This window comes from Lontra canadensis, unplaced genomic scaffold (assembly GCF_010015895.1).
Source record: "Lontra canadensis isolate GAN:19392208 unplaced genomic scaffold, GSC_riverotter_1.0 scaffold2, whole genome shotgun sequence".
Classification (NCBI taxonomy): Eukaryota; Metazoa; Chordata; class Mammalia; order Carnivora; family Mustelidae; genus Lontra; species Lontra canadensis.
Window position 1 is genome coordinate 44,222,374 of NW_022630996.1, and position 70,883 is coordinate 44,293,256.

General features: G+C 38.8%; 1 protein-coding gene across 5 annotated transcripts; it reads right to left on the reverse strand.

Moving 5' to 3' along the window:
- Window positions 1-1,848: 1,848 nt before the first annotated feature.
- CCDC126 (coiled-coil domain containing 126) lies at window positions 1,849-50,263 on the reverse strand. Of its 5 annotated transcripts, none has more exons than XM_032873220.1 (4): window positions 50,043-50,263; window positions 39,326-39,400; window positions 32,000-32,390; window positions 1,849-3,647 (listed from the first exon to the last, which is right to left on the reverse strand). In XM_032873220.1, the coding sequence occupies exons 3-4, from the start codon at window positions 32,232-32,234 to the stop codon at window positions 3,463-3,465; spliced, it is 420 nt and encodes a 139-aa protein (XP_032729111.1). In that variant the 5' UTR covers window positions 32,235-32,390; window positions 39,326-39,400; window positions 50,043-50,263; the 3' UTR covers window positions 1,849-3,462. The 5 variants fall into 5 exon arrangements, with proteins under 5 accessions (XP_032729111.1, XP_032729112.1, XP_032729095.1 ...); XM_032873221.1 differs by lacking the exon at window positions 39,326-39,400 and adding an exon at window positions 49,556-49,635; XM_032873204.1 differs by lacking the exon at window positions 39,326-39,400.
- Between the last annotated feature and the right edge of the window lie 20,620 nt (window positions 50,264-70,883).

Below are 70,883 nucleotides of genomic sequence, written 5' to 3' on the forward strand. Positions count from 1 at the left end.
TCACACTTATATATACTAAAGTGTCAACAGCAGTTATCTATAGGCAGAAAAATTTCAGATTTGTCCATTTGGTTTTCTGTATTTATTCTCATTTTCATATTCATTTCTTTACTCTCTAGTTCTTTAGCTCTCTCAAAAGATAAACTCTACCATTTCCCCCAACCAAAAGTTAAGAATCATTCAGGGTTTTCAATTATTTAAAAAATGGTTTCAATTAATTAATTCATTCATTTATTCATGTCTCTTTCATTACATCATGTCCCCTTTTCTTTTTTTTTTTTTTAAGATTTTATTTATTTGACAGAGAGAGATCACAAGTAGGCAGAGAGACAAGCAGAGAGAGAGAGAGAGAGAGAGGGAGGAGGAAGCAGGCTCCCCACCTAGCAGAGAGCCCAATGTGGGACTCGATCCCAGCACCCTGAGATCATGACCTAAGCTGAAGGCAGAGGCTTAACCCACTGAGCCACCCAGGAAGCCCCACATCATGACCCCTTTTCAAGGAAACACTTCTCTTAAAAAAAAAAAAAAAAGGAAAAGGAAACCATTATAACTACATCGATAGCTATTCAGGTTAAAGTGTTTGGTTAAAAATGGAACACTGTTTGCAATTAAACCAAACATACAAGTCAGTTTCCTATGTAAGCTATTAACATTGTTAGCCTTCTGAGACAGAAATAAGATGAGGCATATTCTATAAATTCAAAAGAAGGAAGAACATGGTGTCACTTGGAAGGCAGACCTGAGGGGCACCTAGGTGGCACAGTCCATTGGTTTAGGCTCAGATCATTATCTCAGGGTGGTGAGATTGATACCCACATGGGGCTTGTACTCAGGGTGGAGCCTGCTTGGGACGCTCTCTCCCTCTGTCAGCCCCTCATCCTCCCCACATGCACAAGCGCGCAAGTGCACACTCTCTCTAAAATAAATAAATCTTAAAAAAAAAAAAAAAGTTAGACCTGAGCCTCTATAGTCTACTTAACTCCACAGTCAAGGTCGTAAGTATTTCTTGAAGACAAATGAGACCCAAGTTATCATTAACTATGTGAAATAATGTTAAAATGACTTTTTTTTTTTTTTTGCCAGTATACTCCTTAAAGATATTCTGAAATAAGCCAAAGGAACTCTGAAATAAATCTGAAAGTTTTTAGTATGTTTAGTGATGGCCTATCTATGCTGATGTTCTGATTAATTAAGATTAATTGAAAATATAAATACTATGGTATGACTTTTAAAAACTCAACAGTAGGGGCACCTGGTGGCTCAGTAGGTTAAGTGTCCGACTATTGTCCTGAGATCAAGCCCCAGGCAGCCTCCATGCTCAGTGGGGAGTCTGCTTGAGGGTTCGCTCTCTCCCTCTCCCTCCTCAAATAAATAAATAAATCTTTTTAAAAAATGGAAAATTGCCTTGTTCATGATAGGAGAGTCTGAGCTCAGGAACTGATGGAACCAAGTCTGGGGATTATGATCAGAGGTGGTTCCTAGATTTGTACCCTCAAGTTGAAGTTTACTGTTGAGTTTTTACTTTTTACAGATTTATTTTAGAGAGAAAGAGAGCACGAGTGGGCAGGAAAGAGAATCTCAAGCAGACTCCACACTGAGTGTGGAACCAGATGTAGGGCCCAATCTCACCATCCTGAGGATCCCAGGACCCTGAGATCATGACCCAAGCCAAGACCAAGAATCGGCCACCTAACCGACTGAGCCACCAGGGATCCCTTCATTGTGTTCTTTCAAAAAAGGTATCTGCAGTTGATAGAAAACCCCCAGTTTATCTAAGATTCCTTTCAATCATTTACCACATATTAAATCTACAACCACCATTAAAGAAAAAAATCTTATAACACTTTGTTAAGTACAAATAATATATTTTATTTCATCCCTGAAAACAAAAACAAAAAACAAAAATGTCCACATCTGGTAAGACTGAACAATTACTCCAAACTTCACCCAGCAATGGTATGGAATTAATTTCTTCACATAGAGTATACAGAAAAGAATTTAGAAAGCTACCTTTCATGAAACAATATTTTCTCATACTTATTTTAATAAAGCATTATAATTATTGCTACTATGTGTGGTAGCATATTATAACGAACAATACAATATCCAAAACTAAATTCAATATAGCCTAAATCTAGAAGCTAGCTGCACTTAAGCAGTTATTATAGAGAATAAATACTATGAAATATAGGGCACCATAGGCAATTAAATTTGCTACAAAGGAAATTTAAATAAAGGTATACTTTGCTCTATCCTAGAATTACCCAAGATTGGGATCTCTTGTGCTATATACAATAGCTGTTTTCCTGAAAAGTCAATCTTCATAACTTAAATTATATTTTAAATGCTCTTAACTGTTTTTAAGTGGTCATTATATAAAATGAATACCTAATGTATCTGTTACACAATCCACGATTTCATAAAGCCAGATACTCTTATATAATGTCAACATTTTCCAAGCAATTTAATGCAGTACAAATACCTTTATTATATACACCCAGCTAAAGACCTTAAGCATCCCAGTCTCACAAATATCCCAGTCTCCCCTTCCACTGCCAACATAACAAAAGCAAAATTTACCCAAACGAGGAAATAATGTACTTTCCACATAACACAGACACTCAAAGGATTAAACTTTTTAATTAATATTCATGTATGTGAAAGATCATGAATACTTTACTTATTTTTAATCTCATCATAAAAATATCTTCTATTTTTCAGGATATATGTAAGAAAATGTAATGTATGAGATTAGAGATTAGTATTTTTTTGTTATTTAATTATCTCAATGTTTAGACAAGGTTACAGATAGTGGCTATTAACCACTTCAAGATTATACCCTCACAAATGTAATTTTTCAAAATATACAATAATTAACCTCCAGTTATTCTGAAGGATAGTGCAAATGAAGACATTCTTCGGGTCATAACTTCAAAACCTTATTTTCAACATTATACTTCCTTTCTCTGCTCATAATCTGAGTAACAAAATATAGTACTGAAGTAAGCACATTTTCTAATAGTATTAGCCTAACAGTTAAACCTACTGAGAACAAATGACAAAATGATTCAATAACAACATTCTCCACTTGCCTAAAAAACATGTGATATATTTAAATAAATATTTTTTAGAAATGAACCCATGCCTTTCAGTGTTTTTGGTTCCCCTTGATCTCAAACACAAAAGATTTATACAAAGATCACCTACCTGCTTACTACATCAACCATGTTACCAAATTCCCTTTACGGATATAGTACAGCATCGAGGAAACTTGCCTGAAAGCAAACTAATAACTTTTAAAATTTATGTACAGAATTAGAGTTCTGTGGATCCAGCACATTCCTCAGAAACGCGTGGGGCTTTTATTGTACAGTATTATTCTATCCTAGCCAGCAACTGAAAAGCTTTCTGCCATAGGATTTACTCCATGGTGAATGTAGCAGCGCACGTGACCTTCGACTGCTATCTAATGCTGCCAGACGCGTTTATCCTTTTATTTGTGGTGACTGGCACCAGGTTTCCACTAGTGCCATTGGTAGTGTTGGTTGCCGAGCCGTTCACAACTATATAGTCAACCTTGTTCTCCAGCTTTCCCAAGCGTTGTAAAATGTCATCTAAAAGGACAGCGATTGTTCTTTTCAGATCCGCTAGGGGAAGAAATCAGAATAAACTATTTAAACACTGATAGAGCACTTCATATTTGTATTTTTCTAGTCCAAACAGGGGACGGAAAGTGAAATATTACTGAGTCATCAGACAGAAAATATACTAGAGACAAAGCACTCATACTACACATAGGAAAAACCTAACTTTTTTTTTAATTAAAGATTTTATTTATTTATCTGACAGAGATCACAAGTAGGCAGAGAGGCAGATAGAGAGAGAGGAGGAAGCAGGCCCCCCACCGAGCAGGGAGCCCAATGTGGGGCTTGATCACAGGACCCTGGGATCATGACCTGAGCCAAAGGCAGAGGCTTTAACCCACTGAGCCACCCAGGCGCCCCAATTTTAATCAATGGCATCACATAACAGAGCTTCCTAAAAGAGGAGTTATAAAGAATTATTAAGGTGAAACTCACTTTTCTTTTTTTTTTTTTTTAAAGATTTTATTTATTTATTTGTCAGAGACAGAGGGAGAGTGAGCGAGCGAGCACAGGCAGATAGAGAGACAGGCAGAGGCAGAGGGAGAAGCAGGCTCCCTGCCGAGCAAGGAGCCAGATGTGGGACTCGATCCCAGGACACTGGGATCATGACCTGAGCCAAAGGCAGCCGCTCAACCAACTGAGCCACCCAGGCGTCCCGAAACTCACTTTTCTAATGCAATCAAATGCATTTAAAGTCTGATTCAAAACTGTATTCCCTCTGGAAGCAACCCCATGTACTGTGAGTTTCTTAAGCAGTTTGTAAAGATGACTGTAGACCAGACAGGGAAGGTAAAAACCAGATGAGCTCAGCAAGAGATTCAGTGAAATGCAGAAACAAGAAACCTGGATCCTCCAGAAGCTGAAGTGGGTGTATGAGTGGGGGAGCCCAGGATTCAGGGCAGATGCCACAGTTACTAGCAGTGGTACTGACGTAAATTTCTTCCAGGATGACAGCGAAGTTTGTATCTCCTTGAGAGGTTAAGGAGTTTTGATAGGATTTACCTGGAAAGAATGAAATTATGACTCTTCTTTAGAATTATTTTTTCAAGCTTCCCAAAGGCACCTAGTACATATGAGGTACTCAGTAAGTGGCAACTAATACTGTTATTTTTTGCTGATCCTCAACCATAAAAGCAAGTCAAGCCCTAACAAACATCTAACAACAATTGATAAGTTTGCTGATAGTTCTATTACAGAGCAATCAGAAAAAGCACAAGCAAAATAAAAAAAAACAAACTGGACTTCATCAAAATTTAAAACTTTTGGGCATCAAAGAACATTAACCAGACAGTGAAAATAACAAGCAAAATGGAAGACATTTTTGCAGTATTTGCATATTTGCAAATCGTGTATCTGATAAGGGCTTAATCTCAAAAATATCTAACGAACCCTTAAACAACAAAAGGATGAACAACCAAATTTTTTAAATGAGCAAAGGACTTGAATAGACATTTCCTCAAATAAGATATGCAAATGGATAATAAGCACAAGAAAGGATGCCCAATATCACAATGAGATACCACTTCAACCTACTAGGATGGCTATAATCAAAGAAAGGGAAAAACAGCACGGTACTGGAGCAAAAATAGAAACACAGCTCAATGGAACAGAGAGAGACTCCAAAAATAAATCCGTGCTTATATGATCAATTAATCCATGACAAAGGAGACAAGAACACACAATAGGAAAAAGTCAGTGTCTTCAACAAATGGTGCTGGGAAAACTGGACAGCTTCATGCACAAGAATGAAATTGGACCATTTCTAACATCATACATAAAAATAAACTCAACATGGATTAAAAACCTAAATGTGAGACCTAAATTCTTACAAGAAAACAAACAGTACTTTCTTGGCATTGGCCATAGAAACATTTTTCTAGATAGGTCTTCTCTAGCAAGGGAAACAAAAGCAAAATTAACGTATTGGGACTACACCAAAATAAAAAGCTTTTGCACAGGGAAGGAATTCATCAACAAAACAAAAAAGGCAACCTACTGAATGGGAGAAGATATGTGCAAATTATATATCCAATAAGGGGTGAATATCCAAAATATATAAAGAATTTATACAACTTAACACCAAAAAAAACAAAATGATTAAAATGGGCAGAGGACCATTATAGACATTTTTCCAAAGAAGACATACAGATAGCCAACAGATACATGAAAAAATGCTCAACATCACTTATCATCAGGGAAACGAATGTAAATCAAAACCACAATGAGAGGGGTGGCTCAGTCAGTTAAACATCTGCCTTCAGCTCAGGTCATGATCCTGGGGTCCTGGAAAGGAGTCCTGCATCAGGATCCCCACTCAGCAGGGAGCCTGCTTCTCCCTCTCCCCACCGCTCATGCTCCCTCTTTCCCTCAAATAAATAAAATCTTTAAAAAATTAAAATTTAAATTAAAAAAAAACCCACAATGAGATATTGGGTGCCTGGGTGGCTCAGTTGGTTAAGTAACTGCTTTTGGCTCAGGTCATGATCCCAGAGTCCTGGAATCAGGTCCCATGTCGGGTTCCCTGCTCAGCAGGGAGTCTGCTTCTCCCCCGATCTTCCCCCATGCTTTTTCTTGCTCATTCTCTCTCAAATAACTAAAATCCTTAAAAAAAAAAAAAAAAAAAGTAGAGGAGAAGGGAGTTAAGGGAAATTGGAAGGGGAGGTGAACCATGAGAAACTATGGACTCTGAAAAACAATCTGAGGGTTTTGAAGGGGCAGAGGGTGGGAGGTTGGGGGATCCAGGTGGTGGGTATTGTAGAGGGCACGGACTGCATGGAGCACTGGGTGTGGTGCAAAAAATAATGAATACTGTTACGCTGAAAAAATAAAAAATTCTTTAAAAAAGTGTTAGCAAGGATGTGGAGAAAAAGAAACCTTCATACACTATTAGTGGAAATGCAAATTGGTGCAGCCACTGTGGAAAATAGCATGGAGTTTCTTCAAAACATTGAAAATAGAATTACCATATCATTCAGTAATTCTACTACTGGGTATGTATCAAAGAGAAAAAAACATTACTTTGAAAAGATATAAGCACCCTTATGTTTACTGCAGCATTATTTACAATAGCCCAGATATGGAAGCAACCTAAATGTCCATCCATAGATGAATGGATAAGGAAAATGTATTATATATACAATGGAATATTACTCAGCCATAAGAAGAATAAAATCTCATGATCTGCAATAACATGGATGGAGATACAGAATATAATGCTAAGTGAAGTAAGTCAGACAGAAAAAGACAAATACCAGAAAAATATTGTACGATTTCATTCACATGTGGAATTTAAGAGACAAAACAAATGAACAAAGAAAAAGAGACAGACAAAAAAATAGATTGCAAATATGGAGCACTGGTGGTTGCCAGAGGGGTGGTGTGTAGGGGAGATGGGTAAAATAGATAAAAGAGAATTAAGAGTACACTTATCTTGATGAGCACTAAGTAACATACAGAATTGTTGAATCATTATATTGTACACCTGGAAACTAATAAAATAATGCTGTATGTTAATTATACTTCAACAAAAAAAATTTTTAGAAGAACATAAGCACTGGTAAGATATGGAGAAACTGGAACTCTCATACCCTGCTGATGTGAATATACAATGGTACAGCCACCGCAGAGAACAGTTTGGCAGTTCCTCAAAAAGCTAAACATAAAATTACCACATGACCCTGGAATTGTACTCCTAGGTTTGTATACCTTCCCCCAAATTGAAAAGAGACTCAGAGATACTTGTACATCAATATTCACAATAGCCCAAAGGTGGAAACAACCCAAGTGTTCACCAATAGATGAAGAGATTGACAAAATGTGGTATATACATGTAATGGAATATTATTTAGCCATAAAAAGGGAAGATGTTCTTTCTTTTTAGATGGGAGAGGGGCAGAGGAAGAGGGAGAGAATCTTAAGTAGGTTCCGTGCCCAGCTTAGAGCCCCATGCAGGGCTCCATTTCACAACCCTAAGATCATGACCTAAGCTAGAATGGAGTCAGACACTTAACTGACTGAGCCACCCAGGTGCTCCAAAAGGGATGGTGTTCTGAGACATGCTACAACATGGATGGATTTAAAGACATTATACAAAGTGAAATAAGCCAGATGAAAAAGGGATAAATATATGGTTCCACTTATGTGAACTATCTAGAATAGACAAATTCATAAAGACAGAAAGTAGATTACAGGTTACCAAAGGCCAGGGAAATGGGGAAACGGCAAATTCTTGCTTAATGGTTAGTTTCTTGTTTAGAGTGATGCAAGTTTTAGAAAGTTATTTGTAATGGTTGTACAACACTAGGACTATAATTTACGCCACTGAACTATATACTTTAAAAATGGTTAAAATGGCAAATTTTGTGTTATATATATATATATCACAATGTTTAAAAAAGTGAAAAAATATCAGGAGTAGTGAGTGTAGTAGTGGTGGGTGGTGGTAGAGGGTATTAGAAAATGCTTATTAAAAAAATTAGAAAATACTTATGAGAAATAAAACAAAAAAATCAATGCAAGGTAAAGTGAGGGGAAAACTTTATTTGGAGGAAGTCTAGGCATGAAAGAATGAGACTTTCCAAGAAGTATGTATGCCAGAAGCATCTTCTGGCATCATTCATCAAAAGAACTTACATATTCTAATTTGGTGGAAATGGGTAAGAAAAAAAAAAAAGTATAAGAAAAATCCTGTGACAAGAAGTACTTAGGGATGAAATGTCAAACTCTACCCCAAAGAGCATATACATTTGTAGAGAGGAGGAAAGATAAAAACAAATGCAGATTAGTTTTTAGCAAATGGTGTGTACAGATGAAAGATATAGGATGTTTATTATACAATTTGCCCTAATTTTCTGTAGATTGAAAATTTTCAAAATAAAAGACCGGGAAAAGGAGACATTTCTTTTTTAAGACCTTCCAATCAAGAGCTACAATAGTATTAGGTAAATAGGAAAGAATTAAATATTTTTTAAAAATCCTTCAGCAACAATACTAAAGGATCTGTTTTCCCTGCAAGTTACTTCCTGTATATTTGAAGAGGTAGCAACATAAGCCAGAAAGGTCTAGGTAGAACAGACTGGTGTGGGGGTGGGAGTTGTCTAACAGCATGTTAATATGAAATGAAGCTAAAGCCCTAGGATGTTTGACACCAAGCTGAGGTATGATCTGAATTACAAAGGTACAGCCTAATCATTGATTAGAATTACAGTTTAATAAAAATTAAAGGAAAAGGCAGAACTAATGTGAAACATCTATATGGTAATTTTACTTTAAAAATGTCCTAAATTGTTAAATATACCCTTCCAGATACTCTAAAATCAACTGCGGTTGGGTTTTTGGTTTGGTTTTTGTTTTTTGTTTTGGTTTGGTTTGGTTTGGTTTTTTGAGAAGAACACAGGCACACATGCATGAGAGGGAAGGTCAAAGGGAAAGGGAGACTCCCAAGCAGCCTCCATGCCCAGCTCAGAGCCCTATCCAGGGCTCAATCTCATAACCCTGAGATCATAACCTCAGCTGAAATCAAGAGTTAGAGGCTTAACCAGCTGAGCCAGGCATCCCTAAAATCAACTGTTTTAATAAAACATTACAAAAAGCTCAGATTTTAACCATTTTGCTCCATGATATAAAATCAGTTGACAAACAAAAATAAAACTACTGTTTCCTGAACTTGCAATTATTTTAATGTACCAAAATTCCCTTTCTCTAAATTCACAATATAATTTTATGTTGCCATCTGATGGGATTACATATTTATGGGAATTACATGTTTATATTATATGGGAGTCCACAGTACTTTTCCATAAAGCCCTATCATTGAAGGTGTTGGCAATTCTAACTCCTTTCCTGCCCCTTTTGAGAACCCCTAAAAGCTACCTGAAAGAGGTATCACATCCATCCTTTTACTCTCAGCTCACCATTTTGATACATATCACCCAGTGGACACTCAACAAATGCTTGAAATAAACATTTCCTGAATGTCTGATTCATGTGTTTGTTAGGTGATATCACTGTTGAAATTGATGTAAAGGATCAGATTTAGGAAATAAAGCCCTTAAAAAAAAAGTATTTATTTATTTATTAGACAGAGCACAGGCAGGGAGGGGCACAGGGCAATGGAGATGCAGACTCCCCATTGAGCATGGACCACCCCCAATATGGGACTCGATCCCAGGACCCCAAGATAATGACCTGGAAGTCAGATGCTTAACCAACTGAGCCACCCAGATGCCCTGGAAAAAAAAAAAAGCCCTTTAAGGTTCTACTTCTGCTTTAAGCTTCCCTATTCTGGAAGAAGAAATCAAATAGATTAAGGGGGGAGAAAAAGGAAAGATAGAAAAAATAAGCTATGACAAAGACAGAGATACCATCAAAATTTATACCTAGCCCAATTATGTCACTGTACACAAAAACCAAAAGGAGGATATAATGCTATTAAATATACTAAAAATATTGCATATAAAAAGATTTTAACCACACTAAACATAATCAGGGACTGTGAGGCACAGCAGGAAGCCACTATCATGCCAAGGCCTAGGGAACATAGGGAGAAACCAGAGCCCAAGTCCAAGGCCACCCAGTGGAAAATAAAGCCAAGGCAGGCAGTCTAGGAGAAGCAGAGCTACGAAAGAGAGGGAGGCAGAAAGGGAAGCAGAGACAGAGGGAGAAAAATACCCGAAGCCTTTCCCTTCCTCCTGCTTTCCAAACTCCTGCCAATGCCCCCCACTGGCCAAACCCAGACAGAAGCTCACTTGGGAACTTGGGAAACACTACCTTCTCAAATCAATCTTCCTTGAGATACAAAACAGAAGAGAAAGGGTAAGTAACAAATCTGAAGGAAATCAGGCACTAGACCAGCAGCACACAAACTGCAAATATACGTGCCTTCACAAACCCCATACTTAGGTATCTCTGCTTTATCTCTTACTTGTATCTCAATAGGTTTTACTGTTAGTATGCTTATGAGCTGCCTCAAATCTGTTATATAGAAGAGAGGCAGATATAAAATAACCAACTGTGTACACAAAAAAAGGAACAAAATGTAGTAAAATGCAAAATGACTAATGAAAATGAAAGTATTTAATATATAAAGCAAGAACTTTGCCTTATTAATATTTTTCAAATTTAAACTGATCTTTTACCATTGACAACATCAGCTTTATGGTACAAGGAAGAAAGCTTAGAAGTCCCTTCTGAATTATCAAAGTGAATTACTTTGATGAAGCTACTAACAATAAGAAAAAGAATACTTTCTAAGAAATATGAACTAATTTAAATTGAACAAAGACAGCACTGTTAAGTAAAAGTGGTTTCAAAAACTTCATAAACTCTATAATTAAATGTAAATTAATTGTTTAATCTTTTACATTTCTAATACAGCCACCTTCTTCCACTGAGTACTGAATAAATCGTGTCATTCAATGAAAATTTTATTACTTATTTACTTCAAAATGCAAGACACACTGTTTAGACCTCATGAATAGATTCAGCTATGTTCCTGTCAAATCCTAAATAAAAATTAAATGCCTAGAGACATAAAATAAGCCTAATTTTTCTTAAATGAGAAAAGAAAAGCTGAAAAATGAACTTAATTAAATGATATATACCATAAATAAGCTACATTTTAGGATGCCTAGGTGGCTCAGTTGGTTAAGTGACTGCCTTCAGCTCAGGTCATGATCCCGGGGGAACCTGGGATTGAGTCCTCCAACGTGCTCCCTGCTCAGTGGGGAGTCCGTTTCTCCCTCTGACCCTAGCCCCCTCTCATGCTCGCTCTCACTTTCTCTCGCTCTCAAATAAATAAAATCTTCAAAAAAAATTAATAAGCTACATTTTAAACAGCCACATCAAAATCACTTCTAACAGGTATTCTGAAATTAACTTTGCTTTAACATATTTAGAATATAAAAACTACTCATTTCATAGGTTTGGCTTGCCTTTTAATGGTAAATAACTCTTTTACTTTGAGATAATTATACATTTACATATAGTTGTAGGAACTAATAAATACAGAAATTCCTGTACCTTTACCAAGTTTCCCCTAAAAGTAACATCTTATAAAACTATATACAACATTACAACCAGAATACTGACACAAAAACCAAAATGGTCAAAATGCAGAATATTTCCATCCCACAAAAATCCCTATTACCCTTTCATAGTAATACCTACTTCTTTCTCATTAGCTTATTAATATGATAAACTACATTGATTGATTTTAAAAACTGAACCAGCCTTGCATCCCTGGAATATAAACCACTTAGTCTTGATGTTAACTTCTGGGTCCCTGGGTGGCTTAGTTAACCAACCGACTCTTAATTTCAGCTCAGTTCATGATCTCAGGGTCCTGCGATCAAGCCCTGCATACGGGTCTGTGCTCTACACAGAGTCTGCTTGTCCCTCTCCCTGTCTCGAATAAATAAATAAAATCTTAAAAAATTCCTCTTATATGTGGCAGAGTTCTGTTTGCTAATATTTTCTTAAGAACTTTCATATCTTTATTCTTGAGAGATATTGGTCTATAGTTTTCATTTCCTTTTTTTTTTTTTTAAGATTTTATTTATTTATTTGACAGAGAGAGAGAGAGATCGCAAGTAGGCAGAGAAGCAGGCAGAGAGAGAGGGGGAAGCAGGCTTCCTGCTGAGCAGAGAGCCCGATTCGGGGCTCAATCCCAGGACCCTGGGATCATGACCTGAGCGAAAGCAGAGGCTTTAACCCACTGAACCACCCAAGTGCCCCGCTCCCATAATTTTTATATTGTATTTTAAATTTCCCTTCAGATTTCTTCTTTGATCCGTAGATTATTTAGAAATGTATTGTTTCATTTCCAACTAAACATTTTCCATTATTGATTTCTAGTCTGAGCTTATTGTGGTCAGAGAACACACTCTGTATGATTTTAATTACCTTAAATGGATTGAGGTTTGTTTCATGGCCCAAATGATCTATTTTGGTAACTATTTGAAGGATTCCAAAAAAGGGTATATTGTGCTGCTGTTGATGGAGCGTCTACATGCATAAATAAGATTCCATTGGTTAGATCATATTCTTTAGATCTTCTATATCTTTGCAGATTTTCTAAGTAGTTCTATCAGTTCCCGATAGGGGCATGTTTAAGGTCTCAATTATAATTATGGATTTACCTATTTCTCCTTTTAATTCTACCATCTTGTAGACACAAATTTAGAATTATTTCTTCTGGGTGGTTTGACCCTTTTATGATTATACAAAGTCCTTCTCTGACTTTGCTAGCTTTCTTTGCTCTGAAGTCTGCTATATCTGATATTAATGGAACCCCTCCTGCTTTCCTTTGATTAATGTTTGTGTGATATATCTTTTTTCATCCTCTTACTTTCAGTCAGCCGATATTAATAAATTTGAAATGAGTTTCTTGCAGAGAGCACATACTTGGGTCACACTTCCTAATCCAGTCTGCCAATGTCTTTTAGCTGGTATATTTAGAACATTTATATTTAGGGGCACCGAGGTGGCTCAGGTGACCTTCAGCTCAGGTCCTGGGATCTAGCCCCACATTGGGCTCCCTGCTCAGTGGAGAGTCTACTTTTCCCTCTCCCTCTATGATCTCTCTTGGTCTCACTCACTCTCAAATAAATAAATTAAAATCTTTAAAAAAAAAAAAAAAAAGGAACATTTATATTTAATGTAATTGTTACATATTAGGACTTAAGTCTGACATTTAATTTTGGGTGGGCTTTTTTTCTGTTTTTAACATCCCTATTTTCTTTTTCCTGTTTTCTTGTAGGTTATTTAGAATATTTTTTTAGAATTCTTTTTTTAGTTTATCAGTAGTGTTTCTGAATATATCTTTTTGTAAAGTTTTAGTGGTTGCTCTAGATATTACATCATATACCTAATTTATCACAGTCATTTTACTTGAGTGAAATAAATAAATTTCACCTCTCTTTACTGTTGATGGTTCATTTTATGTCAACTTGGCTAGGCTACAGTGCCTAGAAAATACACCAATCTACATGTTGTTGTGAGGCATTTTAACATGTGAATAGCATTTAAACCAGTAGATGTCAAGTAAAGCAGATTACTCAATATAAGGTGAGTGGACCTCAATTAATCAGCTGACGACCTAAAGAAAAAAAGACTGAGGTTCCTGGAATAGAAGGAATTTTACTTCAAGACTGACTGCCTTCAAACTCAGGACTGTAACATCAACTCTTGCCACAATTTTCAGTCTATCAGCCTATCGTGCAGATTTTTACTTGCTGGCCCTCACAACTGTATAAGCCAATTTCTTAAAGTCTATCAATCTCTCTCTGCTCTAGAAAATCCTAATATATCATCCTTTTACCCTACTCCATTTATAATGCCTTAAATATTTCCTTCATATACATTTAGAATCTCCATGTTATAATTTTTTGCTTAAACCATCATAGTTTAGAAAACTCAAGAAGAAGAAACCTTTTGAATTACCCTTATTTTTATTTGCTGGGTTCTGTCTTCCTTCCTGATAGTTCCAAGGTTCCACCTTTTATTTTTTTCTGTTTATAGTACTTACTTTTGCTATCTCTTAGAGTAGGGCTGCTACTTTTTTCCTTCATCTGAGAAGGTCCTTGGTATCCCCTTCATTCCTGATAGATATTTTCACTGGCTACTGAAATCTGTATTTTAAAAAAATATTTATTTAAGTAATCTCTACACCCAACACCAACATGAGTTTGGGCTCAAACTCAACACCACAAGATCAAGAGTCACATGCTCTTCTGACTGAGCCAACCAGGTGCCCCTAGAATTCTGTACTGATAGGTCTTTCCTTTCAGCACCTGAAGAATATTTTGTCACTTCCTTCAGGCCTCAGTGGTTTCTGATGAGAAATGCACTGTTATTTGAATTATTTTTCCACTATAAATAAGGTGTTATTTTTTTTTCCTCTAGTTGCATTTAAGACTTTTTTTCTAGTTGCTCTTTAAGTTTTCAGAAGTTTAATTATGATATATCTTGACATAGATTATAGGGGGCTTACCCTACTTAGGGTTCAATCACCTATGTCTCACCAAATTTAGGAAGCTTGCAACCATTATTTTTTTAGTACTTTTCCAGCTCTGCCCTTATTCTCCACTGCTTCCAAAACTCAATGACACAAATGTTACATCTTTTGTTATAGTCCCACGGGTTTCTAAATCTCTGGGGGTTTTTTTCCAAGTCTATTTTTTCTCTTGTTCAGATTGGGTAATTATATTGTTCTATATTCCAGTTCACTGATTCTTTCATTTCCATTCTGTTAAGTCAATCTGCTGGGCTTTTTATTTCAATTACTGTACTTTTCAATTCAAAAACTTCCATTTAGTTTTTCTTTATATGTTCTATTTATCAGCTGAGACTTTCTATTCCATTGTTGAGGCTATCTTTTCATTTGTTCTGTGTTCATTAATTTCTCACTGAAGCATTTTTTTCTTAAGATTTATTAGAGGGAGAGGGAGAATGAGAGAGCACAAAAGGGGAGAGGTCAGAGGGAGAAGCAGAATCCCCACTGAGCAGGAAGCCCAATGTGGGACTCGATCCTGGGACACCAGGATCATGACCTGAGCTGAAGGCAGCTGCTTAACCAAATGAGCCACCCAGATGCCCTCACTGAAGCATTTTTAATGACTGCTTTTTCAGTATCTTTTTCAGATAATTCTAACACCTGCCAATGATTATCTTCTCTCATTTAAAGATTTTCCCAATTCTTTTTTTTTTAATTTTTTAATTTTAGATTTTCCCAATTCTTGGTATGACAAGTGATTTATATTTGAAAACTAGACACTTACATATTAGTGTACGAGATCCTCTATCTTATTTAAACCTCCTGTGTTACATGGTTTTCTCTGATATCACTGTGGAAGGGCAGAGAGGTGCTCCCTTACTATTGCCAAGTGGAAGGAGAAGTCTAAGTTCCCCATTTAGCCTCCACTGTCACCTGAGAGTGGTGAGCTCCTTCTCACTGCTGAATGAAAGTAGGAGTTCCAGGTCCCCAAGAACTCTTCACCGATACTATGGTGGGGATGGCCTCCAGACTCCTGGGCAATAGTGAAAGTCCTGACTCTCCATTAAGACTCTCTGACATCACCCCAGAGGGTGTGGGATGGGGACCTCATTACTGCCAGGTGAGCATGGAAGTCATGGCTCCCCACGTGGTCTCCACTGGTACCATGAGGGAGGGGATGTTGGATTCCTCATTATAGCATCACCAGGGTGGAAACATAGGCTCCCCATCTGGCCTTTGCTCATGCAGGTGGTGGTACAGACACAGTATTTTTCTGTGATGTCTGGCTGGAGAATTGTTATTGTCTAAAAGTCTTCTGTCTTGCCAGGTTGTCCCTTTCTTAGCTACAAGAACAGGTTTCTGTTGGGGAGGTTACTGGCTTTTTCAGCTCTAAGTCTGGAATACATGAGGTTAAAACAAAACAAAATGGGGGTGCCTCAGTGGCCCAGTTGGTTAAGCATCTGCCTTTGGCTCAGGTCATAATCCTGGCATCCTGGGATCAAGCGCCAATTGGGCTCTCTGCTCATGGCGGGAGCCTGCTTCCCTCCACCCTCACTCTTGTGATCTCTCTTGCTCTGTCTCTCTAATAAAAAAGTAAAATCTTAAAAAAAAAAAAAAAAAACCCAGAAACAAAAACACTGGGATCAAACTACTGTGTCCTGAGGTCCCTAGCCACTCTGACTTTTTCTCTTCTAGATCCCTGTTTGTTTTATATAAAATATCCAGAGTTTTTAGTTGTACTTAAATGGGTATAAGGAAAATGGATAGCACAAGAATAGGGAAAGGAGGGATCCCCATCTTCCCAAAGTCCCCAGTTTAGGGAAAATTTTTAAATTGATTTTCTTCAACCTTAAAAGATATTCTCTAGGGGCACCTAGGTGGCTCAGTCGTTTAAGCATTTATCTTCAGCTCAGGTCATGATCTCTGGGTCCTGCGATCCAGCCCCGCATCAGGCTCCACACTCAGCAGAGAGTCTGTTTCTGCCCCTCCCTCTACCCCTTCCCCCATTTGTATGCTTTCTCTCTCTCTCTCTCAAAAATAAAATCTTTAAAAAAAGATTCTGTAGCAGCTTGTTTTCTGAAAATGTTTATAGCACTGTTACCATTCATTACTTACATAATAACTTACATATTTGAAAAATTAATTAATTTTAACCTCCATTTCTAAAGGGAATTTTTTATAGACTCATATAGAAGAACAACTATTTGTTAACTTATTTGCAGAAAAGCATTTAAATATCACATTAAATTGTTCTCTAATTCTCCCAAAATATTTTTCAAGTCCTTTTTTTTTAAATGTTTAGCTACACTGGTAGACAATAAAACTAAAACTCTTAAAACAAAGCAGGGTCATTCTTTAGAGGGAGAAATCCTGTACTGATAAAACACTAGTATTGGTACAGATTCAGGAACAGCATAGGAAACCACGCATCAACTGCAAAGTGTCCTATTAACAGTCACTGTAAAGCTCAGAGCAAGGATCCCCAGTTCACTATTCAAGACAAAACCCAGAATCCAAGAGATGTTATATGGGAAAAAACAAAATGACATCAGAGAAGACTAAAAATATTGAGAAAAAGACACAAAGCAGTTAGAAATGAGTTTATGTTACAGAGAAAGCACAGTTACTGCTCAAAATTTACAGTGATCTATAAAGCTGAATTGATCTGCCTATGACCTTTGCAATAGTAACAATCCATTGTAGGCTAGCACTTAAATAAAAATTTGTTTGGGGCGCATGAGTGGCTCAGTCGGTTAAGCATCTGCCTTCAGCTCAGGTCATGATCCTGGGATCCTGGGATCAGGCCCCAAGTCAGACTCCCTGCTAGGTGGGGAGTCTGCATCTCCTATCCTTCTCCCTCTGTCCCTCCCCCAACTCATGCTCATCACACACTCTCTCTCAAATAAATAAAATCTTTTAAAAAATTAGCTTAAGCTTATTTTCCCAACTAGGAAAATAAGACCTTTCAATAAACATTTCTGACTGACTAGCTTTTTTTTATATAGCAATGAGAAGCAAGATGGCTAAAAGTTCAAGTACTCCAGAACTTGTAAAATTCCCATTTTACTGTAACTTACATTGCCATGTCAAATTAATGGAACAAAAGACCAGAATTCAAATAATCAATCTAGACTAACCAGCTGCCTAATTTGGAAAAAAAGAACCTGCATCTCTTACTGCTTGCACCAGATATCTCAACTACATTACAGACATAAATGTAAGAACAAAAACAAAAATTCCCAACCATATTAGAGTGTAAGCTTTGGAGGAAAAATTTTAAGCATAAAACTAAACCATAAAAATGATAGACAAATTCTATGTGAATTTTTAAAACAATATACCAAGTTATTAATGCAACTAAAACAATATACCAAGTTATTAATGCAACTAAAACTAAAAGGAAAAACTTTGCAACACATAATAACAGCATTAATGTCTTTATAAAGAATCAGTCAATTGAGAAATTTCCCAGCAGAAAAACTGGCAAAGGATATAAACAATTCATTCACACAAACAAAAAAACACAAATAGCCAACAAACAAAATCTTTTAACCTCTCCTATATAGAAATGCAAAAGCCAACAATTAGAGGTCATTTAAGAATTAAATAAAATTGGTATAATGTGGAGAAACTGGCACTTTCACACTGGTGGGAGAGTGGTAGTAGAAATGCATACTGGTGGGGCCATTCTGAAGGACAATCTCACAAATGTCTATTAAATTTAATATGCATATCCTTGACCAAAAAATTCCACTTCTAGGAAATCTATTCTCCGGAAACATTCACACAAACATGAAATAATCACACATATGTTTCAGACCATACAAACATACATACAACTGCAGCACTGAATCAAGCACAAAAATAGTTAGCAACAAATTATCCATCATTACAAAATAAGTGGGCAGCAGCCAGAGGACAGTTTAAGGAATATTTATAAAACGAAACAATATTAAGTCATTATAAAGGATAATAGACCTATATGTAATAACATGGAAAGATATTCACAGTAATTAAGTGAAAACAGATAAGCTGCAAACTAGTGTCCACAGTACACTGCATTTTTGTTGAAAATCAAACAATGTGCTAGATCAAGTATAGGCAAACTATAGCTGGCTGGCTGACTATCTTGGTAAATAAAAGTTGTGCTGGAACACAGTCATGCTCATGTATTGCAATGGAAGCCATATGACCCACAAATCTTAAAATATTTACTATTTAGCCCTTAAAGGAAACGCACAGCTACCTCAATATGGGCCAAATTAACTGACATTCTCTCTGCCCTACTTTTGCTTATCTATGTTGTATATTTCTGCAATATTAGAATGTTTATAATAAACATATATTTATAATCAGAAATATGTAAAGCAATATTTCAGGGAATTGGTTAAATACCATGTGGCCATTAAATGATGTAGGTATATATTCACTGACACAGAAATATTTCCACCATATATTAAATTTTAAAACACAGTTTATCAAATACCATATGTAAATACCTCTGATGGTTGCTTTCAAAACCAAGTTGTTATGCACAGCTGGGTAGCACAGGACAGATGGCTGCTAACCTTTAAAATATCACAGTTATTTTGCTCAAGTAGAAAGAATTTATTTTCAAGTATTTCTCTTGTTCTAAAAGATTTGCTTCTTCATTGTTTCTATTGGTGTCCTCAGACAAAGCAGAATGCAAAACAATGTAATTTCTGCATTTCTATCTGCCACAAGTACCTCCATCTCAGTGTATACCAGCTCCTTCATCTCTAAGTCATCTAAATTTGATCCTCAAGAGCAAACGCAGGCTAACCCCCATCAATTCATAAGAACTGTCATAAAGGGGAGGAGAAAAATAGAAAGTGTCCAGGACACTCCCAGATAAAGATGGTAAGCTGGAAAAAGACATTTAACCTGTGCTGACTCTGGATGAAAGAGGACTTCAACCATCTCCATTTTGACCTCAGTCTGTACTTTCTAATTGATTAAGTTCTTTCCAGCTTATCTCTTAACTCAGGCAAAAGATCTTGTGTACAAGCATCCCATGATGGGAACCCAAACTACCCCCTCAAGTATAAGGATTGCCCTGAGCCAGCAAGACCCTGCATGACTGACCCCAAGACCATGACCAACAGAACCTTCACTGGCTACCTGCACGTTCCCACCAAACTTTGTCCCACATTTTCTTTTTATAAACCTTGAAGCATTTTCGGTACGTTGGAGACAGCCTTAGGGACACTACTCCACTGTCTCCCAGTGGTGGCCTCACTGAAATAAATTCCCTTCTTTTTTCACCACCGCTCATGTCTCTGCCTCTGTATTTTGTCAGGGTGAGTAGCAGAGCCTGGTCTGTTTCAGCCCCCCAGAGCCAGATCCTCTCACCCTCCTGCTTGGCTACATGGATACTCTACAGAACAGTAAGGGTGCTTTTTGCTCTCTTTTTCTTTCTTTCTTATTTTTAAGCATAATACCCCGAGGCCAAAGATAACAGATTAGACAATAGCAACACAACTCCATAAGCTGGAAAGCAGAGGGATGAGTGTTAGCTGACTTACCAGAACTGAAAATGTTAGATCTTAAAAGAGAAGAAAAACCAAGAAGCAATTTGATTATCTCCACAAAACTGTGGGGTTCTTAAAAGGCCCGGGGATTATTACACTGGGTACCAATGAAAATAGGGGTTAGAGCACCTGGGTGGCACAGTTGGTTAAGCAACGGACTCTTGATCTCACCTCAGGTCTCAATCTCAGGGTCATGAGTTCAAGCCGCTCATTGGGCTCCACACTGCCCAAGGAGCCTACTTTAAAAAAGAAAAGAAAGGGGCGCCTGGGTGGCTCAGTGGGTTAAAGCCTCTGCCTTCAGCTTAGGTCATAATCCCAGGGTCCTGGGATCAAGCCCCACTTCGGGCTCTCTGCTCAGTGGGGAGCCTGCTTCCTCCTCGCTCTCTCTGCCTGCTGGTCTGCCTACTTGTGATCTCTATCAAATAAATAAAATCTTAAAAAAAAAAAGAAAAGAAAAGAAAATGGGGGTAAAGGAAGGAATAAAATGGAAGAATTGGGTAAAAATTTATGTATAATGACTTTTGATTCCTAAATTATCTAAAACACTCCCACACTGGGCAATAGCCCCTCATCAACTGCAGAAAAGATGAGATGCATTTTCTGAAGCCAGTAAAGCAGTTGAAGGCTTGGGTATCACACTGAAAAATCAGGGAGTAAATGAAAATTTACATTTACATTTCACTCACTCAGTGAGGCTGAAACTACCCCTCCTCCCCCAGCCTTTTCCTTGCATTCAGATCTTAGAACACTTGGAGGTTTATACTCTCCAACAAGAGACTAGAAGTCCTTCTTTAGGGAATCTGACCAGCTCAAAAGGAAAGGCCTAACTAAATACACTGATATTTGTGATACCACAAAGAAACAGACACTGATATTTTATACAAGAGAGGTTGGCAGGACTTTGTCCCCACTTCCTGAAAGGTGGCCTCTAAATGTTTAGAATTTCCTAGTAAGAGTATCTTGTTCATGGTGGGCCCCTGGGGTCCCACCTAATAGTTTATATTAACAAGGTGACTGAGACTGGGCCTTTAGATAGTTTGTGCTAATGAGATGACTCAGAATCGGGGCTGGGCATGCCAGAAAGACCAAACTATGCGACTAGAGGGTCAGAACTTTTCAGTAATGTCAGATGAGACAGAAGGGCTGGAAATCGAATTCAACCATGTGGCCAATAATCTAATCAATCACACCTACACGGGGGTACCTGGGTGGCTCAGTAGGTTAAGCATCTTCCTTTGGCTCAGATCATGATCCTGGCATCCTGGGCTCCCTGCTCAACAGGGAGACTTCTTCTCCCTCTGCCCCTCCCCCTGCTCATGCTCTCTCCCTCATTCTGCATGCTCTTTCTCTCTCAAATAAATAAAATCTTTATTTTTAAAAATTTATTTGAAAGAGAGAGACAGAGCATGAGTGAGGGGAAGGGGCAGAGGGAGAAGGAGAAGCAGACTCCTGGCTGAGCAGGAAGCCCGATGTGGGACTCAATCCCAGGATCCTGGTTGGGACCATGACCTGAGCTGAAGGCAGACGCTTAGCCAACTGAGTCATTCAGGTGCCCCTAAATGAAATCCTTAAAAAAAAACAAAACCTCACACAATAAAACCCCAATAAAATTTCTGAATACAAAGTCCAGGTGAGCTTCCCTAGTTAAGAATACTCTTAATATGGTCATACATTGAATTAATGCAAACTGATTCCATGGGAGAAAACAACAGAAACTCTGCATTTGGAACGCTCTCAGAACTTGCCCTATGTGTCTCCCTTTGGCTGGTTCTGGTTTTCTTTGTGCTATAATAAAACTATAATAGTAAGTATAGTGCTTTCTGGGAGTTCTCTGAAGTAATCCAACTCATTATCTAACCTAAGGGGGTAGGGTGAACACCCAAATTTGTAGTCAACTGGTCAGATCTGAGAGTCGTCTTGGGACACCCAAATTTGTGGCTAATGTGTAAAGTGAGGGCAGTATTGTGAAGGATTATACCCTTACCCTGGAAATCTGGCCTAACTCCATGCAGTCGGTGTCAGAAGTCATTACAAATATTAAGGATACTATCAAGGAAATGTCCCAGCCAGATCATATACAGTGAAAACCACCCAACAACTCAACACTTCCTATCAAACTTTTAGTGTCTCAGTCTTTAAAGAAGTCTCGAGGCACCTGGTTGGCTCAGTTGGTAGAGTATGGGACTCTTTTTTTTTTTTAAGATTTTATTTATTTGAGACAGAGAGAAAGAGAAAGAGAGAACACAAAGAGGGAGAGGGGGTAGAGGGAGAAGAAGAGCAAAAAGCAGTGAGCAGGGACGGATGGAGGGACCATGATGCAGGGCTCTATCCCAGGAACCTGAATGTGGGACTCTTGATCTCAGGATTGTGAGTTCGAACCCTGAGTTAGGTGTAGCGATCTTAAAAAGCACAAAATCTTGGGGCACCTGGATGGCTCAGTTAAGCATCCAACTCTTAATTTCGGCTCACATCATAATCTCAGGGTTGTGGGATTGAGCCCCATGAAGAGCTCTGTGCTCAGCAGAGTCTGCTTGTCCCGCTCCCACCCCCTTTCCCCTTCTCTCCCACTCTCTGCAAGGACGTGTGCCCACGCTCACTTGCACTCTGTAAAATAAATAAATAAATTTTTTAAAAGAAATAAATACAAATAAAAAGTTTCAAAAGGCTGAGAATCACCAGATATATCTGGATGAAACACAGAAACACTTCAGAAAACCTATCACTGATAACCTTTGAGAAATAAAGAAAACTCTTAGAAATTAAACATATTAGAGAAAATTACAAACTCCATAAGTTGAGAATAAGTTGAGTAAATACCTCAAAAAACAAGGCAAAAAGACAGAGATGAAAACCAGGAGAGTCAATAAAGGGAAACTTGAGGACCAGTTCAGAGGGCCCAAATGCTGAAAAACAGAATTTCAAAAAGAAAGGATGAAAACAATGGTGAGGAAAAAATTAATTAATTTTGGATAAATGTCCCCAAATCAAAGCGCATAAGTTTTAGGATTTAAAGTGCCCACGGAAGCTAGCCTCTCCCCATCTCCAAAATCATGGCAGGCTGAACCGGGGACGTTCCAAAGATTTTCATCTTCACTACTACCCAGAATACCTGGGGACTGGTGTCTGAACCCTGATATAGAGCTCTACTAAAATCAACAAATTTTTGGATGACAGGAATCAATAATGCTCCCTAGGGTGAGCAATACAACATTGGAATCTCCTTTTCCAGCGGGACTGATTTTGCTGACACAAAAGATAAAGTGCTGCTGTTTTTCAAGCTGCAACCCAAAATAATTACCAAACAGGATCTACATAACAACATTCTTATTTTATCTATGTTAGAATCATCTATAAATTCCCTTTACCAAGGAGGCAGTAAGGCAAGTATTTGCACCAACCTTGTTAAAGGATCAGGAATGGAGAAAAAATTTTGATGCCAAACTTCAGAATCTTTTGAGTGATCTAGAAAGCTGGGTTGGGTATAGTTCTATGAAAATCAGACACTAAATTACCAAAATTGAAACTTAAGAAGATAACATATTAGGAGTGCCCAGGTGGCTCAGTCAGTTAAACGTCTGCCTTCAGCTCAGGTCATAATCCTGACCTGAGTGGGATAGAGCCTCACATCCAGCTCCCTGCTCAGTGAGGATACTGCTTCTCCCTGTCCCTCTGCCTGCCCTGCTCCCCCTGCTTATGCTCTCTCTCTGTCAAATAAATAAAATCTTCAAAAAAAAAAAAAAAAAAAAGAAGAAGAAGAAGATACGACAATGACAACACATTAATTATTCTTACACGAACTAATGAGTTCCAGTTTTGGAAAGAATAAGCACATCATGGAAATAAACAGATTAGTGAAGAAAGAACCAGTTATTTTAAAGAATTATTTGAAACAAGTGCAAGAGTTGTGATTCTTAAGTAGCCATGTATCAGGCTTTTGATAAAAGTACTTTAGGATTCAATTTTCACTAGATTTAGCTTTTGATAAAAGTACTTTAGGATTCAATTTTCACTAGATTTTAAAATCATGACTTGACGAGGAGAGCCAAAGATGGTGGAGGAGTAAGAGACCTTACTTTTGTCTGGTCTTAAGACATCAGCTAGAGGGGCATCTGGGTGGCTCAATGGGTTAAACCCTCTGCTTCAGCAAGGAGCCTGCTTCCCCCCACCCGCCTCTCTGCTTACTTGTGCTCTCTGTCTGTCAAATAAATAAATAAAATCTAAAAAAACAAAAAACAAAAAAAAGACCTCAGCTAGATAGCTATCAAATAATTCTAAACACCTGTGAATTCAACTGGAGATCTAAGAATAGAATTGTTGCAGTTCTGCAAACAGAAAAGTGACCACTTTCTGCAAGGTCTCTACTGATTCGTTTAGTGTCTATTTCCCTGGGGTCATTGTTGCCCTTTTAGTATTTTATTCTCTCATTCATCTATTCTTCTCTGGGAAGAATGACAAGATGGAAAAACTCACCTCAAAAAAAGAGAACAAGAGGCAGTACTGATTGCCAGGGACTTAATCAGTATGGATATAAGTAAGATGTCAGAACTAGAGTTCAGAAGAATGATTATAAAGATACTAGCTGGGCTTTAAAAAAAAAAGCATAGATGACACTAGAAAGTCCCCTTCTGGAGAAATAAAATCCAATCAAGTTGAAATCAAAAAGCTTATTAATGAGATGCAATCAAAAACAGAGGTTCTAACTGCTAAAATAAATGAGACAAAAGAGAATTAGTAATATAGAAGACAAAATAATGGAGAATAAAGACACTGAGAAAAAGAGAGATGAACAACTACTGGATCACGAGGGGAGAATTCGAGAGCTAAGCGATATCATAAAGCAAAACAGTATTAGAATAATTGGGATCCCAGAAGAAGAGGAAGGGGCAGAAGGTATAGTAGAGCAAATTATAGCGGAGAACTTCCCTCATCTGGGGAATGAATCAGGTATTCAAGTCCAGAAGGCACAGAGAACCTCCCCTCAAAATCAATAAAAATAGGTCAACACCTCAACATATAATAGTGAAGCTTGCAAATCTCAGAGACAAAAACAAAATCCTAAAAGCATTGTGGGACAAGAGGTCCATAACCTATAAGGCCAGAAACACTGCACTGGCATCAGACCTATCCACAGAGACCTGGCAGGCCAGAAAGGACTGGCATAGTATATTCAAGGTACTAAATGAGAAAAATATGCAGCCAAAAATACTTTATCCAGCAAGGTTGTCATTCAAAATAGAAGGAGACATAAAAAACTTCCAAGACAAACCGACACTAAAAGAATTTTGTGATTACTAAACCAGCCATGCAAGAAATATTAAAGGGGATCCTTTAAGCAAAGAGAGTGCCCAAAAATAACATAAACTGGGAAGAACAGAGGCAATATAAAGTAACAATCACTTTACAGGTAATGCAATGGCACTAAATTCATATCTTTCAATAGTTACTCTGACTATAAATGGGTTAAATACCCCAATCAAAAGACACGGGGTATCAGATTGGACAAAAAAGCAAGACTCATCAATATGCTCTCTGCAAGAGACTCATTTTAGACCTAAAGACACCTCCAGATTGAAAGTGAGCAGGTGGAAAACCATTTATCATGTTAATGGACATCAAAAGAAAGTTCAGGTGGCAAAACTTACAGACAAATTAGACTGTAAACCAAAGACTGTAATAAAAGATGAGGAAGAATACTACAGCATAATTAAAGGGTCTACCCAACAAGAAGTTTTAACAATTGTAATATTTTATGCCGCTAACATGGGAGAAGCCAATTATATAAACTAATTACTAAAATTAAATTTAAAAAACACATTGATAATAATACAATAATAGTAGGGGACTTTAACACCCCACTCACTACAATGGATAGATTATCTATAGAAGATCAACAAGAAAAAAAGGGCTTTGAATGACACACTGGGCCAGATGGACTTCACAGATATATACAAAGCATTCCATCCTAAAGCATCAGAATACACATTCTTCTCAAGTGCATATGGAACAGTCTCCAGAAAAGATCACATCCTGGGTCACATATCAGGTCTGAACTGATACCAAAAGATTTGGATCTTTCCCTGCATATTTTCATACCACAATGCTTTGAAACTCGAACTCAATTACAAGAAGAAATTTGGAAAGAACTCAAATACATGGAGGTTAAAGAGCATCCTACTAAAGAATAAATGTGTTAGCCAGGAAATTAAGGAAGAATTCTAAAAATCCATGGAAACAAATGCAAATGAAAACACAACTGTTCAAAACCTTTAGGATATAGCAAAGGCAGTCCTAAGAGGGAAGTATATAGCAATACAAGCTTTTCTCAAGAAACAAGAAAAACAACCTAACCTTACACCTAAAGGAGCTGTTGAAAGAACAGCAAATAAAGCCCAAACCCAGCAGGAGAAGAGAATTCATAAAGATTAGAGCAGAAATCAATGAAGCAGAAACCAAAAGAACAGTAGAACAGATCAATAAAACTATGAGCTAGTTTTTTGAAAGAATTAATAAGATCGATAAAGAGAAAGGACCCAAATAAATAAAATCATGAATAAAAAAGGAGAGATCACAACCAACACCAAAGAAATACAAATAATTATAAGAACATATTATGAGCAACTATATGACAACAAATTAGGCAATATGGAAGAAATGGATGCATTCCTAGAGACACATAAACTACCAAAACTGAAACAGGAAGAAAGAGAAGATCTAAACAGACCCATAAACAGCAAGGAAATTGAAGCAGTAGTCAAAAATATTTGACAAACAAGAGTCCAGGGCCGGATGGCTTCCCAGGGGAAGTCTACCAAACATTTAAAGAACGAATACCTATTCTTCTGAAGCTGTTTCAAAAAACAGAAATGGAAAGAAGACTTCCAAACTCTTTCTATGAGGCCAGCATTATCTTGATCCTAAAACCAGACCAAGACCCCACCCAGAAGAAGAATTACAGACCAATATCCCTGATGAACATGGATACAAAAATTCTCACCAAGATACTAGCCAATAGGATCCAACAGTACATTAAAAGGATTATTCACCATGAGTGAGTGGGATTTATTCCTAGGCTGCCAGGGTAGTTCAATATCCACAAATGAATCAATGTGATACAATATATTAATAAAAGAAAGGACAAGAACCACATGATCCTTTAAATAAATCCAAAAAGTATCTGACAAAGTACAGCATCCTTTCTTGATTAAAATTCTTCACAGTGTAGGGATAGAGAGAATATACCTCAATATCATAAGAACCATATACGAAAAGTCCACAGCAAATATCATTTTCAGTGGGGAAAACTCAAGGCTTTTCCCCTAAGGTCAGGAACACGGCAGGGCTGTCCACTATCACCACTGCTATTCAACATAAAACTAAAAGTCCTAGCCCCAGCAATCAGACAACAAAAAGAAATAAAAGGCATTTGAATCAGCACCAAAGAAGTCAAATTCTCACTCTTCGCAGATGACATGATACTTTATGTGGAAAACCCAAAAGACTCCATCCTAAAATTGCTAAAACTCAGACAGAAATTAAGTAAAGTGGCAGGATATAAAATCAATGCACAGGGGCGCCTGGGTGGCTCAGTGGGTTAAAGCCTCTGCCTTCGGCTCAGGTCATGATCTCAGGGTCCTGGGATCGAGCCCCACATCGGGCTCTCTGCTCAGCAGGGAGCCTGCTTCCCCCTCTCTCTGACTAATTGTGATCTCTGTCTGTCAAATAAAGAAGTAAAATCTTTTTAAAAAATAAATAAATAAAATCAATGCACAGAAATCAGTTGTATTTCTACACACTAACAATGACACACAAGAAAGAGAAATTAAGGAGTCGATCCCATTTACAATTGCCCCCCAAACTCTAAGATACCTAGGAATAGGAGGCAAAGGATCTGTACTCAGAAAACTATAGAACACTCGAGAAACTGAGGAAGACACAAAGAAACGGGAAAACATTCCATCCTAATAGACTGAAAGAACAAATATTGTTAAAATGTCTACGCTACCTAGAACAATTTATACATTCAATGCAATCCCTATCAAAATACCATCAACTTTTTTCACAGAGCTGGAACAAATAATCCTAAAATTATGGAACCAGAAAAGACCCTGAATAGCCAAAGGAATGTTGAAAAAGAAAACCAAAGCTGGTTCACAAACCTGGACTTCAAGCTATATTACAGAGCTATAATCGGGGGTGCCTGTGTGGCTCAGTCAGTTAAGCATCTGCCTTTGGCTCAGGTCATGATCCCAGAGTCCTGGAATTGAATCCTGCATGGGGCTCCCAGGTCAGCAGGGAGTCTGCTTCTCCCTCTCCCTCTCCCTCTGCTCCTCCCCAAAATTTGTGCACTCTCTCTCTCTCCCCCTCCCTCCCTCAATAAAATAAAATCTTAAAAAAAAAAAAAAAAAAGCTTTAATCATCAAGACGGTATGGCACTGGCACAAAAACAGACACATAGACCAAGGGAACAGAACAGAGAACCCCGAAATGGACTCTCAACTCTACAGTCAACTAACATTTGACAACGCAGGAAAGAATATCCAATGGAAAAAAGTCTCTTCAACAAATGGTGCTGGAAAATTGGACAGCCACATGCAGAAGAATGCAACTGGACCATTTCCTTACACCACACACAAATAAAGACTCAAAATGGATGAAAGACCTAAATGTGACACAGGAATCCATCAAAATCCTAGAGGAGAACACAGCCAGCAACCTCTACGACCTCAGCTGCAAAAACTTCTTACTAGACACGGGTTCAAAGGCAAGGGAAACAAAGGCAAAAATGAACTATTAGGGTTCATTATCAAGATAAAAATTATTATCAAGATAAAAAGCTTTTTCAGAGCAAAGGAAAGAGTTGATAAAACCAACAACTGACAGAATGAGAGAAGATATTTGCAAATATCCTATCAGAAAAAGACTAGTAGCCAAAAATCTACAAAGAACTTACCAACTCAATACCCAAAGAACAAACCAATCAAGAAATGGGCTGAAGACATGAACAGACATTTCTCCAAAGACATACACATGGCCAACAGACAGATGAGAAAATGCTCAACATTACTCAGCATCAGGGAAATACAAATCAAAACTGCAAGGAGATACCACCTCACACCAGTCAGAATGGGTAAAATTAACAAATCAGGACATGACAGATGTTGGCGAGGATGCAGAAAGGGGAATCCTCCTACACTGTTAGTGGGAATGCAAGCTGGTGCAGCCACTTTGGAAAACAGTATGGAGGTTCCTCAAAAAGCTGAAAATAGAGCCAACCTATAATCCAGCAATTACACTACTAGGGATTTAGCCCAAAGATACAAATGTAGTGATCTGAAGGGGCAGGTGCACCCCAAAGTTTATAGCAGCAATGTCCACAATAGCCAAACTATGGAAAGAGCCCAGTTGTCCATTGACAGATGAATGGATAAAGAAGATCAATCACACACACATTGGAATATTAGTCAGCCATCAAAAAATGAAATCTTGCCATTTGCAAAACATGGGTGGAACTAGAGGGTATTGTGCTAAGTGACATAAGTCAGAGAAAGATAATTCTCATATGATCTCACTCATATGTGAAATTGAAGAAACAAAACAAAGGATCATAGGGGAAGGGAGGGAAAAATAAAATGAGACAAAAATCAGAGAGGGAAACAAACCATAAGAGAATCTTAATCAAAGGAAACAAACTGAGGGTTGCTGTGGCGGAGACAGGTGGGGGGATGGGGTAACCAGGTGATGGGCATTAAGGAAGGCACATCAGAGCATGATCATTATCTTGAGTCATGAATGTTACATCTCTTAGATATCACAGGTACTAGTAAAGAAATACACTTTTTAAAATTGGGGGGGAAATAAAGAAAATGCCCACTGAGGTCCTAGCACATATATGAAAGAAATCCATACCCAGGGACATCATTTTGAAAAACTTCAGAACAGTACTCCGGGACAAAGGTCTCACAAACTTCCAAAAAGTACATCACATAAAAAGAATGAAGAATCAGAACAGCATTAGATTCTCAAAAAGAACAATGGAAGCCAAGAAGGGGAAAAAAAGAAAAAAGCCTTTAAAAATCCAAGGGAAAAAACAATTTCCAAACTAGGATTCTATACTCAAATTTTCCATTAAGCATGTGGGTAGGGATAAAAAGATTTTTCCAGATATGCAAGGAATCAATATTTTGACCTCCCTTATACTTTTCTGAGGAAACTACAAGGATCTGTTCCCCTAAAATGCGGGAGTCACCAATAAAGAGGAAGCCACAGGATTCTGAGGAATAGGAGATCCATAACGAGAGAGAGGTAAAGGGAGTTCCAGGATGATTGTGGAGTAAGATCCCAAATAATTCATCACCACAAGCCTAGAGAAGAAATAGTCCAAATCCAGAGCAGATCAGAAGGCTCTAGGAAAGATTTCAAGATAAAGAACATGATAAAATAGCTAATGTGTCTGAATATACTGGGAGGAGACTTAAACAACTGTGGGGAGTTAGGGTAGAAAACTAGGCAGAGAAACAAAAATCAGTACTTACTAATTCTAGAGGGGAAAATAAAGTTGTACATGAAAAGGAAAAGTAATAATGACTAAAAGTCTCTGTAATGAATACCACTGACACAGTCCTAACAATGCAAACACTGAATATTGTCCTAACAAAATTATATCAGGAAAATGGCAGGACTAGAAGGACATGTGTGTGTGAAAGCAGTCTGGGGTGGGTGGGATGCAATTTTGGGTAAAAAAGAAAGCTGAACCCTCACTCTGCACAGTGGGAGGTAACAGATAACTCTTATAATTGAAAAATCAAGAAGAAACCCACAGAGCATGTTATTTAAAGACATGGAGGTAATCACCAAGGAAATCAGATTAAATAATTTTCTATGGCTGGCTCTAAGAAAGGGGAAATTTAAGGACTGTTGGGCCTGGGAAGAACTGCCCTTTTTTATTACCAGGCTCATAACACATTTTGATTCTTTAAATACATACATGTATAACTAAAAAAAAAAAAAAAATCTAAAATAGAGAAAATGCCCACACACTCATATACAAAGTGTTCTATCTCTCCTTTCTCTTTTTTTTTTTTTTTAAATCCTGAAGACAAGAGAGAACATGGCATGCATATAGAACTTAAAACACAGCAGGAAGGGTTGGTTAAGCAAGCATCTGCCATCGGCTCCGGTCCAGGCTGGGATCAAGCCCGGTGTCAGGGTCCCTGCTCAGTGGGGAGTCTGCTTCTCCCTCTCCCTCTACCGCTCCCCTGCTCATGCACTCGCTCTCTCTCAAATAAATAAAATCTAAAAAACAAAACAAAACAAAAACCCACAGCAGGAACCCATGATGTGAAAGGGAGAATGGCAATAAATAAACAATATTGGAGATACAGGCAAATGTTGCTTCTTAGGAATTGACAGATGTTATATAATTGAGTGTATATTGGCACAATCAGATAAATGTAAATATTATAATGCTCCTATAATTGTGTATAAAAAGGTCATTTGTTTAGATACACATATGGAAGTATCTAGCAGTGAAATGTCAAAATTTCTACAATTTAACTGGTCTTCAAAAATTAGACAAAACAAAATTTTTAACATGTTAATAACTGTTAAATCTAGTCAACAGATATATAGGTATTTATCATATTGTTTCTATTTTTCAGTACATTTAAAATTTTTCATAATAAAAAGTCAAGAAAAATTTGCTTTGGAAAGACCTATACATGAAGTAGTGACTTGTATTTCCTTCCATAACTACGTTGAAATGGGGATAGGTTGAAGGGGAGAAAACCAGGAAGAATCTACGGTTATCTTACCATATCCTGCCATAGAAGCGCCATTCTCAACATCCGAGTTCTTATTTTCCTCTGCTAGAGCTTTAACATATCTTTTGCTTAAGTCTAGTATTTGTTCACGTAACTTGACACTGCTTTGATGTCTTGGTTGTTGAAAAGTATAGTGCAGTAACATCAATCCCCAAATGAGTCCAAATACAAGCAACAGTAAACTCAATTTCTGGGACATGGTTTTCCTTGAGATTGTAAAAACCATTTCTGATAAAAGCAAACACACTCAACTGAAGAGTGGTGATCAGCTGTAAGCCGCCAAACAACCAAGACTTCTGAAAGAAAAAAGAAAAAAAATCTCCTCCTCTAATATTGTATATTCTTCATCTTCAGCAAGGTTGCCTCCAACTCTCAATTAATTCTGTAAAATTGAGAAGAGAAAAGGGGATTAGTCTTAGCCTATACCAGTAACAGACTAGATAATGACAAACTTAAGAAGAGATTCTATAAATCCTTGTGATTTGAAACTGTATCTTCTTTGACAACTTTCAGTTTCATTTATATTGCTCTTCAAAATTTTAAACCAGACATAAATGTGAATAAACTGAAATGCCACCATGGTCACAAAATTCTTTGAAGACTTCTTGTCATTCCAACTCTTACAGACATTAGCGTTCTGTTAAATAAACTAAAACTATGGACATATAATGAGATTCATAGGAGACTATTCAAATATAGGTTTCCAAACTAAATGTCTAAAACCTATTCCTCCTCCTCTTCCTTTAAAAAAAAATTTTTTTAAAGGCAGATGCCAAAGTGAAAGTGAGAAATTGAGGAAAGGTGGGATGCCTGGGTGGCTCAGTCAGTGAAGCATCTTCCTATGGCTCATTTCATGATCCTGGGGTCCTGGGATGGAGTCCCACATTGGCTCCCTTTTCCCTAGGGAGTGTGTTTCTCCCTCTCCCTCTACTGCTCCCCCAGCTTGTGTTCTCTCACTCTCTCTCAATCAAATAAAAAATTAAAAAAATAGATCTTGGAGGAAAATGAGGAAAGGTGAAACAGACTGGAAAACAAAAAATGCCTAAGGAAAAAAAAAAATCCCACAATTCAATAGGTGTGACAATATTTGAAAATGTCACTAGAAAATATGCTAATGGCAACAAGATCATCTTAAGCATCCAACCTAAGATGAAAAATAAGTTACAATCTCTTAAGCTTATACTTCTAAATTTATGCCAGGCATAATGAGAAGTGCTAAAAGAGTTTAGGAAATTTTCTTGTATTTCCAAATCTGCAATTCTAAATTTTAAATGGTACAGGAATGTACTTTTATAATTTAAGGGAAAATTGTGTAAGGAAAAAAAGGTTATACCTCAATTTAAAAAAAAAAAAAAAAAGATAAAGGTGATGAAAATCATGGAATCTAGAAAGACCTAGAGAGCAATAATGTATATGAATCACCAAAGTGTCCAGCAAAGAAAACTTCATTTATGGTGGAATAAAATTCTTCACATGGAAATATATCTAGAGTCAAAAAGTGTATTTCACAGCCTAATGAAAATAATCCTTAAGAACTTTTTAACTTCCAGCAGTATGGGCAAATAAAACATACTGATTTTAATCTGCTTAATAGAGTATAATCACATAGCCGAATAAAATCAAGTTTGAGGATAAGACTAGAAATGAATACAGTAAAGGTTAAGTCTGAAGAGCATTTAAACACTTTCAACAGATGTTTACTGAGCCAGCATATATGCTAGGCAGTATGGGAACTATGGTTGTGCCCTAAAAGTTTGCTTTCTAGCACACTCTTTTTTTAAATAATAAAAATAAAGAGTATCTTTATTTAAAATAAAGATATTTAAGATAAAGGTATCTTTATTTAATAAAAAAATAAAGAGTATCTTTTATTATCCTACATAAAAAATCAAAATACAAAATTTTGTACTCAAAACTCCTCTAGATGTGTGTGTGTTGAGATATGTGTAAGCAGGGGATCTTCTACTCTGGCAATGCACCTGTCCAGTTCAGAGAACTCCCACTCTTTCATCCTCCTACCCGGCCCCCCCAGTCCCTGATACGCCGCTAATAAATTCTGGGCTTCCAAGGTTTAAAGAACACCCACCTACTCTAGTTGCAATGTACCCATGATGCCAAACCTCACTACAAGCATGATTACCCCACTAACTGGCCATTTTAATTACTACAGCAAAGTAATAACTGCATTAAAAATTAAGAATTAACTCCTTTTCAAGTTTTCTTCTACTTCTGCTTATTTAGTTACCATACAAAGAATAAATAGCTTCAGATATTATGAAAACTCTACTATTAAAATCAATACGGGATTACTAAACTTTACTTAACAAAGTCAAGTAAATGTAACCTAATATTTTTTCTATAGATCTTACATTTGAGTTCAGAAAGTGGAAGTTCTGATGCCCAAGAAAATTTTAAAAGAATTTCTTTACACACATATGTTAAACATACTCTTTCTTTAGTGATCTTTCTTCACTGGCTTCTGTGTCTTTTCAAGTCTGACCAGTGTGCTCCATGACCTGACCCAGCACCCAGTATAAGGACCGATCGTGTATCTGTCCTGAAGCAGTCACAACAGGCTTCTAAAGTGGGCATGACAACAAAACCAGAAAAGTGACATCACTGGAGAATTAAGAACACAGACTTCCTAGGTGTTTTGGCAAACAAAGTTTAAAATGATGGCCCGGAAGGTTTTAGATCACTATACATATCCAAAGCCAAAACCAGAGGCAAAGACAGCACTTTCATGAAATAACAGCCTTATGACAATCACTTCGTACCAGATTGTGCTGTAAACTCCTTACATGAATTAATTCACTACATCTTCACAACTCCCACATTAATAATGTTCTCACTTCACAGGTGGAAAAAACTGAGGCAGAGAGAAGTTAAATAATTTGTCCAAGGCTATACAAATGGATAGCAGTAAAGAAAGGAGTCAAAACTCAGGCTCTGAACCCACGCCCCTCTTCTGCAGCAATGGCAGTAAAATAGTTAACAGCAGAAACTGCAGCCATGAACAACTACTGAGTTCTTATGGTATGAAGAAAACACTTCACAATGGCTATTTCATTCATTTTATGCAGTAACCTCAAAAGAAAGATGTTGTTGTTATTCTCACGTTAAAATGATAATATTAAAGCTTAGAGAGGTGGTTAACTTCTCTAAGATTTTTTCACCTAGGCCACAGACCTCTCTTGCCTGAACTTCGGCAAGAACTACAAGCCTGCAAGTTCAGAATCTGTATCTCCATTCAGGGTCTGTCCTTTCATTTAAAAAAAAGGTTCTTAAACCCAGTCCTACTAGAACTCATAGATTTTACAGAACTCCACCAAAGTGACAAATCCCAAGACTGTCATGGCATTAGACAGAGAACAGGAGACCCAGGGAGGGAGGTAGGGTTGAGAGTCAAACACAGGAGTCTAATCTCTAACAGGTAAAGTCCCTCCAACTAGATACAAGCTTAACCATGAACTTTGCTTAAAGAGTGAGTAGCAGTACCAACACTAGACACTGAGAGAAAACACACCGATAGTAGACAGGGCAGAAACTTAGCTAAGGAGGATATGCCCCCAAAGTAATAAATCCCAAGAAACAAGAAAGCCTACTTTAAACCTAGTGTTTCTCCGTGTGGGGGGCCCAAAGATAAATTAAGAGCCCCTTATTGCTCTATACTAACTGTATACTAGTTGACTATTAAATTCAGAAAACAGGCCTACAGGAAAGAAAGGTCTTCAGAGGCGTGCCTGGGTGGCTTAGTCGGTTAAGTGTCTGCCTTCCACTCAGGTCATGATCCCAGGGTCCTGGGATCAAGCCCACCCTGGGCTCCCTGATCAGCTTTGAGCCTTTTTCTCCCTCTTCCTCTGCCACTCCCCCTGTTTATGTGCTCTCATGCTCGCTCACGTGCGCTCTCTCTCTCTCAAATAAAATCTAAAAAAACAAAAAAAGCGGGGGGTGCCTGGGTGGCTCAGTCAGTTAAGCATCTGCCTTCAGCTCAGTTCATGACCCCAGGGTCCTGGGATTGAGCCCCGCATCAGGCTCCCTGCTCAGCAAGACCCTTCTCCCTCTCCCTCTGACTGCTGCTCAGCCTACTTGTGCGCTCCCTCTCTCTCTCTCTCTCTCTCTCTGTTAAATAAATAAATAAAATCTTTAAAAAAAGAAAACTCTTTGTAGCCTTGACTCTTCATGGAATGTGTCTGGCTCACTACTGCCCTCAACTAAATTAAAGCACCCCACCTCAGAGAGAAGTCAGGAAGCTTTATAGTGACTACTATAATAAAACACTCATGTTTTAGAACTTGCTTGTGTTTGTTACACATTTTTCTATAGTGATAAGAAGTTAAAAAAAATTTTAAGATTTATTTATGTTTTCAAAGATTTATTATTTACGTTTTTTAAGATTCATTTATTTATGTACACACACACACACACACACACACACACACACACACAGCGATGGGGGAGGGGCAGAGGAAAAGAATCCTCAAGCAGTCTCCCCACTGAACATGGAGCTTGACCTGGGGTTGATCTCAAGACCCTAAGATTGTGACCAGAGCTGAAATCAAGAGTCCAACAGTTTAACCAAGTGAACCTCCCAGGAACCCAAAGAAGTTAAACATTTAACATGAAAAGGGTGTCTTTGAGGGGCACCTGGGTGGCTTAGTGGGTTAAAGCCTCTGCCTTCAGCTCAGATCGTGATCCCAGGGTCCTGGAATTGAGCCCAGGGTCTCTGTTCAGCGGGGAGCCTGCTTCCTCCTCTCTCTCTCTGCCTGCCTCTCTGCCTACTTGTGATCTCTGTCAAATAAATAAATAAAATCTTAAAAAAAGAAAAGAAAAGGGTGTCTTTGAGAATAGCAAAGAAGTGAGAAGCTGGGAGCCATTATTCCACTCTTCACTAGGGAACTACAAAAGGACACCAAGAAATAAAGTGAGTGTAAGAGCTACTAAAGAGAAAAGACACCCTGGAGCCTTCTTCAAGTTAAAAAGATGGCCTAGAGCCAGCTAATATCTGACACAGGGCTGAACAGTTCAAAGGCCCATGAGGGATCTCTGATGCAACCCAAGAAGGCCTGAAAACTATTCTACAGGGTTCATTTCCACATGTAATTCCAAGCAAGCCCAGTAGAGGTGACTAAGATTCCCAAAAGGATACAACTATGCCTTTGTTCTCTTCTCAGAATGCTTCACATTAAAATTACCTCGAGAGTTTTCTAAATATCCCCATGCCAGGTCATACCCCAAACCAATTAAATCAGAATGTCAAGGGGGAAGGAGCCAGGCATCCGTTTTGGTTTGGTTGGGCTGGGTATGGTTTGTTTGGTCTTTAAGAGTCCTAGGTTAGGGGCACCTGGGTGGCTCTGTCAGTTAAGCGTCTGCCTTCAGCTCAGGTCATAATCTCTGTGTCTTGGGATCACCCTGTGTTGGGCTCTCTGCTCAGCGGGAAGCTTGCTTCTCCCTCTCCCCCAGCAGCTCTCTTATGCTCTCTCATGCTCTCTTTCTCTTTCTCGAGTAAATAAGTATCTTAAAAAAAAAAGAAGAAGAAGAAGAAGAACCCTAGGTTATTTCAATGTGCAGCAAAGAATGGGAACCACTCTCCAAATCTCAAATCTCTTCATAAAGCAGCAATGGGGAGGAAAAAACAGGTATCTTTGCTGTAATCTAAGTCACTCCTGCCAAGGTAAACTAAGCCCTATATTTACAAGTCAGAGGGGGAGGCAGAATGAAGAGAAAACAATTTCTACCAGTACCACTTTAGTCCCTGTGATCAATATGAATATACTGTTCCGTTCCCTGAAAGATTTTTTTGTGATGCCATATAGAAAGAAAAAAGCAGACAAGAAGATTTTAATTATTTAGCAACTAAAGGCAATTTATTTTAGTACTTCTTTTTTTTTTTTAAGATTTTATTTATTTATTTGACAGAGAGAGATCACAAGTAGGCGGGGGGGGAGGGGGGGGGCAGGTTCCCCGCTGAGCAGAGAGCCTGATGCAGGGCTCTATCCCAGGACCCTGAAATCATGAACTGAGCCGAAGGCAGAGGCTCAACCCACTGAGCCACCCAGGTGCCCCTATTTTAGTAATTCTAAGGAGTAATTATTCTTGGACTCAATCTTTAGGAAAGAAAAAGAAAAAAAGGGAGGGTTTAATAATGTCTCCTTTCTGTGTAATGTTCAAAGCTGCAAGTGACATAGAACTTGCACTCTGAACCTCCCCATTTTTTTTTTCTTTAGTTTTCAAGTACTGGTCCATCTCCTGGAAGGCCACCTAGGTCATGAGGGAAATAACAATTACACCTAAAAGGCCTACATTGTCACTAAGGGTTTATGGCTACAATCGAGCACAATATTTATTAGAGTCCTTTATTGACCAAAATAGTGTACAATCTGAACACTTTTTCATCCCAACTTCTAGGCCACCATATCAATTGTCTTGTTGGGTCCCCCAAAATTGGGTAACCCAATTATGGGTCCATGATTAAAGGAGTGAGATTGATACAAAGAGAAGGTCAAGCAAAGCTTTATTTCGTGCCAAGCATCAGGAATCATACCGACCGTCAAACAGATGGGTCGGGGCTGCCCCTCCAGAGAGGACGACCCCTCCCTGCTTTCCAGACTAATTTTATAGAGCAAAGGCCATGTGGTTGGGCCTCGCTACACACAGGTGGGCAACGAGATTGTAACACACACAGGAAATTCCACAGTGATGGACCAATTGAATTACAATTTACCCTAGTAGACATTCGATTTAGCCTATCACACCTTGGTTAGGATTGGCGCCAAAAGGCCCCAAAGGGCGGGGGCCCATACTCCTTGGTAGCTAGGAGACAGTATGCGCCCCCACGGATTGAATACCTCCACCTGGCCTGCCCCACCCTTGTATTTGGACTTTGTTACCTGGGACTGGTTTCCTGGACTTGCTTTTAGGTAAGTTCCCCTGGTGGGTGGGGGGGGGGGGGGCAAGGTCAATTTAAGCTTTACAGCAAAATGGCAGTTCAACCCGGGTGGGGGCTGCTCTGGCTGAATAGGCCCTTACATGTCTACTAATGACTAAAAAGTCAAACTTCATATTTGACCCAAGTAGTTTTTAAAAAGCAAAAACAAGGGGTGCCTGGGTGGCTCAGTCAGTTAAGTGCCTGCCTTCCGCTCAGGTCATGATCCCAGGGCCCTGGGATTGAACCCAACATCAGGCCCCCTGCTCAGCAGGGTGTCTGCTTCTCCCTTCCCCAATACCCTCTCACCCAGCTCATGCTTCCTCTCTCACTTGCTCTCTAATAAATAAAAGCTCTTAAAAATAAAGAGACAAAAACAAAATCATCATCACCTTCACCATCATTATTTTGACCTAAGATAGACTTATAAATATCTTTGGGATTCCCAGGGGAAAGTTCTTGGGTACCTGCAGAGAATGCAAAAGGAATTAGAGTGTATATGCTCAAAAGCAGAAGTGAAGGAGAGGAGGCACATTTAAAACGAAGTTGTCACAAATTATCTAAATAAATAAATAAATAATAAAATAAAATGAAGTTGTCTGTAGAGCACTAGATCTGAAAAGGCAAAGGAGTGTGGTCCAAGTATCATCATCTCCAACTGAACTCCTGCAGCTGTTTCTCAAGTAGTTTCCCAGATTCCTCTCCAACCCCACTTCAAGCCACTGTCCTCAAAGCAGCCAAAATGTTCTTCTAAAAACAAGTCACAATTTGAATAGTAAAAATTCCAGTGGTTCTCAAAGGAGATATGTAAATGAACAATACACACATGAAAAGACACTCAAATCACTAATCATTAGGGACATGCAAATTAAACCACAATGAGATACCACTTCATACCCATTATTAGCATGATAGGAAGGGCATCAGAGTATACCACCCCAAAGTACAAGCATGCCACTGCTGTATAAGGATTAGTTGGAACTGAAGATGACTAAGAAATAGCAGATGCAGGAAGTGTTTCCTGCGTTGCTCTCCCCCTTTCTACCTAAAAGGCAGACAAGAATTTCCCATCAGAAAGGCGACAACATTCTCATCATGGAAGACAGGGAGTTGATGTTGAGACAAATCTGTACAAATACATCTTCAACAACCCTTATTTTCCATTAGTTTCTCCCATATATTACATTCTCACAACCAACTGCCTCTAGAAACTAAAACTCCTTTTCCTTTGTCTTGTCAGATCTTCACAATTTATAGCTCTGTGTCTAAATGATATACAAGCTCTCAGGCCTACTTGCTTCTTTGGTTTTCATCTCACTTCTGTAAAGCCCCTCATTTGCATATGAAATAACCCTTTTTCTCCTGTTAATCTGGCTTTTGTCAATTTAATTTGCAGAGCCCCAGGTACTGAACCTAAGAAGATAGGAAAAAAAAAAAAAAAGATGTTTCTTACCCTGTAACATTTATCAAAAAAAACAAAACTAAACAAAAAAACAAGTGTTGGTAGATGTGGAGGCATTGAAACTCTTGTGTACTGCTGATAGGAATGAAAAATGGTGCAACCACTGTGGAAACCAACAGTACATCAGTTCTTCAAAAAATTAAACACGTAATTACCATATGATCCAGTAATTCCACTTCTGGGTATAATCACTAAAGAACTGAAAGCAGGGACTCCGAGAACTTGTGCACCTATGTTCATTGGAGCATAATTCAACAATAGACAAAAGGTAGAAATAACCCATGTCCAAAAAAATGAACAGATAAACAAAATGTAGTATATACATACCATGGAGTATTACTCAGGTTTAAATGGGAATAAAATTCTGATAGAAGCTACAACACAGATGAACCTTAAAGATATCATACTAAGAGGCGCCTGGCTGGCTCAGTCATTGGAGCATGACCCTTAATCTCAGGGTCATGTGTTCAAGAACTACGTTGGGTATGGAGCCTACTTTAAAAAGGTACATATATCATACTAAGTTAATAAACCAGGGGACGCCTGGGTGGCTCGGTTGGACGACTGCCTTCGGCTCAGGTCATGATCCCGGAGTCCCGGGATCGAGTCCCACATCGGGCTCCTGGCTCCGTGGGGAGTCTGCTTCTCCCTCTGACCTTCTCCTCGCTCATGCTCTCTCTCACTGTCTCTCTCTCAAATAAATAAATAAAAATCTTTTAAAAAATAAAAAATAAACCAGACACAAAAAGACAAATATTGTAGGATTCCACTAAATATAGGTACTTAGACCAGTCAGATACATTGAGACAGAAAGTAGAATGGTAGTTACCAGGGGCTGGGGCTGGGGCAGAGGAGAGAAGAATGGAGAGTTATGGTTTAAAGTTTAGGGTACAGAGTTTTACTCTGGGACGATGAAAAAGTTCTGAAGATGTATAATGGTAATGGCTGCACAACAATGTGAACATTCTTTTTTTTTTTTTTTTAAGATTTTACTTATTTATTTGACAGACAGAGATCACAAGTAGGCAGAGAGGCAGGCAGAGAGAGAGAGAGGCGGAAGCAGGCTCCCCGCCGAGCAGAGAGCCCGATGCGGGGCTCGATCCCAGGACCCTGGGATCATGACCTGAGCCGAAGGCAGAGGCTTCAACCCACTGAGCCACCCAGGCGCCCCCAATGTGAACATTCTTAATGTCACTGAAATGTACGTTTAAATATCGTTCAAATGGTACATTTTATGTATTTTTTAACCACACACAAAGTTGTAGTACATCACTCCCCTGCTTAAAAACCCTTCAACAGTTTCCCACTGTACTTAAAATAAAATTAAAACTCTTTACCTCAAGCCACAAGGCCCTACAAAATCTGACTTCTCCCCTTCTCTCTCTTGTCCTAATCTCACACCACTTCTATTTACTCACTGTGCTACAGTCCCTCCAGGCAAGACCAACCAAATGCTTTCTGACCTCAGGCTCTATATACAACTGCTATTCACCTCCCTGCAATGTTCTCCCTGCTGCTTGCTCCTTTTCATTTTTTAGTATTATTTATCTCAAATGTTGCCTCTTCAAAAAGTAGCACTCCCACTCCTGCCCCATCTCCGGCCCCACATATTCCATATGAAATTACATATTCTATCTTTAAAACCTTGAGCAAGTTACTTTAACTCCTCCCTAGACTCTGATGTCCTCATTTATACTGGTAAAGATAAATGACACCTCATACTACTCAATATACACTAACTTTTATTATTAGTGTCAGGCACTAATGCAGTAATGCCAGTAATTCTTGATAATATGAGTAATCTGAGTTAATACAGGAGTTTTTGTTTTACTAGACCCAAATAAAACTCCTCTGATTAGCTCTCATGGTCCTCCATAATCCAGTCCCCAAAGGCAAATCTATTTCCCATTAGTCACAAAAATATCTCCCCCAATCAAGCCAGTCTTCTCACTGTCTCATACAATAATAATAATAGCACCTTACATTTACATCCATTTTTATTTATGAAGCATGTTTCCTTACATCCTCTCATTCATTTAGTTAACAGCTACCGGAGAGGCCACAGGCTTGAACAAATTTCTACTCAGAATTTGTGGATAGCATGAAATACTTCATTGGTACTAGTTACTGATTACTAATTACTGAAGAATTACCCAGTCCTAAAAGATGATACAATGGCACTGTTGATGAGAAAACTTCATCTTCCAAATAGCCTACAATGAGACTAGAGTATCTGTTTAAACACTACCTTAGCCAGAAGGATTTCAAAACCTCATCACCTTACCCCAGTCCATTCTGATCTTCTCTCACAACACATTACTTTATATCAGCTTTATATCACACATGACATCTTCTTATCTAGTCATGAACCTTGTCCCCACAATCCCATGTGCCTAAGAGCAAGAGTAACTGACTCTACACCGCTGCCACAACTCCCATAAACCCCATTGACAATCAGTAGAGATACCTACGGTTTACTTTAAGCACATCCCTGAGTCTAACCCCACCTTCTCCCAAGCAGCAATGACTTCCCTACAGTGTTGGCGGGGTAGGGGAGCAAAAGGGCAGAGGAGATGGAAGTTTCAAGATAAAATTAAAGTATCTTCAATTATCCATTTTGTGGCTAGATGAATCTGAGAAGAAATCTAATACAATCCCCTGACATTTCATATGAAATAAAATCCAGGGTTATCTTGCCTAAAATGAGACAGTTAATGGCAAAAACTATATTGATCTAGAAGACAGGTCCTGACTCACTATTTAGGTTTTTCTCTATACCATACTACTTTCTTTACCTCCACTAGAAAGGCTAAGTTTGTAAAATACTAAATGAACAGTAACATTAAATGAAGCTTATTCTCTTTTGCTTTAAAAGAACATAACCTGAGGGTACCTGGGTAGTTCAGTCAATTATGTGTCTGCCTGCAGCTCAGGTCATGATCTTGGGGTCCTGGGATCTAACCATCCCACCCCCACCTCCCCCACCCCGTTCAGCAGGGAGTCCGCTTCCCCCTCTCTCTCCCTCTGCCCCTCCCCCCAGTCTGTGCGCTCAAGCTCTCTCAAGCGCACGCTCTCTCTCTCTCTCAAATAAATAAATAAAATCTTAAAACAACAACAACAAGGGGACCCTGGGTGGCTCAGTGGTTTAAGACCTCTGCCTTCAGCTCAGGTCATGATCCCAGGACCCTGGGATCGAGCCCCACATCAGGCTCTCTGCTCAGGGGGGAGCCTGCTTCCTCCTCTCTCTCTGCCGGCCTCTCTGCCTACTTGTGATCTCTGTCTGTCCAATAAATAAATAAAATCTTTAAAAAAACAAAAAACAAAAAAGAACATAGCCAGAGAACAGTAATGGCAGTTTAGAGCAATGATCCTAAAATTCCAAAAATATATGCTTAGACTCTTCATTAAATTATCAAGTAGGCACATTAAAATTTCAATATACTTTATTCCCATAAATCAACCTATTACAAAGTTACTACAAGAAGGATTTAAGAAATCTTAGAGCTTAGCTTTTTTTTACATAAGCAAAAAACAAGAGAAATAAATATGAAGTAAAGCACAGATAAATACAAGATCTTCTGGATGGAGACACCTTCACAATGTCCAGCAGACACTGATAAGAAAACGTATTTCTAGAAAAAAGAATTTGGGGGTTGGGGAGGACTACATAAAGACCTAGGCTCAACAATCTATTATACGAAGTTTCATTTAAAGCATGAAAGAACTTGGTTTATTCATTCATTTGCTCACTTACTCATTCACAATATTTACTGCAGTACCTACTGTGAGCCAGAGCTGCAGATGTAAAAGGTGAAACAAGACAGGATTCTTCTTGTGGAGATTACGTCTTAGTTGGAGACAATAAACAAGCAAGCGCAGAAACAAGTTAATATCAGCTTGTCATAAACGACTATGGAGAAAATAAACAAACAGGGTGACGTGAAGATATCTGAGGAGTCTACGTAAAGTATCAGGTCAAGAAAGGCCCTCTAGGGAGGTCTGATCTGAAAAACAAGAGGAAGTAAAGTCTGGTTCCAATTTCCTTCCAACCAAAACCTTTAGAATTCTTTTCTGACCAGAATCTTGGGAGCAGGCAGTAAATTCCTTATTCCTAGTGTCCTCAGTACAAACAAATGAGAATGGGAGGAATCCCAATCCCCAACATGGAATGGCCTGGTTTGGAGAAATCATTCAAAGTAAACAGAAGGAAACCCACAAGCATAGAAAGTTTTGTTTTCCCTTTTCTTAGAAGAATGGTAGTTCTAATGTTCAGTAACATACGGGAAGAGTAATAATCTCGTATAGTGACTTTGCACAGAAAAATAAGTAAATACATTCCTATTAGCATTTTCTAACATGGGTGGGCAGTGTAGTTAAAATGGGGTATGGAATAAAATCTAGGTAACAATTTGCCAACATGCTAACTTAAAATTGCTATAAAGCAATTTTTTTTTTTAAAGTAGGTTCCACAGTGAAGCTCAAAGCTGGACTTGAACGCATGACCCTGGGATCAAGACCTGAGCTGATATCCTACAATCCAGCAATTGCACTACTGGGTATTTACCCCAAAGATACAAATATAGTGATCCAAAGGGGCAAGTGCACCCCAATGTTTATAGCAGCAATGTCCCCAATAGACAAACTGTGGAGAGAGCCTTGATGTCCGTGGACAGGTGAATGGATAAAGACAATGTGTATAGGGTGCCTGGGTGGCTCAGTCATTAAGCGTCTACCTTGGGCTCAGTTCATGATCCCAGGTCCTAGGGTTAAGCCCCGCATTGGGCTCTCTGCTCAACAGGAGGCCTGCTTCTCCCTCTCCCATTCCCCCTGCTTGTGTTCCTTCTCTCGCTATATGACTCCCTGTCAAATAAATAAATAAAATCTTAAAAAAAAAAAAAGATGTGGCATATAAATACAATGGAATATTATACAGCCATCAAAATGAAATCTTGCCAACTGCAATAATATGGATGGAACTAGAGGGTATTATGCTATGCGAAATAAGTCAGAGAAAGATAATTATCATATGATCACACTGATATAAGGAATCTGAGAAACAAGGCAGAGGATCAGAGGGGAAGAAAGGAAGAAATGAAACAAGACGAAATCAGAGAGGGAGAAAAACCATAATAACTTCTTAATTTCGGGAAACAGAGGGCTGCTGGAGTGGAAGGGGGTGGGAAGATGGGGTGACTAGGTGATGGACACTGGGGAGGGTATGTGTTGTGGTGAGGGCTGTGTATTATGTAAGACTGATGAATCACAGACCCATACCCCTGAAACAAATACATTATACGTTAATTTAAAAAAAAAAAATACCTGAGCTGATATCAAGAGGCAAATGCTTAATGGACTGAGCCACCCAGATGTTGGTTACTAAGCATTTTAAATAGAAATTTTCAAACTCTAAAAGATTCCTTGTTAAAGGACAAAATGGTAGAAACAGAAAAATGAGGGGAAACTTTTTTCTTAGTTTTTACATTTATTAAAGGCCTTAAAGTCTCCATTCCAAAAACCTCCAAAGATCTGTTTAAAGTTTTTTTATGCCTCTTCCCAAATACCAAACATGCAAACAACTAGATATTTAAGCAATTTTTCAGTGGTTTCTCCCTAGCCAGGGACCTAAAGACAAATATATTAGTTAACATTATTATTACAGTCAAGACAGAGGATCACCCTCATTTTTTTTCTTTTTTAAGATCTTTATTTATTTATTTGACTAAGAGAGAGTGAGCACAACCAGGGGGAACAGCAGGCAGAGGGAGAAGGAGAAGCAGGCTCCTCGCTTGGCGGGGAGCTTGATGTGGGGCTCAAACCCAGGACCCTGCGATCGTGACCCAAGCTGAAGGCAGACATTTAACAACTGAGCCACCCAGACACCCCATCACCCTCATTTTAAAGAAAAGGAAAATGAAGCACAAAGAGGATTAATGACTATCTAGCAAACAAATGGGGGGAAAGCAGGCATCCAAATTCTCAGCACAGGACTCTCCTGTTTTTCAAAAGCGGGTAACAAAAATCAACTTAACAGTTTGCAAATGGCACTTTTTAAAAATACAAGATAAAATAGAAACTATCAAAGTAGACGGCACCACTACAGATCTTGCTTTATGTCAGTTTTCTTTCAGTTAGATACCTATATTTTTTTCTTACACAGACACACACATGCACACACATATTTGTGTATCTATGAAGTCTTGACATAAAAAGATCTCTTACTATGGGTTGCAGTCAAAATTTTAAAAACACTATTTCACACTGCCTGTCTTGAAATACTTGCTTATATTGTTTATGGAAACACTGCAATAACAACATTAAAAACATTAATAGATGGTAATCCTGCCTAAAAAAAAAAAATCCCCTCTTCAAATCCCATTTTTGCATTTATTCAGTGCTCTGCGTTTTGTGCTTTAGAACTATAGTTAAATTAACTATAACAACAACAGCAGCAACTAGCAAGGAGAGAAGCCATTGCTAAGCCAAAGGTGCTACAAGAATCAGTGCCTATTAGTCTCCCAAGGAATTTACAATTAGAAAAGCAGAAATACTTCACAAAAAGACACAGTATGTTCACCAGAGCACAGAGGTTCAGACAGTTCTCTTCAAAAAAGGCTCAGAAATAAGTCCTCCACAGACTTGACCTCGGAATGTAATTTCAGGGGGAAAGGCCCATTCTTAGAATACTTCTTCTACACAATACTGCCCAAGGCTAATATGTAGGGAAAAAATTAACAGAAAACACAGCTTTCCACTCCTAATTAGGTCTAAAATTTTAAATGCGAACTGCTTTGAGAGAAGCTACACTAAAATTCCAGCTAAGATACAGACACATGTCTCAAGATATCGGATCATTTTTAGATGGCATATTTGGGAGAAAAGAGAGAAGATAATAGCTCTGAAGAGTACAAAGATTAAAAAAAAATGGGTAAAGTAATTCAAGGTTAAGAATAGAAATGTTAGGACAAAGGGAAACTACTCAATCATTATGCCACAGTAACAATTTAATCTAAAATATATTAGGCTGGGGCACCTGGGTGGCTCAGTCAGTTAAGTGTCTGCCTTGACTCAGATCATGATCCTAGGGTCCTGGGATCGAGCCCATTGTTGGGCTGTCTGTTAAGCAGGGAACCCACTTCTCCCTCTCCCCCACTCATGTTCATTCATGCATGTGCGCTCTGTCAAATAAATAAATAAATATTTTTAAAAATAAACAAAATAAAATAAAGTAGGTTGTACCACATATTTTAGTCACCTGCCCAAAGCCTCAGCCAATCATGTTTTGTGACACATGAGCCCACATCCCCCTTCATAGCTAACTAGATTAGCACTGGGCACCTTTGCCTCAGGCCGTGGGGAAAAAAGGGACCAAAGAACACCAGGTTGTTGGGAATAGGAGCAAAAAGGAATGAAGTTTGGATTAGGGGATTGACAAAGTAGATTTACAAAGAAATAGGCGCAACAGGTAAAGAGAGACTATAAGTAAAATAAAAGAGATCCGCAGTAGAGAAAAAGAGAAATAAGCATGTCAAAAATGTAGAAAAAAACACGTGCAGTTCATGAAAGAGGAATGCTTGTTTGTGGCAGCTTTCTAGTTCCTACATGTACATCCCCTTCCTCGAGATGGGGAATAAAAAAAAAAAAAAAAACCCCTAAGACACAAATAAATGACTAAAAGGGCTTATATCAATTTGTTACATGTTTTAAAAAGGACATCTAAAACCCTTTATCATTGAAAATCTGAACTAGAAGAGTCCTTGGAATCAGACCAATTCACTATGTTAGGCAAGAGGAAAACGAGGACCACAAAGGAACATAAGGTTATATAGATAGTGACAGAGCTAGGACAAAAACCAAGGTCTTCTATTTCCATAGTCCATTACTCTCCGTCTGTACTGCACGAACACCAATACAGAAACTTTTTATTTTTCAAAATGAGTATTTTTGTCACATATTTTTATGAGAATCATATTTCAAAAATTCTTTATATGCATCGGTCATCTCCCACAGTTTAAATAAGTTTTCCCCTTATTTACTTCCTTGCTAGTATCCTTATGAAATACATTCACCAGATTTTCTCCCTTTCTTCCTAAATTTTTTTTAATGCATCAGTCACTGAAGACATAACATAGAAAATTCATCAGGCCCTACTGGTTTTTCTCCCACTGTAACTGTACATTCAAAAACAGCGTTAGAACGTATTACTTCACATATTACACAACAGTGTTTGAACCCAAAGTAGTAAAGAACAGACATTTTCAATGAAAAAAAATCAACAAAGGACCATAAGGATTTCCTTAAAGAAAAACTCATCACCATTGTCAGTAAATATCAGGAGAGAACAGTGCAAGAACCAAAACTACAGAGGAACTAATGTGAAATGTTTCAAATCACTCCTTATAAATTGTATCGCATTCATTCAACTTGTTCTGGATCAAAACTACCACTTGGCAAACAGAAATCCCAAATGAGTAAAATTACTAACCAGTGAGAAAGTGTAGAGAGTGGTGGGAAAAGTTGACATAAGGTAAAGATGGCGAAGCCCCACGTCAGGATTGCAGAACACCTAGGTGCTTACTCTGCCAAAACAAACACTTAAGCTCCTCTAAAGAGTCTCCCAAAGGACACAGCTTGCGGGGGGGGGGGGGGGGGGGGGTGAATAAGTCCTTGTATCTCCAGAGCTGATCCACAGAAAAGCAGAGTCATCAATTTCCTAAGAACATTCTCAGCCATCTTCAAACAGTGGAACTTAAGAAGACAGCATACTTTAAAGGAATTCCTTCCTTAGGTCTAAGGTGAACGAGGTATTAAGTAAAGAACACACAACCTAGGGTGCTAATCATTAAACAAAGAAAAGCACAAAACTCGTAAATCCAGAGGCCACTTCATATAACTAATAAAAGTATCATATTCAAAGGATTTTTTTCATCAAAAGAATTAATGACGTTGTAAGCACATTATTTTTTTATTCTAACAACTTAAAGATGCGTACTGTTATCTCCATTTGATAAGAAAGCTCAGGCTTAGAACCTTTAATTAACCAAGGTCATAAAGCCAAGCCCTGCCTCGATGAGGATGGGAACCCAGGCTGCCTGAGCCACTCTTAGTACCGCTTTCGAGAGTGTAAGTCACAGTCGACAGAGCAGTTTAAGTTCATCCTTACCAATCACCCAGGAGCTGAGTTTGAAGAGGGGGTAAAAAAGAGGCATCTGACTTTCTCCCTCAAAGTAGTACAGAGCTGAGCTGTCAAAAGCAGAAAAAGAAGTGAGTGCGGCTGCCGAGCGGGCGCTCCTCCATCCCTGCACCAGGTCGGTCGCTCCCCCGCGCCAGTGGCCACGGGACCGAGCCCGCCCCGCTCGGATTAAGCAACCCGAGCTTCGCTCGGTTCTCCGCCCGGGGCCCACGGGGCCACGGCTGTCAGACCCAGAGGGGCAGGGACAAAGAGCCTCCTCCGCCGCGGGCTACCGGCAGCTCCCGAGCCGGTTTTCCGCTGACACCTGGGGGCAGCGGCCCGGGTGGGGCGAGGGGCACGAGCGGGAAACGGTGGAGGAAGGGCGGCCGCCGGGCCTGAGGGGAATACCGGAGAGGCGCGCGGCGGGCGGGCAGAGTCGCCTCCTCCCCCAGCTTTCCTCTCGCCCCCTCCCCATTACCTTGCCTGTGGGCTTCTTGTCACCGTCGCCGCCGCCAACCCGCTCCCGAGCTGGGGCGGCGCAGCGAAAGTCGATTAGCAGGCGTCAGTTGCGTCCTGCGCTGGCGAAGCAGCCTCCAGGTGGGGATGGAGAAAGGCCAAGATTGAGAATCACCGACGAGGTGGTTCCCAGCTCGTGGAGATTCTACTCTTCTTGTCCCTCGCAGTCTGCTTCCGCTCCGCCTCCCGGCCGGTCCCAGCCCTTCCCCCACTTCGGAGACCAGCCGATCGCGGTCCGCGGCATTATGGGGGATGTAGTCCGGGAATGCGGAAGAGGCGGCACGTGCTTCTAGCCCGGCGGATCCTACTCCAGGGGCTGGGCGACGCCGTTGCGTAGCAACCAGAAGAAGCTGCCGGCATCTCCAGGATTGGAAAATTAGCTTACGGGAGGCAGACGCTATGTCTTTTAACTCCCTGCAGTAGCTGAAAGGAGAGCGTAGGCGTCTTACTCCTGACCCTCCAGCAGGCGACTAACAATTTCAAGGCTGTGACCTGGAGGCAAAAGGACTTAATAGTGATTAAAAGTGTGCTGCAGACAAAAATGTACGCTATTGCCCCTGAATGCCCTTAGTGCTTGGCGTAAGGCAAGAAAAATAAAAGGAATTACGAAAATAAGGAGAAACAAATTGTTATTTTTCACAGAGGATGTCCTTATGTGGCAAATCCAAAAGAATCTACAGACAAATTGTTACAATTAATAGGAGTTAAACAGGGTAATTTAAAAGTCGCATAAAAAAAAGTATTTCTATACTCCAAAAAGGAAAAGATAACTAATATTTTAAGATACCACTTACAATAGCTTCAAATTAAATGACAACAACCTAGGAATAAATCAAAGAAGGGCAAGACCTACATGAAGAAAACATTTGTTAAAAAACATTGAAGGGGGTAACTGGATGTCTCCCTCAGCTGAGCATCCAACTCTTGATTTCTGCTCTGGTGGTGATCTCTGGGTCATGGGATTGAGCCCCATGGGGCATGGAGTCTGCTTGAGAGTCTCTCTCCCCCTCACACCTACCCCCCAAAATTCATTGAAGAAGAAGTGCCTGTCTGGCTTAGTTGCTAGAGCATGCAACTCCTAATCTCAGAGTCATGAGTTCAAGCCCCATGTTGGTCATGGAACTAATTTAAAAAGAAAAAAAACAAAAACAAAAACCCTGAAGACTTAAACAGAGATATGTTCTGGGCACCTAGGTGGCTTAGTTAAGTGTTGCCTTCAGATCAGGTCATTATCCCATGGTCCTGGAATTGAGCCCCGCATTGGGCTCCCTGCTCAGGGAGGAGCTTCTTTCTCTCCCTCTGTCTGCTGTTCCCTCTACTTGTGCTCTCTCTCTCTCTCTGTCAAATAAATAAATAAAATCTTTTTTAAAAATTAAAGAAAAGATAATATGTTCTTAGAAGTTTCAATACTGAATGATGCTAAGTCTCCCCAGATTTATTTGTAGATACAATGCAATTCCAGAAAATATCTCAATAGGTGTGTGTGCATGTGTGTGTGTGTGTGTGTGTGTGAAACTTAAGCCAAATAAGCATTTTATGGAAGAGCAAAGACAAGCTTCATGAGGAAGAAAGTGAACAGAAGAGGAGGAAGAAGAAGACTTGCGCTACCAGATAGCAAGTTTTATTATAAAGCCATAGTAATTAAGGCAGTGTGTTACTGGATCAAGAATAGACAAATACACCAATGGAACAGAATATAGAGCCCAGAAACTTTCATCCATACATGGGAGTTGATATTGTCATGGTGGTGATGCATAGCAATACCTAAAAAATGGTTTTTGGAAAAAAAAATAGTTTTTGATAATTGGTGTTAAGACAAATAGATTCTCATTTAGAAGGAAAAAAAAATGAAAATGGGCCCTTCACGTCACACACAAAAATCAATCCCAGGTGGAAAACAGACATAAATTTGAATGGCAAAACAATAAAGCTTTTAGAAAATAAAATAAAAGCATATATCCATGACCTTGAGAGTAAGGGACAGACTTGGAATGCCTAGCTGGGTTAGTCAGTAGAGCATGAGACTCTTGATCTTAGGGTTGAGAGTTTGAGCTCCATGTTGGGGGTAGAATTCACTTTAAAAAAAGGAAAAGAGTAAGGGACAGACTTTTTTTTTTAAGATTTAATTTATTTATTTGACAGACAGAGAGAGATCACAAGTAGGCAGAGCAGCAGGCAGAGAGATGGGGAAGCAGGATCCCTGCTGAGGAGAGAACCCGATGCAGGGCTTGATCCCAGGACCCTGAGATCATGACCCAAGGCGAAGACAGAGCCTTAACCCACTGAGCCACCCAGGTGCCCCAGGGAACAGACTTTTTAAACTAATCCAAAAAATACTATAATAGAAAAATTGATCTATTTGACTACAGTAATACTTAAGATTCAGTTTCCTCACATGACACCTTTAAGGAGTTAAAAAGCAAGCCTCAGAGTCTAATAAACTTACAGCCTTCTACTATACATCTTAAACTTATACAGAGCTGAATGTCAATTATAGCTCTATAGAACTGAAAAAAAATGTATAGCATGTATAACCAAGAAAAGTCTTCTTTCCAGAATATATAAAGAACTACAATCATAACAAAAAGATTTGGACAGGCACATCACTAAATAAAACCAAATAATCAGTAAAGATGTGAAAAACTGTCAACTTTTTTATGAAAACAGGGAAATTGAAACCACGTTAAGAGAGTACTACACTACTCACCAGAATGGCTAAAATGAAAAAGATTGAAAATGACAACTGTTGACCAGGAGTGCAGCAATGGGAATTTTCATTTCACTGTAGGGAGAGTAAATTAATGGACCAGTTTGGAAAAATCATCTGGCCTTATCTACTAAAGTTGAATACAGGCCCATACGTGAGCCAGCATGTTACTTCCAGGCATATATTCTTAAGAAAGGCATGCTCTTGGGCACTGGAATGCATGTCAAAGAATGTTAATAGCAGTACTATTATTATAGCTAAAAATGATAAATAATCCAACATCCTCTATCAATAACATAATAGATAAATATATTGTGGCATAGTTGTATTAATAGAATATAATACAACAGAAAAATGATCAAACTATATGCAATGATATATATGAATTTTTTAAAAGATTTATTTATTTATTTATTTGACAGCCATTATAAGTAGGCAGAGAGACAGGCAAAGAGAGAGAGAGGAGGAAGCAGGCTTCCTGCTGGGCAGAGAGCAGATTCGGGGCTCGATCCCAGTACTCTGGGATCATGACCTGAGCCGAAGGCAGAGGCTTTAACCCACTGAACCAGCCAGGTGCCCTGATATATATGAATCTTAAAAATATAGCGTGCCTGGGTGGCTCAATCAGTTAAGCAGCTGCCTTTGGCTCAGGTCATGATCACAGAGTTGTGGGATGAAGCCCTGCACTGGGCTCCCCGCTCCGCAGGGAACCGCTCCATGGGGAACCCGCTCCATGGAGAACCTGCATATATATATGATGTTAGGGGATGCCTGGCTGGCTCAGTTGGTAGAGCATGTGACTCTTGATCTTGGGGCTGTAAGTTTGAGCCCCAAGTTGAATGTAGAGATTGTTTAAAAATAAATCTCTCAAAAATAAATAAATATATATATATGTGTGTGTGTGTGTGTGTGTATATATACACACACACACATACATAATGCTAAGAAAAAGAAACCACTCACAAAAGAATATACACTGTATTATTCCATTTTTATAAAGTTCAAAAATATGACTAAAGTCAAAAATATGACTAAAGAATGCATACTTAAGGGGCCCCTGAGTGGTTCAGTAGTTGAACATCTGACTCTTGGTTTCGGCTAGACTCATGAGCTCAGGTTCCTTTTAGGCTCTACACTCAGCAGGGAGTCTGTTTCTCTTCCTCTGCCCCTTCCCCAACATCTGTACACACTCTCTCTCTCTCTCAAATGAATAAATAAGCCTCACAAAAAAAAAAAAAAGAAAAGAAAAAGAATGCACACTAGGTGTTAAAACTGTAAAAAGAGCAAGGAAATATTTTAATGGCTACCTCTAAGACAGAAGGAACTTCACAGAGACAGTTTGAGACTGGGAAGAAGCAATGGGTTGGAATTCTACAAATCTTCTGTTTCTTTTCTTTATTATTATATTTTTAAATCTTAGAGCTGGAGGGTAGTGGGGCACAGGGAGAGAAAGAATATCTTAAACAGGATCCCCTCCTAGGGCAGAGCCCTACATAGAGCTCCATCTCACAACCCTGAGATCATGACCTGAGCCAAAATAAAGAGTTGGACACAACCAGCTGAGCCACCCAGGCACCCCCAATTCTTCTGTTTCTTGATATAGGTAGTGGTTACACTGTTGTGGGCTTTACAATAACTAGTTAGACTATATATTCATTTTTATTTTTATGCATTTTCCACATATGTATTACGTTTCCCAATTTAAAAATAAAAGAGCATAAATCTGGAGTCAGATTCCATTCTTTCAATTCTAGGCCCTACAGCTATCTGATCCTGGGCAAGTTCCATAACCTTTATTAGGTTCAGTTCCCCCATCTGCAAAATGGCAGTAGCAAAGGTAGCTCACAAGGATGTTATGAGAATTAAAATGAGAAAATGAGTTTACTTGTGTGATGCAGATTGCACAGTGCTTAGCACATGACAAACCCTCAGGAAATGTTTGTTATCATTGTGATCACGTTAAAGTATTAAAGACGCGGAGGCAAGTAAAATCATGCAATGGTCCCTTATAATAGGGGGTAAGGAGGAGAAGATAAATATACAAGCAGACACAACGGAATGTATCTGCTATATGGAGAGTTTTCTCCATTTCACTGCTATCTAAATAGGAAAAGTCTGCACAGTAGCCAGGCATAAAGGAAAAGAGACAGCTCATAGGCATAAAACAGGCTAATCTAGGTAGAGATTACCTCAGCTGTCCCATAAACACATGTGGCTTTTCAGAACTTGCAATGTGGCTAGCCTGAATTGAAATGAGCTATAAGTATAATATACACACTAAATTCTGAAGATTTAGTACAAAAAAAGTAAGATATCTCTAATAGTTTTAAAATATTGATTATGTGTCAGCATGATAATATTTTGGATAGATGCAGTTAAATAAAATACATTATTCAAACTAATTCACTTGTTACCTTTCACTTTTCAAGTAAGACTATAAGAAAAAGTAAAATTATATATGTGGCTTGCACTATATTTCTATTGGACAATACTCCTCAGGAGATATATGGGGAAAGAAAAGAAAACAATAGGACAGAGCAAGAATTTAGAGGGCCTTAAATGCCAAACTAAGGAACTTTTACTTATTTCATGAAGAGATGGTTATTGGTCTATGAGACTCTTTCTTGTTACATAGTATTTACGTGTGTTAAATCAATCTCCTAGATTAGAATGATAATAATAAAAACAGATTATTGTCCACTGTTACCAGACACAGGTAGTAGGCACACAGTAAATATATGGTGAATGAATGAATCTTCTTGCTGACCTCATACACAAATCTCTGAACATCACTTATATTTAATAAATTCTGTTTGAATCTGATAGAGATTTCTTTGACCAAAAGAATCATGCAGTGCTGTTTTCAAGATTTCTTATCACCTCTACTCTATCCCACATCTTGGTGGACAAAGAGTAAATTAATTTGGAAGGTTCGAGAAATTATAATAATAATCATTATCCTTTATAGCACTTTACAACTTAGAAACCATTTCCTTAGATGGAGTGAGATGTGTTGCCAAACTCCTCACATTCACCTATCAAAGCAAGACCTACAAACAAGATTGTAATCAGCTGCTCAAGTAAATTTAATCAGAGTTGAAGTCTCAGATAGGGAAAGTGCCTTGTTCACAGTGTAATAGTGAAAAAGGTAGTCTATTCCTAAAAGACAAGGCTAGGAATATCACGCTAATCAGAAAAATAGCCTCTCCAGAGGTTAATCATGTTGTCTCACAAGAGAAAAGTTAGAAACTGAACTGAGAGAAAGAACTGGAATCGGAAGACCTATTTCTACCTTATTTATGAGACAGAGCAATAACTGCTCAGGCCTGAAATATTGCTCAGATTTGTTGAGGCCGTAATAACTCTGGATGAAATCTATAGGTAGATGTCTCTCCTGCCTGAGAGTTTGAAATGGGGACAATAGGAGGAAGGAGAGAAAGATGAGAAATGAACAAAGCCTCCCTGAAAGATACCACTGTTGGTAAGGCCTAAAACTAGAAGTACCTGGGGCACCTGGGGGGCTTGGTTGGTTGGGCAACTGCCTTCAGCTCAGGCTGTGGTCCTGGAGTCCTAGGATCAAGTCCCACATCGGGCTCCCAGCTCCATGGGGAGTCTGCTTCTCCCTCTGACCTCCCCTCTCATGCTCTCTCGCTCTGTCTCTCTCTCTCTCAAATAAATAAAATCTTTTAAAAAAATAAATAAATAAACTAGAAGCACCTTCCACTGGGCTTTGAGGGGCCCATTGAAGTTAATGGAATCTTTGTTCCTCCTACCTAATGATGTTTCTGTGATTTGCCTGACCCTTCCTGGACAGTTCTATTTTTCCACATAGTGTTCCAAAGGGTTTCATCCGGGGGTCTCCATGCCAGAAGAGAGAGCTTCCTGATCTACCTTTCTTCTTTGGGGTTTGGGAAGGTAAGAGGAGCCAGCTAACCATAGGAAAAGCTCCTAATCAAAAGTATAAGAAAAAAGACATACAGATGGCCAACAGACACAGGAAAAGATGTTCAACATCATTCATCATCAGGGAAATGGAGATCAAAACCTCAATGATCAAAACCCTTACACCTGTCAGATGGCTAAAATCAAAAACACAAGAAACAAGTGCTCATGAGGATGTGGAGAAAAAAGAACCCTCTTGCACTGTTGGTGGGAATGCAAACTGGTACAGCCACTCTAGAAAACAGTATGGAGATTCCTTAGAAAGTTAAAGATAGAACTATCCCATGATCTAGTAATCACACTACTGGGTATTTACCAAAGAATTAAAAAAAAAAACTAATTTGAAAAGATATACACACCTCCCCATGTTTATTGTATTATTTAAACAACCAAATTATGGAAGCAGCCCAGGTGTTCATTGATGGATGATTGGATAAAGAAAATATGGTACACACACACACACACACACACACACACACACACACACACCCTGGAATATTATTCAGCCATAAAAAAGATTGAAATCTTGCGATTTGCAACCACATGGATAGAGACAGAGAGTATAATGCTAAACAAAATAAGTCATTCAGAGAAGGACAAATACCATATGTTTTCATTCATATGTGAAATTTAAGAAACAAAATAAACAAAAAAGAAAAAAAAGAGAGAGAGACAAACCAAGAAACAGACTCTTAACTACAGAGAACAAACTGATGGTTGCCAGAGGGGAGGGGGGTGGGGGATGGGTGAAATAGGTGATGGAGATTAAACAGCACACTTATGATGAGCACTGAGTAATGTATAGAATTGTTGAATCACCTTAATGTGCACCTGAAACTAACACAATACTGTATGTTAACTATACTGGAATTAAAACTTAATAAAACAAACAAACAAAAAGAGTATAAGAAAGAGTTTGGACCAAGATAGGTATGTCCCTTATTCTGCCCCTTGTACTCGGAGCTCATCATACCTCACCCAGCTGAAATGTAGCCTACATTATAGAAAGCAGATCTTATTCATTTAAACTCTCAGATATAAGTTGCAAAAAAAAGGCAAAGAACGAACAAGCAATTATCAAGATCATCATGACCACTGTATTTCCTAGCCATCTCAAGGTCATGCTCACGTACACTCAGTGGGTTAGATTTTAACCAAACGGAAGATGCAAATATATATCTTTTTTTGCTAACTTGCCTAACCACAGAATTACATACATTTTGTTTATTTTTTTTAAGATTTTATTTATTTATTTGTGAGAGACAGGCACAGCGAGAGAGGGAACACAAGCAGGGGGAGTAAGAGAGGGAGAAGCAGGTTTCCCTCGGAGCAAGCAGACTGATGTGGGGCTCAATCCCAGGACGCTGGCACCATGACCCGAGCTGAAGGCAGACGCTTAACGACTGAGCCACCCAGGCGCCCTTTTGTTTATTATTTTAAAATTCAGAATGATTACCCATGTAAACGAGATGATGAATGCTTATTGCACTCAAAACTCTTTATTATACATTTTTCCACATTCTAGATTTAGAAATTAAATCCTCCAAATATTCCAAATTACCTAAAAAGGATTCAATTTTTAATAACTGTGTTTGATAAATCCCAAAAATTACTTTCTTTGGCTATGTCTTAGTTTACCTATTCATTAAAAAATGGATAGGTAGGGCGCCTGGGTGGCTCAGCGGGTTAGGCCTCTGCCTTTGGCTCAGATCATGGTCTCAGGGTCCTGGGATCAAGCCTTGCGTCGGGCTCTCTGCTCAGCGGGGAGCCTGCTTCCCTTTCTCTCTCTCTCTGCCTGCCTCTCTGCCTACTTGTGATCTCTGTCTGTCAAATAAATAAATAAAATTTTAAAAAAAAAAGTATAGGTATCAGGTCGGGTGGGGAATGGGTGAAATAGGTCATGGGGATTTAAGGAGTGCCCTTGTTGTGATGAACACAGGGTGTTGAATATTAACACTGTATGTTACCTACTGAAATTAAAATTAAAACTTAAAATTTAAAAAGTTTTTTTTAATTTTTAATGTATAGGTACCTCTACCTCTCAAGTAGATTATGAGATATAGTCAATCAGGATGTATGACATTGTGAATTTAGAAAAAAGATGTTACAGAGTGCAGAGTTGTATTAATATTTTGGTCTAAGCATTATCCAGCTTCATTGTATTTAATTTGTACAATCCCAAGAGCTTTGTCTGTCATACATTCCACTTTAACATGTTCTATAAAATTCACACGTTCCGATACATTCCCCATTGCACACTGCTCAAATCAATCCTTTAGCAGAACAGATAGATGCAGCCTTGAAACTCTTAGTCCCTGTCGGATCCATCTATTCCCACCCACCTCCTGTCAGCCATCGCTCTCAGATTCCACAAAAAACGAGAGGGCGGGAATGAAGAGAAAAACTGGCAGGTATTAACTATACTCTTTCCTCACTTCCTGCATCCCTGCTCTTATGGCTGATGATAACAAGCAGGACACATATTCACAGTTATCAATCCAAACGCTCTATCAACAAGTATTTATGGAGCACGAACTACCCAGCTTTGTGCCTAATGCCTTGGGGAACATGCGGCAAGCATGAAACAGGCCCACGATTAATGATTTTACAAGGAGGTTGGGGAGACAAGCCCAACAAGGAAAGTAATTAAAGAGTTATATAGCTATTACTCAATCTTATGATTCCAGTGATAAGTAGTATAGAAATACAAGAAAAAATAATGTTTATGGTGTGCTTATCTTAGGCCAACTGGTAGATAAGTAAAGTTCAATCATGAAAAGACGTTGTTAACTTTGAAACCCTATTCTTCTGTTTCCAGGACTGTTGAGAACTCATAATCAAAATGTTCTTTACAACGCAGAGAGACAATAACATCTGTGGGGGAAAACATAGTGGCTGACATTTGTATAAGTTTCAAAGCATTGTTGCGTTATCTCATCTAATTGTTATAACACTTTGAGAAGTACACAAAGGAGATATTATCTCAGTTTTTTGATTGAGGAAGTTAAGGCTCAGAGGAGAGACATGACTGGCCCAAGGAGACACAGACAGTTGGTGGCAGAGGCAAGATTAGAAATTAGATCATTGACATCCCATCAAGACTCTTTCAATAATAATAGTAGTCTGCTTTCTGAATACTTGTGTGATAAGAGAAAATTTAAAAGCATTTCCCTCCCTTTTCTTATATATGGGATTAACCATAAGAATGTTGGAGACTTGGGGCACCTGAGTGTCTCAGTCTTTAAGCATCTGCCTTCACCTCTCAGGTCATGATCCCAGGGTTCTGAGATCGAGACATGCATTGGGCTCCCTGCCCAGCGGAGGCCTGCTTCCCCTTCTCACACTCCCCCTGCTTGTGTTCCTTCTTTCGCTGTGTCTCTCTCTGTCAAATAAATAACTAAAATCTTAAAAAAAAAAAAAAAAAAAGAATGTTGGAGACTTTAGTTTTCTTTCCTATAGTTTCCTAATACCTACAGCAGTACCTGGCTCATATTAGATGTTCTCAATAAACACTTGTTAAAATAAACCCTATATAATATTTTGGGGAAAGACTGATTTGTTTAGGGCAGAGGTTCTCAGAGACCAAACTATAATTCAGTAACCAGCTCCTTAAATATGGATTTTAAAACTATTCCAGGGGTGCCTGTGTGGCTCAGTCTGCTTTTGGCTCAGGTCATGATCTCAGGATCCTGGGATCAAGCCCTACATCAGGCGCCCTGCTCAGCAGGAATCCTGCTTCTCCTTCTCCCTCTGAAGCTCCTCCTGCTAGTGCTCTCTCTCTCTCCCTCTCTCCCTTTGTCTCATGAATAAATAAAATCTTTTAAAAACTGCATTAAAAAAAAAAAACTATTCCAGAGCCCATTCATGGAAATTTTTATTCAGGAGCTCTTGAGTGAGGCCCAGGAATCAATGTTTTTAAAATGATCCTGCAATGATTCTAATGAGCCACCAGGATTGGAAACCTTTGGTTTAAAGAATCTTGTTTCTCTTTATTCCTCTCTTCCCTTAGATTAGTCTTAAAGAGAAGCAAAAAAGTAAATGGGAAGAGGGGTGACTGGCTGGCTTAGTCAGTAGAGCATGCCACATGTAACTCTTGATCTTGGGGTCATGACTTCAAGCCCAACGTTGGGTATAAAATTTATTTAAAAAAAAAAAAAAGCAAATGGGAAGAGAAAGGGAGAGATAAACACATGGGCCTAAAGGTTAATCCTTGGGAGAGAACCTTGTCCCAGTCCTGATGGGTTTCCTGTTTTCAATTCCAGTCCCTTATGAACCTCAATTCTGAGTCCACCTTTGGATTCATTTATTTAAGCACAGCAATGAGCCACATCCTGGGGAAATAGCAGTCCCTGCTTTCCAGGAGTGACAGTCCAGTGAGAACAATACACAAAGGGATGCTAAGTCAGAAGAAGATGATAAATGCTAGAAGGAAGAGTAAGTCAAGATAAGATGGAGAATGGCAAGGGGCATGGTAGCTGTTTTATGTAGGGAGGCTATCTGAAATGAGTTCCATGAGATACCTCTGTATCCCTATAATAAATGTGCCTTTGTCTGAAACCATCTTGACTGAAGGGTCAGTAGTATTTCCTGATTGCAGGAAACAGAAACTGATTCTACTTATCTTCTTCTTTTTTTTTTTTTCTTTTTTTTTTTTTTTTTTTTAGATTCTATTTATTTATTTGACAGAGAGAGAGAACACAAGCAGGGGGAGTTGTAGGCAGAGGGAGAAGAAGCAGCAGACTTTCTGGGATCATGAACTGAGCTGAAGGCAGACACTTAACCAACTGAGCCACCCAGGCACCCCTGATTCTAATTATCTTAAGAAAAATGGAAGTATGTCAAGGGTTCAAAGAATCAATAAGACACTCTAGAACGAAAGTGAGAAAATGGATAGGAATTGAGGCTTCACTGGAGTGTCCAGCAGTGCAATGACTGTTTTTTAACAAGGAAAAGTCGAAACACCTCTACCATTGTTATGTGACACTGCTATAGCATGAATCTTAAAAGTCTCTTCACCTATGCACTGTTTGCTCCAGACTTAAAGCCCCAGGTAGGAGATAATGAAGGGTCAGGCCTAAGGCCACCTGTCAGCATTCCAGCTGCAAAGTGTGGGAGTGAAAGGAACTCCCTTCTGCAGCAACCAAGGAGGGGAGCACAGCACAGTCTCCCCAAAAGCTTCCATCTTGATAAGCTATTCCCCATACAGGAAGACCTTGGATACTGGACTACCAAAAAAGGCAAAAATTCTACCATAGTTTCTGTTTCTTGCAACAAAATTAGCCCTAACATAGCCCCCAAAGGAAGACTATAACCTAAAACCAAGTCAGAACACAGAATATAAAATTCTATTCTGTCTCCGGACATTGAATAAGCTTTAACTGGGCACAATGCCAGGGTGTTGAAGACCCAAATGTGAGGGGAAAAAAAATCCTTGGCTTAATGATCCTTACAGTCTAGGTGGGGAGACAAAAAATATTAAAAAAAGGATTTTTGAAATAAAATAGCATATGCCATGGGCCCAAAAGTGCTCATGGGAAACAGTTCAATACAGAGCTTAAAACACTTGCTCTAGAACACTTGCTCTAAATCTGAATCTTGGAGACATCTGGGTGGCTCAGTGGGTTAAGCCTCTGCCTTCGGCTCAGGTCATGATCCCAGGGTCCTGGGATCAAGCCCCACGTCAGGCTCTCTGCTCAATAGAGAACCTGCTTCCTCTCTCTCTCTCTCTCTGACTGTTTCTCTGCCTACTCGTGATTTCTGTCTGTCAAATAAATAAATAAATAAATAAATAAATAAATAAATAAAAATAAATCTGAATCTTGCCTCCATCCCTTACTAGGGGCAAAACCCTGGGAACATTAGTTTCTCTGGGCCTCTATTTCTTTGTCTGTAAAAATGTGGGTAATAAACATACCTATGTTGTAGAGTTCCAGTGAAGACTAAACTAAGATAATCCATGTAAAACCCTTCCTACTATGCCTGGCTCACACATAGTAAGCACTAACACTGGTTAGCTAATAGCTATTGTATTTTATCAGTAGCAATTGATGCCACCAGTTGTAAAATATGTCATTTTTTTATGAATTATAATGAAAGAAAATCACTTCTAATCAAATTCTGATACAATGCTTTTCTCTAAGTTAGACTTTTTTACACAATCTCCATCCTCCACTCCATTAGCATTGCTTAAAAGAATGCTTCCTGGGGTTCCTGGTTGGCTCAGTCAGGAGAGCATGCTACTCTTGATCTTAGGGCTGTGAGGTCAAGCCCAATATTGGGTGTAGAGATTACCCAAAAAAAAAAATCTTTTGGGACACCTGGGTGGTGTTATTGGTTAAGCATCTGAGACTCTCTGTTTCAGCTCAGGAAGTGATCTCAGGGAGCGTGAGATGGAGCCCTACATTGGACTCCACTAGAAGTCTGCTTGAGATTCTCTGTCTCCCTCTTTTTCTGCCCCTCCCACACCACTCCCCCAAAATAAATAAATAAATCTTTAAAAAAATTAAATAAAATCTTAAAAAAAAAAGAGTGCTACCAATGATCTCTGGGATTATCTACCAAATTACTCGTGTCTGTTCTTTAAGTCGTTCTAAAGATCAATTACATTCAACATATGTGGTACAATAATGCATTTAACTCAGCTGGATAGCTATGGCCATATTTATAGTTACCCAGATAATTACATCTAGGTCATAACTGCCACTTGACTGATGGTGATTGCAGATACACCCTGATTTCACAGATATTAACATGGGAAAAAAAATGTGTCTTAGAATTTATGAAATTATTAGAACATATAAGATTTTAAGGGACACAAAAGACCATAGGAGCTTAAACTCTGCAGTTTTATAAAATGAAAGGACAAAAAGGAATAGCTTTGACAGATGTTTGCAATGAATCATCTTTGTTACTGTAAACTTGTAGAAAACTGTTAAAATTGTTACTATAGTGAATACTAAAAGGAAAATATTTTCAGAACTGCCAGGCCAAACCGATGCACAAAGTTTTCTCAGAATCCAAGAACTGTAAGGGTGGAAGAGAATCACACAAGACTTGAGTCCATCGATTCTACAGCATCCCTGATATCCAAAGGTCACCCAGCTCTTTTATTTAATTCCTACAGTGAGAGTAAACTCAAAACTTTCAAAGGAAGTTTATCTCTGGGAAATTCTGCTTAAATTTCTTCTTATATTTAAATACACACTTCCTGTGCCATCCACCTCTTGGCCTAAATCTTATCCTTTAGGATATACTCTCAAACATAATCACTCTGCATTCCATCTGTGGCCTGCCCCACCCACACTCCCCACACCGTGCCTTCTCTTTTCCAAGGTCCAGAAATTTTGAGGGTCAACAATTTGAGCTAAGCTCAATTGTATGGCTCTTCTACTGGTCTTATCTGGAATCACTCTGCATCATCCGGCAGCTTGACTGTTGCTGGGTGGTCTAAAATGGCCCCACTCACATGTCTAGGGTTTTTCCTGGCTGTCAGCTCCATGTCTCTCTATATGGTCTCTTGTCCCCTAGACTACTTTACCACTAGTGTCAGAACAACAAGAGAGTAGCCTCTTAAGACCCAGGCTAAGAATTCCCACAATGTTGTTCTGCCAGATTCCATTGGCCAAAATGAAAAACAGGCCAGCTCAGATTAGAGGTAAATAAATAGACTCCACTTCTTGTTGGGAGTCCTAATAAAAAGTCACAAATACAAACGGGTGTGCATACCAGGAGGTGCTTAGCATTTGACTTGCATTATCTCACCTACTTTCTTCAACAACTTATTATGAGATATGAGTATGGCTGATATATCAAACAGGTGGGATTCATTAATAATAAATGGAAAGAAATATGTCTTTCTTTTCTCTCCTTTCCACTCAAACCAGTTCTTTAAGGGATGAAATCCAAGGCAAGTCCGGTGACTTTTCTGGACACTCAGATAATAAGAAGTCTGTTTCTAGGCTTCTAAAACAGTCTTAGTTCAATAATTAAAATGTCCAGTCCCATGTAATAGGTTGACTTCCAACTTCTTATTCTACAATTGTCATAGTACTAATTAATTCAAGCAAGAATCATCAATGGGTACTAAACATAGTCGGTGGAAGTTTGATAAAGAAAAAGGAAATTTATGCTGTCTCAATATATCTTCCTTCAAAATAGTTATCCATTAGTTAAATGGAAAAATTATAACTTTAGGGTAGAGAAATGTGGCAGACACCATATTATCGAAGCAATCAAAGTTAACATGAGAGGCCACTGGCTGAATTACTTGGTGGAGCATTCAACTCTTGATCTCAGGGTTGTGAGTTCAAGCCCCACATTTGGTCTGGAGCATATTTAAAAAGAAGGGGAAAAAAGTTAACATGAATAATGAAGCAAACCAGCACCATGTGCCTCTTGATGTAAAGTGTTAAGAAGAACACAGAGTCAGTTATGAAATATTCCTGCTAAAAATGCAAAATTTCAATCCAATCATAGGGAACATCTAATAAACTCAAATTGAGAGATGATCTACAAAATAAATGGCCTATAATCTTAAAAATGCCAAGGTCATAAAGGACAAAAATAGCTGAAGAACTGTCCAGATTAAAGGAGAATAAGGACACAATGACACTAAATGTAATGCATGAGGGGACCCCACTTCAGGGTCAGGGCCTCACAGGATACCTAGAGCGATAGTTCTCTCCAAGTATGCTGTTCTAATTTCCAGGCTTCCCCTCAGGATAGAGGTGTGGTCAGTTAAGAGGTGGGAAACCAATGTTCAACCACCTCCTCTTCAACTTCTGATTTGGTGATCTTACCCATCACTTTGGAATTCGGGATAGTTTATAATCATTTTGGGGGGACTCATTCACAATGAGAACAAGAAGAGGTTATTTTAGTATTTTATTCCATGAGGAAACTAAGGCTTTAAAAGTTTGAATAACTTGTCCTAGGTCATAGATGATAAAAAGGATAGTTAAGATTCCAAAATTAGCATCTTAAATGTATGCTTACAAATTTCACATCAGTAGATTTAGCCTGTTGCTCTGGGAAGCATTGTCTTCTTAGATCCTAATTAGGTTACTTAAAGAATTTGCTCTACTTCTTGTTTATCAAGCACTGACTGTGATGTGCCTTACATACATTGTCTCAGTTTACTTTTTATAACTATTATTTAACAGATGAGAAAATTGAGGTTCAGAGAAGTTAAATGGCATGCCCAAGAGCTGACAGCTAGTAAGATAAAAAGCCCAGATTGAAAGCCACCTGTATCTTAACTCCAAGCTTATGCCCATAGCCACAATGCTCTCACCTCCCCATACTCACCATATAAATTTATCTCCAGCTTTTTCCTTGCCTCTTTGACAAAGGATTTGAAACAATATTTAGTTAAATGCAAGGATGCATATCACCCACAAAGTACAAAGGAGAGAAACAGGGGCCCCTGGGTGGCTCAGTGGGTTGAGCCTCTGCCTTTGGCTCAGGTCATGATCTCAGGGTCCTGGGATCGAGTCCCGCGTGGGGCTCTCTTTGGCGGGGATCCTCCTTTCTCCTCTCTCTCTCTGCCTGCCTCTCTGCCTACTTGTGATCTCTCTTTGTCAGATAAATAAATAAAATCCTTAAAAAAAAAAACAAAAAAACAAAGGAGAGAAACACTCAACCCAGAAGTGGGAGGGGCGGTGGCTAATTGAGATGATGGAGGTTAAGGAGAGGATGATAACACCAAAACAAAACAAAATTTAACAAAGGGAAGAAACTCAAAGTGAGTACCAAAGGGTTCTGAGTTTCCTGGAAGTGAAGGCAGAAAGGAAAATCACAAGTCATGCAGTTCTCATGGTAAGGAAAAGAAGAAATGGCAACATTCTCACCAGACCATAAGGGAGTTTATCTATTACTGCATAAAACAAAACAAAACAAAACAAACAAACAAACAAAAAAACAATAAAATTCAGTGGTTTTAAATGATGACCAGCTAATTATGGCCCACTTATGATCCCATGGGCCAACTGGGCTCATCAGCTGAATGGTTTTGGTGTTCCATAGCTAGGAGCTCAAATGGCCTAGAGAGGTCCTGGATGACACTCACAGTTGTGGCACACTGGTGGATAGCTGGGAGAATTGCTCAGCTGGGATGGAAGGGCAAGGCCTCTCTATCCATGTGGTTTCTGGGCCTCAGTCTCTTCCCTCTGGGCCACAGGTCTCTTCATGTTTCCTCTTCAGCAGGGTAGCTGGACTTCTGACATGAGCTCAGAGTTCCCAAAACTGAGCATTCCAAGAAATGAGAAGTGGAAGTTCCCAGTCTTTTTAAACAGTAGGCCTAGAATTGACACAGTGTCACTTTTGCCTTGTTTTACTTTTTAGAACAAGTCACAGGCCAGCCAGATTCCTTGTAGGAGGGACTACTACACAAGGGTCTGAATATTAGGAAGCATGATTTATTACAGTCTTCTTTGGAGAACAGCTACCAAAAAAGAGATCAACTTTTTTTCCTAGCACTTTATCATGAAACTATTACATGTATTTTTACAAAAATTTTATAGAAAATATAAAGGTGTGCTACCTTTGACCATGGATTTTTGTGACTCTTTTTTTTTTTGTAATGTGACTCTTAAAGTGAAAATAAAATGTTAAATGAGAGAAAAGGTATTTCTGAGGAAACCCAGGGTAATACATTGCAAACATATTGCTTAATGATAATTTGAATTGAAATATGGGTAAAAGAAAATTTACAGAAATAGATGGTTAACATTTCTCTTAGGTTATCCCACTTGAATACCTATTGCTTTAGCAGGGAATATTTTTAGCATGTACAGTATAGCCAATAACTCGAAACCTAGGATGACTATACCAATGTTCTCCAGCCAGAAGATCATTAGGGGCATACTCAGTGATGAACAATATTAGATATCAGGAAACAGAGACAATTATCTGATTTGTTATCCTCCTAAGCCTTACTTTGAGGTAGGAAAGAGAATAAAGCTAAAATGAGGCTCAAACTGGAATGCTAAAGAAGCAACTCATATTTTTCCAGGGCAAGGAGACGTTTGGTCATTTTCATGACTCTGGACAATGTACTGTATGTGTTTTGCCTGTGTTCAAACAGGGTCCATCATAATCACAGAGCAGCCTTGTGTGATATTGGTGTTCTTTAGGTTAACAGGAGAACATCAAGGTGTAGCTCTGAGTGCCCAGCCATGCCAAAACATCACCAGATGATAGTACCAAACTAACATGCAGATATTAGGGGTGTTTTGCCTCTGTCTCAAGTGTGATAGCAAGTAAAAAAGAAAAGGGAAATAATCTTAATGTCTAGTTTTAGGGGACTGCTAGAATAAGTTAGGGTATTTTCCATTCATGCAATAGAATACTATACAATCATTAAAATGATGCAATGAAAGAATGTTTAATCACATATGAAGATGTTGTCAATACATTGTTAAGTGAAAAGACTGATGACAAACCAGTATTTACAATGTAATTACGGTTTGGTAAGCTATATATACACCTGCATAGAAAAAAGACTAAGAGAATATGAACAGCAATATTAGAATTGGTATATCTGGGGACATCTGGCTGGTTCAGTCAGAAAAGCATGAAACTGTTGATCTTGGGGTCATGGGTTTGAGCTCCATATTGGGTGCAGAAATTACTTAAATAAAACTTTTTAAAAAATAAGAATAAATTTAAAAAATTGGCATATCTGGTTGCTGAGATTATGAGCAATTTTTTTTTGTCTGCTAATCTATATCTCCCAATGTTTCTCAATCAGATGTATTACTTTTACAATGATAAAGGACGTGTTGTTTTTTTAAGTAGGCTCCACACCCAGCATGGAACCCAATGAGGGGCCCTGAGATTGAGACCTGAGCTGAGATACAGAGTTGGATGCTTAACCAACTGAGCCACCCAGGTGCCCCTGTTATTGTTGTTATTTTAACAAGACTCACAACCTGAATGAAAACCCAGAAGCAGAGATTCAAGTGGAGACTGAAAGAACATTCAAGGGCTTAAGTCACTGGCATATATGGAGCAAGATTCCAATGTGCAAATTAAGGATACTGACTTGCATTTCTCTGCAGATAAGGGTAGAAAAAGAAATATCTTTGGATTAACTCAAAAGGATTGGCTCAAAGTTCTAGATTTCTGCATCATTAAGCAAAGAATAAGTGATAAGTTACTATCTGCTAAATACTGTTCTAAGCATTTTGCATGTATTAAATCAACCAATCTTCACAATAACCCAAAACATAAATACTATTATGAGTCCCATTTTACAGATGAGAAAATTCAAACAAAAAGCTCAGTCAAGTAATTTTCCCAATGTCCTATTGCTAACAAGCGATAGAGAGGAATTTGAAAACAGACCTTCCATTTCTAGAGTCTGTGCTCTTAACTTTTGCTTGAAAAATGAACGCAGACATTTGCAATGATGTGGATGGAACTAGAGGGTATTATGATAAGCAAAATAAGTCAATCAGAGAAAGAATTATCATATGATCTCACTGATATGCAGAATTTAAGAAACAAGGCAGAGGATCATAGAGGAAGAGAGGAAGAAATGAAACAAGACAAAATCAGAGAGGGAGACAAACTGTAAGAGACTCTTAATCTTAGGAAACAAACTGAGGCGTGCTGGAGGGTAGGGCAGAAGAGGGATAGAGTGGCTGGGTGACCAACATTGGGGAGGGTATGTGCTGTGGTGAGCACTGGGTTTTGTGAATCACAGAGCTATACCCCTGAAACAAATAATACATTATATGTTATTTTTTATTATTATGTTCAATTAGCCAGCATATATTACATCATTAGTTTTTGATGTAGTGTTCAATGATTCATTAGTTGCATATAACACCCAGTGTACATCCCCACATGTGCCCTCCTTAATACTCTATATGTTAACTTTTTTAAAAAAATCATGAAAAAAAAGGAAAAATGAAGACAGAATTTAAACATACTTTTCATAAAGCCATATAAATATTCCTGTACTCTTCTTAGACTTCTAATAATCCATATGTCATCGCAGTGGACCAGCCCCAAATTTCTTAAGCCAAGTAACTGCTGAAAATGTTGGGCAACCTCAAGGATAGAGCCTGGTGGACTTAGAGTCAGAAACCTTAGCTCAGGGTGCCTGGGTGGCTCAGTGGGTTAAAGCCTCTGCCTTCAGCTCAGGTCATGATCTCAGGGTCCTGGGATCGAGTCCCGCATCGGGCTCTCTGCTCAGCAGGGAGCCTGCTTCTTCCTCTCTCTCTGCCTGCCTCTCTGCCTACTTGTGATCTCTGTCAAATGAATAAATAAAATCTTTTAATAAAAAAAAAGAAACCTTAGCTCAGTAGTTTCATAAATACTATATATGCATACACAGATATGTAAGCATATTCATGCAGTTTTTTAGTACAAATGTAATATCCATTGATAGGGGAAAAAATCAAACATGGAAAAATAGGCTATGGGAACTGAAAATCAGTATCATAGATTTGGATGTTTGTATGTGCCCCCACCCAAACTGCCTCATATTCGTAGGTTGAAACCTAATCCCAAGTGTGATGGATTTTGGAAGTGAGGTCTTTGGGAGGTGATTAGTGATGTGGGAAAGAAAGGCAAAAGAAAAATTATTCAATTTCCTTACTACCTACAGCCCACTGGCAAGTCCTTGAAACAGGTAGAGTGACATTCCTCTGGGCCTCGATGTTAATACTTTGCTAAGGGCAAAAGGAAGTCCTAGCCCAGCCTTCCTCCAGGATCCTGTAAGTCTACTTTAACATAAAAAATTCCATTGGAAATTTCCTTTATCCAAGATATATGTTGGCAATCACCACCCCCCTCCCAGGATATGGCCCACTGATATCCATCTAAAGGGTCTCATACTAAGGTTCTATTAGACGCTAATAAATGACCTTTTCCCAACAATAGCTAAACCTCTCAAGGTCTTGGAAACCTTGCTTCCAAAATTCCTTAGAGACTTACACTATCCCAACCCCTTCCCAACTTGAAAATATATAATTGGCCACTCTTTATGACCCCAGTGCAGCTCCTTCTGCCCACAGGTCCTGACCCGTGCTTTTAATAAAACCATCTTTTTGCACCAAAGAGGTCTCAAGAATTCTTTCTTGACCATCAGCTTCAAACCCCAATGTTCTTTCCTACATCAGTTACATCACGAATGATAGTCCCAGA

What these genes read in the sequence shown, in the direction of transcription:
- CCDC126 (XM_032873204.1), bottom strand. Translation starts at nt 32,234, where the DNA reads ATGGTTTTTACAATCTCAAGGAAAACCATGTCCCAGAAATTGAGTTTA. An exon ending in CGCTTCTATGGCAGGATATG is followed by an intron (nt 3,648 to 31,999) that starts GTAAGATAACCG and finishes TTCTTCCCCTAG; the next exon opens with CGGATCTGAAAAGAACAATC.